This window comes from Cebidichthys violaceus, unplaced genomic scaffold (assembly GCF_023349555.1).
Source record: "Cebidichthys violaceus isolate CVI_PGR_0920_01 unplaced genomic scaffold, fCebVio1.0.p SCAF_44, whole genome shotgun sequence".
NCBI lineage: Eukaryota > Metazoa > Chordata > Actinopteri > Perciformes > Stichaeidae > Cebidichthys > Cebidichthys violaceus.
In genome coordinates this window covers 2,200,990-2,273,078 of record NW_027176639.1, presented here as the reverse complement: position 1 = coordinate 2,273,078, position 72,089 = coordinate 2,200,990, and the positions used below count along the sequence as shown (strand labels likewise).

Below are 72,089 nucleotides of genomic sequence, written 5' to 3'. Positions count from 1 at the left end.
CGAGTAGAAGCCTGCAGAAAGCTCTCTTCAGGACCGAGAAGGATTACATAATGGCTGCTGACTATTGCTGCTCATCAATTTGACAGTTCAGGCAAAGACAATAGTGTATTTAGGGAAGTTGTGGGTGTGCAGTGTGTGTGCATGTGGCAAATGGATGTTTTAGGAAGAATTAATCCTCTCTTTACATAATCAACATGCATGTTTGTCAGCCAAGACAACAAAAAGAAGGACAAATCCGCCTCTTGCCAATTCATCTCACTTTTCATTCATAGTATATCCTGGAGAAGAGAAAAGTAAATAAGATTTGAACAAATACAAATGAACAATGAAATGGACCACACAAGAAAAGCATGCGGAAAGATCGTTTGATTGCATTCGTTGAGTCTCTTAACTCGTCATATGACACGTACCGTCAGGCGATCAGGACTTGTTACCCATCAGACATTTAGATTGTCCCTTTGACGCACCGCCACTAAGTCACATGACGTTACGACTGTAGCTATAGGTTGCATTCCAAACCATGTTTTTCTAACTGTAAGAGATTTTGTTGCCTAAAGTGTTATTACATAAAAATGAATAAAATTGAAAAGCATGAGGTAAAGGACGGGTTACAAGACCTTTGATGTAAGACAAAAGTGATAAAAACCATTATCACACACACACACACACACACACACACACACACACACACACACACACACACGCTGTGTCAAACCATTATCACGTTGGTTGGGTTTCTGACACACTCGACATCGTTACTCACCATTACCATAGCAACAAAGGGCTTGAGAGGTTTTAACTGAAATGCAGATTTTGCAGAAAGACTGCCAGTTCAAACATCCATTTTAATAAGACTCAATACTCTATGTCAGCTATAATTTACTGTGCTTGATGAGCAAAAGACTAACAACATTTACTGTGTTGGAAACAGCTCCAATCACAAACTTCACTGGGTTTTCCTTCAGTTCTCACTGCTGTGATTCCTTCATCCTTGTTCTTTTAAAATAAATAAAAAATCCTTGTGTCATTGGATTATGAGAGTGAAGTGGAGCACCTAAGATAAACAAGTTAAAAACCTCACAGCTTACAGGACAATAGAACAAACCACTCAGCCATTATCAATTAACCGCCTGTTTTATATCTTGGAAGTGTGTTGAGCTGTGGGAAGCCACTCTTAAATGTGTGGCATTATCAAGGATAAGTACCAAGAGAATTCATGTTTAAGTCGTTTTGTAATTTGCTTGGTTCAATGCCATTGTATGTTGTTTACCGATATCATTAAAGTAGTTTTCTTCCTGGCTTCTCTGAGATATCTCCCAATGCTCACATCTCACGAGCGAGAGCCTCTCTCTCGTTCACAGACAAACGGCACAATCTGCTGCGTTTCTCTGGCTGTAGGCTTTGAGATAAAATGCTTCTCATGAGTAGAATTCTCACTTGTATCTATATGTATAACCCACAGCCAATATCACTTATATTAGCCCATTACTATAATTACCGCCATGAGGAAGACAGAAACAACTAAATTAGCATCAAAATAATAAACAAGCCCAAAGCAACTAGATGGAATTAATTCTATCATGAAATATATGTCTTAAGGGAGCAGTTTAAATACACAGATGTCACCACTGCCTCGCTTGTGTTCACCGCCCTCCTTCTCTCTTTCTCCGCGACGTTCATTTCAACCCGGGGCTAACCGCTTAGGAAAACGTGAGACTTTAGTCAACGTGAAGAAGTGTGCCGTGTGCAAACGATCGTGTTAACGGGAGGGAAAGAACGTTAGCCACACACACACACACAAACATGTTTCCGATAAGAAACCCATTCACACAGATATCAAATGTCCAAAGACTTGAGAACAAACAGCATTTCTCTATTATTAGACACATTCATTATTCAGTAGGTGATCAATAGCCTGCAGCATTAAACCTGGTGACTCACAGAAACGCCAAAGTCAGACCCACAACAGCCTTCAAAAGTGTGAGCGTGTTTATAAATATGTCGGCCGTCTGAAGAGGTAAAGGGTTTGATTTAAAGTGTGGTGGAGTGAGACCTCTGCTCGCAGGAGGCCGTGTTTTTTGAACCCCTCCATGAACAGACAACGGATGAACAGAGAGGAAACATGAAGACAGAAGAAATGATGCCCCTAAAGGGAAGATAACAACGTAGTTATGAGTATATCACAGTGAGTTGATGAACCCTCTTACTGTGACAGCAGTTCTCCTGCTTTCAGTCCGTCAACTGGGGCTATTTTTAATGTCGAGCACAGCACTGAAAAGGTAGTTTGTCATTTTGGGGAAATAAACTTCATCTCTTTCTTGCTGATAGTTAAATGAGAACATTGATATTACATTGTGTTGACATGACAGTGATCTTCTCAGCTAACTTTCAGCAAGACGCAAATACGCTCCTTTCCCAAAATGTTTTCTTCTTTAGGAAATACTGCGGTCATGAGTCATCGGCTTTGGATAAGAATCGGTTTTGCATTATTTGGTGAGAAAATGTTACAAATAAATGCATGGAAGCAAAAGCAGCAGGCCCCTTTAAACAAAGTTGGGACTGTAAAGCGTATCATAATCTGTTAACATTATATTTTGTCACAAATGTGGCATCACTAACCTTTTTCTTTCAGACATTTAACCTTTTCTTTTTCCAACCTTTTCTTCCCTTAAAGTGAGAGCAGTTAGTTTGATGTACCATTTCACACACACAATCCCGAAGGTGTTTTGTGATTCACGTCAACGTAGGACTCACGTCTTTTTTAATTATTCACAACTCAAGATAAAGAAAACAACAACAGAAGGATAGACAGCAAAGGAAGGAGCTGTGCAGTTTCACCTCAAATCAATATCAGCTCCAACTTGTCAGTGCAGCTGCTCAGAAACATAAAACGACACGTTGAATAATGGAGCCGGTATCAACATTAAGCTCTGGGACGCTGCTCTGACAACAAGCCATGTTTCATGCCAAGGTGTTGCCTCCAAGTCAGTCACAATGGAGAGAAACACTCAATGCCAAGTAACACACTTAAACTGATCCGCTAGTCAACACACTTCAACAAGAAGAGTAATTATATGTTCACTGCATTTTGTGTTCTGAGATATCAAATGACAGACATTCACATCCCATCAGGATTACTTTGATCCTCTGACTTCTCATCTGGCCATCGTCAAGTCAACATTTTGTACAATATTAGGTTTTTAAATAACTAAAAAGTGCAAAAGTAAGGACACGCCCACCAGCTTTACCCTGTGTTTTTTGATACTTAGCAAATGTTAAAACATTTTTTTTCTATCACTGCTGGGGGAGGCAGTTTATTTCTTGGCATTATTGGGCAAAAAATGTCCATAATAACCGGAAAAGGCAAAAATAAAGAAAACACAAAGAGCAGCATTTGGAAATGCAGCCCTTATCCTTCAGCTTTCTTCCCGCCCCACCAGACGAGCTCGATGCAGTGAACTGTACGAGTACGAGTCCTTCATCCCCACCGTCACTGTGATCCTGATGCCGTTAGCGGCAATTCTATGAGAATCTCCATCCGTTTTCGTTGCAACCTGCATTTCAAAGGGCTTTACAGGCCGATCCGAGGCTCTAGAGAGCCACAATGTCGGCAAAGTTTCAGAGAGGGGGAGAAAATGTTGCTACTAGTTTAGCCTTGTGCTAGCTGAGTCGTCATGGCCGCACCGCAGTGTTGAGCTAGGGTTAGGGTTAATCTAAACTATTATACCCAATGATGGTTAGAACATGCTGCCTACCCCAGCTTTAAGAATAAATGACACGAAGACAGACGAGTAAATAAAAGACTTTGAGGAAAGTTAACCTCGTCCATTTTTTTTATTTAAAACAACACAAATCCAATATGATCAGAGAAAGAAGTTATCTGAGGCTAGGCTTTTTAAATGAAATAAAGATTGACTTAATCGATCATCAGGTTGTGTATCTTCCCTTTATTTCAAAAACACTGCGACGCTCTTCTGTTTTAGACTGAGAGCACGAGACCTCACTGTCAAAGCCCATTCATGAATTTTCCATCTCCTACACCAAAACACCGACGATGTGTGAGGGTGACGGGTGATGTGTGTGTGGATCAAAGTAGCTGAGGGGTACGGGCACAAAAAAAATACCGTAAAACTGCAGTTAATAGACAGAGCTTTTATTTGTGTCACTGAACTCTACATGGGACAGGCCCTCTATTCCTTTCACACACAACTGTTGTTCAAATCGTTTAACGAAACCAGTATGACTATTCAAAATAACGGAGGGCAGGGGTTCAATTAAAATTCAGCGAGGTCGAGTTAGAGAGAATCTCCTAATCCAAAGGTCCGGAACATCAAAATAATGTATAACTTGCGCTGTGATTTATATATATTGAAGTTGTATTAACGTCTGTATGTAGTCAACAACTGACTGTCAAATCAAATAAAGACAGTTCAATTGAACAATATCTCAACAATAGTTATTGTCAGATTTCATATTGAACTGGATGAATTATAAATAATACATACTCTAATAATACATAAATATTATCCTCTTATTTCAAGTAAAATATGGGCTAAAATAAAAAATGAAATACATAACCGAAAGCTTTGAACAATGTGACTTAAAATAAAGTCCTCCATTTTAGAAAAATGTCCTGAAGCTTTAAATTCAGTTTATTCAGGTTGTGAAGAGACAAACAATCCATAATATCCATATTATGCTCATCTTCTACAAAGAGAAATGTGTGTGCATGAACTGTATCTGTGGTTATTGAAGCCACTCCGTTCAGCTCTCCTCTCAGTTTCCACCATGTTTCCAAACAACTTCTCTGACTCACGTATTGACCGGATGTTAGGTCTCCTTCACGGTCTCTCTCTCTATCCCGTGTGTGAGTACATGTCACTGGAGTTGCGACGCTAATCGAAATACATATTTGATTGGCTGAGCAGCATCACGTGATGTGATTTACAACGCATATAATGGGTCGGTGTGTTTCCTGCACCGCTGAACGACTGCCGTAAAGGCTAGAACAGCTGCGCCGGTTAAAATAGAAGCTCTCCGTCAAAATGTACTAACTCTCAATTATCTATCCGGTTATAAGTCCAGGTCCGGAATCGGACCGCGATCCGCCTAGTGACCCCTGCGGTAGACTATCGAACAACATCAACTACACATTGTTAATTTGATCAAGCGCAGAGACAGTTAACGACGCTCGTTTTAAGGCTCCTCTCTTTAACCTCTTAAAACCCACCAGCCCGTCAGCAACAAGCCTCTTTGGCACACCGAAAATGAAAAGGGGTAAAACCTAAACAGAGAGAGGTGGGGCCACTTTTATTTTGTAAAAACAAGCATACCCATATAGACCTGATTTTAAAAAAAACAGGATTATCATGTAAGAAAGAAGTGACTCACACATTTATGACTTTATGATTCATGATTATCCTATTTCAGATAAGTTTATTTTTCACTAAAAAAGGATGTTCATTAAAAAAAGATGCGTCTGTGATGCAATAAAAATGTTTCTTAACAAAATGTAAGGTAAAGTAGATCCAGCATGTTTTAGTGCCATTTTAAGAGATTTAAGCATATTTTGATAATTACCCGGATAATATTGTAAATCATAATTAATTGGGCCAGAACAATAATCGCCACATGCATTGATCAAACGATGTGTAACATATCCATGTTGACAATAGTTACCCAGCGTCTCAATGAGACCTGTGTTTGTTAGTCAAAACGTGTGGCTCAGCTTTTAATTGAAGTTGTATGATCTCGATTACGCAGGATGTTAAATTAAATCTGCCCTTTAATCAAGTCCTGCTTTTCATGATTTCAGTAGATCTCTACGCGACCACTTGTAGCGTATAGTCTCAAAACAAACTGGTACATGGAGGTCCGTACGGAGCTTACACGTCAACCACTGATGGTGAAGTATCTGTCACGCATACCGTCGAGCATTAAGGAAAAGTATGACTTTGACTTTAAACCTCATGCGTCAGCAGTTCCTCTCGGACAGAGAGAACTTAAAGGAGTTAACAGAGACAGAAAGTATTGGTGCTGAGTAACCGAGCAGTGAGTACGTAGAGAACGAGGAGACAAGCGACAGCAGCAAAGGAAACAGAGAGAGGATGAAGGGACGAGGAGGAGGGATGGCGTCAATGCCACAGCAGCTGTGGGTTATAAAACTAATTTATGCACACTGTTTATCTCCTTAATTAATTCATGTTGATTTGGCTCATTGGCAGTCTAAATCCTCCACAGACTCCTGTTGTCTTTGTATGAGTCTTGTAACATTACTGACCTTGGAGCCTCATACACTGAATGAAAATGGCATAAAGAATAATTAAAAAAAACTACTTCCTCTTCACATCAAAATTCAGTACACTTTTGCAGAGGGCTCAACTAAACATAAACAGACATTAAGAAGGTTGATGGTTTGAGTTCATCAGACATCAGAATGACCAGCTGACAGTCTTGCTCACTGGCTGAAGCCGCGGCCAACAGCACTAAATGGAGCCGCTGGGGACACTGCAGAGCAACACTAAGGTTATTTTAGAGGTGTGCACACTGCAGTCACATGCACACTTAGTCAGAGATTACAGATTACAGTGACTGTTATTAACTGTGTTTACACATGCTGATGAGCCTCATAATTATTCCTCCCACACACACATACAGTGTACACAATGAAGACGCCTGTTGTTCTCGATGCATAGCTACTTGAAAACACAGTTTCTATCTCAGATGCATCGCAATTTCAAGTGAATTTGAATGAAATGTGCAATCATTGTACTTGAGTGCAGGTGATTCATTATTCATGCTTTCTCATCCACCTCAGATTTAGTATTTTCTGCAGGTGTGCAAATGCATTTAAGTGCATGTAATCTACAGATGAAACCACTCTCATATCTGTAAATGTGAAGCAAGCAGCCGATTAGCCTAACTTAGCACAGAGACTGGAAACACAGGGAAACAGCTAGCTTTGCACTGCGTAAAGGTAGGAAGAGTCACCTATCTGCAGATCTAAAGCTCACCAATTAACATGTTAGATCTCGTAATCCGTTGTAGTTGAAGAGGTTTTTGTGCCGGACTATGACAGAACGCCTCTGTTCCCCTGGTTTCTGTGACACAATGCAGTCTCTGGGTCAACTATCCATATCTGTGACAAATTGTCATCCACTTACAGCACATACTATTAGAAGTTGAAGCCTTTGTGATTAAAAAAAAAAAGATTTGTTAGCATATAAAAAAATCTACAGCTTGCATGAAAACATAGCAGTGAGGGACTCATTTCATTGTAATTTAGTTGTATCCATATCCATAATATTCACCAACACCTCCTTTTAATTAAAGAAGGATATTAAGGCATACAGTTGAGCATAATAAAGGACACGGTCGCTTTCATTCACCTCTTTGACCATTTTTAGAGTTATCTTGTATCGTTACTGCCGAGATGGCCGTGACGTCACGGAGACCACGTCCATATCTTATACAGGCTACGATTGTCCAGCTTTTGCTTTAAGAGTGAATTTCCAGAGAGAGAAGTTAAAGGACAATACTTGCATGCATATGCAGTACCTCTTCTTTCATTTTACACATTGTCTCCTCCAATAGAATCCAAGTATTTTTTCAAAGTTTTGGTCTCTGCTGTTTCTTCGCTGTCTTTAATACAACTGGGTAAGGTCAGAGGGCCAGGCAGCTTTGATGCCTTCGAATGGTCCCTGTGGGAATCTCAGCTCATCCTGCAACTCTTTGAAATTCAGATCCCATCCGCTCCGAATATGGCTTTGCATTTTAAAATATGTCAAGCTATTTCCTCTGTCCACACGTAGAGGAACGTGCTCTGATGATGAGCTCCACCACAAACATACAGACAGTTATCAAGACTTGTGCAGAGTTTCAGTGCTTACATTCACTAAGCTGACCTCTGAACAGTGCATGTCTTAGTTTAGCCCTGACCCTCAACACACACACACACCCTAATGGGATTATTAAGGGGGTGGGTGACCATTAACTGACCAAAGCGGTTTGTCATTAATGAAACCTAGAACAAACACAACAGAGTCTTTGGACATATTTCTCCTAAAATGTGCTACTGTTCATACAGGCCGCGTCATGAGAGGGCAGATAGTGATTTAACATAGCAGAGGTCCTCAAGGGACCCGATGATGCCAATACAGTACATCTGGTTTAATTCATACGTAGTCAGATGAGGTCTGTTCTCAGCGGGGGGGCTGCTGTTTGGACAGTTTGAATCACGTGGCCAGGAAAGCTAGTTTTAAGACCGATCAATGTGTTTGTCCCACATTCACGGCATCTGAACAGAGATGAGGAAAACGCACTATTAAAAAAAAACTACTCCAGAGAAGAACTCAAAAATCAATTCAGGATCCGGACAATATCCTTTGTTTGGGTCCAAAACCCCTGGATACTACACTTAAGATAGAGCAACACTATAGCATCTCTTACTTAGACCTTCCCTCAACATCCTTAAAACTGTCGGCTGAAATGAGGCTTTCTATAGTTTCTATACCCAGAGATGACCCTGATTTTATCCGCTGGGTCTTTTACTTCGACAAAGCTCCTCCAGGACATTATAAACCAGTTTTCACAGGCTGAGCAGTGCACCGCATATCTGGAAAACAGATTTTGATGTGTAAAATCAGTGGATTACTACTCAATAAAAACTCTGATTGTGATTGCCTCATGGACGTGTCAAGACTCTGCAAGTTTTTTGTTTTACTGTTCAGACAGACTAGAATTTGTGCTGCAGGATTGAGGCTTTTTAAAAGGAATTTAATTTAATTTGGGCTTTATGATATTCTTTGTTGGGCAGTAATCTGTTACTCAGTGATACATCATAGTGATGTGGATATTTTTCTCAGTAATGAGAGCAAGGTATTATAATTTGGACTTAATGACATTACAGTTCTGCTAATTTCAGGTATGCGTTGTTATTTTGGTGATTGGCTTCACTCTTGATTTATTCCCTCAGTAAACATTGTAAACATGAGTTTATGGTCTCAATCTCTAGTTTCACGTCTTCTTCAATACAGCATGATGTTCATTTAGTACATTATGCTCCATTTAGAGTCAAACAGACCATGAAGAGCGGATGATTGAGGGTGTGGCTATGTTGTGATTGACAGGTCACTAACGCAGCGTTGTCTGGTCTGGGATTTGACCGTGTTTTTATCTTACAGCTTTAACACTTTCACACGGTGTTTTCAGTTCATGATAGTTAATTGCAACATTTTTGGTTGCCATAAAATGTTTTGTTCAGCCTTTGGTTGTACTCCACCCTCCCGTGTCACTTCTGGTTGCAAAAAAACAAGATAGCAACGGCCAAAAGGCCAAACTCTACGGTTCAAAACCGTGGTCTACAAACCAATGGGCGACTTCACAGAGACTATGTCCACTTCTTATATACAGTCTATGGGAGGCGGCAATAGATTTATCTATGGGAGGCAGCCAGCTTCCTCCAAAAGAGGTAAATAATTCAGCCCTGCAAGCTCCAAAACTACATTTAGGAAACACGTGCTGTGTGGACGTCATCACGCAGATCAGTCTGCTGTCGCAGCCTCATTGTGTTTATACTCACACTCATGTGACCAAGGTGTAGTTTGTTGATAGCCTAACGTTAGCTTTTTACTTCCAACTGCATTCGCGCTTCAAAAACCATAAAAATGTTGTTAATTTGTGAAGATTATCTATCTTAAAAAAACCTGTATGCATCATAAACTTGTGTTTTCCACAGAGCTTCATTTACCAGTGTTACATTATCTTCCAGGGATTTTCTATGCCTTAGAAATAAAGCTGCCGTCATGTATTTGCACTCTTTTCCTAAATCCTTATAAATTCTCCTTCACATCTTTTTCTTGACCTAATGTCATTTTACATCGAGGTCAAAGAAAAGTGGTTAGGAAAAGACAATGGAAGTAATTTTTTGGACTATTTGACTGCTACAGATTACTACAGATTGTTAGTACACGGCTTAATTACAGTAACAACAGTGAGTGTAATTTGTAATTTCCACCCCTGGCAGTGAGTAGTATAATGATGTAATTACTGTTGTTGCTAAGTAATTTGTGCTTCCTGTCAGCAGTAAGTAGTTTGATTATATGTCATTAATTTGCTTTCTCAAGCATATCCCAATGGTCATATCAATCAATGTCTGATATGTTATGTGGTTCTGATGGCCAATCTCTTCACTCTTACTAATTGAAATTCAGAGGACATGTGTGCGAGATAAAGAAAGAAGTGCAGCTCATCTAAAGAGACAAGGGTGTTCAAGACTCAGAGTCTATAGTTAGTCTGACTCAGGGTCAAGGAGAAATCATTTTACCGGCAAGAGGTGCAGCAGCGGCACAAGTCATTAGCAGTTACAGAAGTCTGAGCCAAGTGTGGAAGAAATCCCCATCTTTCTCTGTCTGTTTCTGTTGCTGTAACATAAAAAGGACTTAATGAGACATCAGTCATCTGCACTCTGTATCAGTCGCTCGGCCTGCAGGACCAGTGTCGTCGAGGTATATGTGCTCTCCAGACGCAGCAAAACACAGATGATGGGAAAAGTTCAGCCAGAGCAACTAAAACACAGTCCAAGTGTTACAAAAGAACATACAACCGCAACTCTGGGTCCATAGTTCAGACTACTCCACATAGCACTCAGACGGCGGATGAAAGCAGATTTGTCCCTCTTCGTCTCTCGAAGGCTTTGGTCTTGTTCAACAACTTCTGGGGCGCAGAAAAACTGTAAAAACTAAATTTAATTTGTATGTTTTAGCATGAAAAAGGACCAAGCTAGTCTCTTGTTTCAACAGAATGTGAGTGTGACAACCATTTGCTCTGATTCAATACCATTTTGAGAAACTTCTGTTAACTTGTTTCTTTAGTTGTGGCAAACAGGAAAACCAATCTTCAGAGTTTGTGTTTTGTGCTATTTAGCAAATGTTAGCATGCTAACACGCTGAACTAATATGGTTACAAGCTAACATTATACAACATCAACATATCAGCGTCACCATTGTGAGCATGTTAGCATGTTGAAATTTGCCGTTTAAACCCTTTCATTTATGAGCGATCGTGGACACTGACATGCAGACAGCAGGAGTCTGATGGTTACAGGCACCACCTCAAACCACCACTGTGCCAATACGGCTTCAAACTGCCGTTATGCCCGCAGGGCTGTTGACTCATAGTCTAGAATGTTCAGTCTTGTGAAAGATGAGTTGACTAACTGTCAACAAACTCAACTTATTAAGTTAAGTTATAAAAACACCATATACAGTATACTTAAAATGTACTGGATGGAGGCTTACATTTGTCAGTTCATTAAAGTCACAGCATCCTGATGTTGGTGTGTTGAAGAAACACAGGGGAACATCTAATCTCTAATGTTGTGTGTATGTACCTCTGTGCATGAAGGGAAGGGCCGCTATAGCTGAAGTGTTGCAGTGGGAAAAAGTGCATTTGATTCGTATCGCAGACCAAATTGCATTGTGCTCATGATCTGATTTCTTGCAGTATCAAAACCACAGCCACACAAACACAGACGCTCACATACTATTCACGCAGACGTGAACAATGTTTTTTCCTCTTACTTCCCTTTTGTTGGTCTGTTAAACCTCACCCAGTCTTTGCCTGTTGTTGGACTGAAGTACTTTCCACAATAGACCTGTCACGGCTGATTGATGCCCACACCGTGCCGCTCCTTTGTCATTGCTATGTCATTGTTCTGAGGTGTTTTTGTCCTAATCCCAAAAATAACATCTCCTGGCTTCGTGTGGCGCGTGTATACGACTTCCTATCCAGTTATAACTCACAGGAAGTCGGGATTTACAGCGACAGAAAGAGATAAGACAGAGTTCACACTGACACTGACATCGCAATACACACACACACACACACACACACACACACACACACACACACACACACACACACACACACAGGTGATGATGAAGCTGGAGATTTCAAACCAAATCCAAGTCACTAAAGGTCAGGGAAAAGTTGGATTGAGCCTTTAAATATTTATTCATTCAATATTAAATAATAAATTCAATCATTCATCCAGTAATTATGGTGGCCTTTACTTTGAAGACGGCACTCAGTAATGTGTGCCCCCCCCCCAGTTCATCATTCGACTGTAAAGAACTCAAATGGACCAGAATTCAGAAAAAACACACTGCACTCATTCAGTAGCTAATCTTTTGTGGTAAAAATGAACATCCGTTTGGCTGTGGGTCTGTGCTGAAATACGCATCACAATATTGCTGTAATATGTTTTCCCAATTAGCAGAATCTACTCCTCAGATGGTTTTAGCAGAGATATCCTGAGGGGGAGTTTTACAGAGGATGTGTGGAAGATTTTTGACCGCTGTAATATGTTTTCAGTGACCCTCCGATTACATAATGTGTTTTCCACAATCCTCCCTGTAGACTTGGAGCATCACGACCAATCCGGAGCATTCGCTGGTCCCAGTAGTTATAACAATATGACAGTCCTTAAAATAGATGTTTCCTGCATGGGCAGACTGAACGCAAAATCAACGATCACGACCTGTTTGTGTAATATCTTGGCTTAGGTTTTGTAATTTTGACTCCTTTTTTTGTCTGAGTTTTAGGAAATGAGCCTCTGGTTGCTCATTAGGAATCAGTAAGCAATTTGCATTTTGGTGAGCTCCTTGGTGAGGTTTGAAAATGAAAACTTTTAGCAAAAACAGACTTGATTTTCTGAGCCTGCTCTGACAGAAGGTTGGTCATGGTTTTGCTGCTTAAGAGTGAATACGATTTAGTTTATGATGCAGGGAAATGTGCATTCACTGTCATCATGATGGGCCTGCACACATAAGGGCACGAACAAAGCAGTGAGGCTGTTTGGAGATATACTTCTTCATTCTTGTCCACTAAGCTTTCAGAGTTAAGTAATCAAACACTAATATGAAATAGGTTTTCACTCAAGATGATTCATTTCTGCTGCGATTCAGTCATTTAAATTGAATTGCTTCGGTAAGAATCAATACATAACTTCTGTGCCCTTAAAAGAATCCAGGGCTTCTACATTTTCTAAACCGTGCATGACAACAAATTGTTGCTTCTCAATGGAGCCTGGTCTCACAACGCTGACGTCAGAAGAGCTGGACACAACAAAGGTAAACATATATTTGTTTGTATGGATTTAAGATAAAAACACACTGACACTACATGAGTCAGATTTACAAATACATGAACCCAATAGAGCAGCTTCAATCACCATTCAACTGGCAGCCTGCACACTGACATTCTTCACACACACACATAGGTAAGGTACATATTTGATTCCACCGGGAGCGTGTGCCCCACCGACCGGCCCGGTCACCCACCGACCGACCGGCCCGCCCCACCGGGAGCGTTTCAGAAGCGGAGCGCTCACGGGCACCACCCGCGAAAATCGTGAGATTCCGCGATCTGCGTAACAACCCCGGATGTATAAAGAGAACAACAAACACATAAAAGGTTACTTTACCTGTCCAACGTTGAACTGATGTTGATTTGGTCATATTTCACTGTTTTTTGAGACATTTTTAAGCTTGGATATAGAATCTTACATGTTTGTGGTCAAAGCAAAGTGTAGAAGAAGAAGAGAAGTGTAGAAGAAGAGCAACGACAGAACAAGCATGAACCCGACCCGTGGGCTCTCTCTCGCCCCCTTCAGTGAGGCAGAGGTACAGTTTGTCTCTCTGTGCTTCTTCACTGCGGTTTAATGTCAGATCAGAAACACTAAACATGTTCTACACAGACGTGAAATACATTATTCTATGTAAAGAAAGGACATCTAATAAAAGAGTCTACAGATATTACAGTGGTGACAAACAATGAGACAGAAAAAGACTCAACAGTTAGTGAGGATTCACAGTGAGGAGAGGAACAGCTGGTCACTGTCTCACCTCACTGTCTCCTCTGTTTGAACAGGACATGACATCATTCAGAGGTTCTGATTATAAAAATGATTGAAATGATTGGAATCATACAGAAACTACATTTATAGCACAGATCAGTAGAAAAATATTAATATTTATTTTATTTTAGCATTATTTGTTTTTTACTTTTCATGATGACAGGTGAGGCTCTACTTCACCTGACCGCATGTCCCTGAAAATGAAGGCTGAGTTTGAAGATGGGTGAGGTCCGAGCAAGGGAGAGACTGAAAACAGTCAAACAACATAATTAAATACCAAAATCAAAACGTCTTTATTTCTAAATGGCAATGGTTATTCTAGGAATAAAAATGTGCAGCATTATACATATACAGCCACATAAGAGAGGTCAAAGACCTGTCCAAACCCTTTAATTCAAATTTCTCCAATGCATACTGAACTCATTCTGTAGTCTTTACATATAAATAAGTCTGGCGATTCCCCTGAGAGACATTGTGAGCCGTCCTTAACTCCTCGTATTTTCTGCTGGCGTTATCCTGCCGCGCAGAGATACTCTGTTATATGTAAATACGAGCATGAGGAGGGAGGGAGGTGTTTTCAGAGAGATTTCTAGATCAGTCACACACAAGGACACACATACACGCACTTTATCGGGGACATACATAATTCATGAGCTGGGAACTTATTATCCTCTGCGCAACAACACACAGAGGAGTCATTATAATTTCATGTTGCAGTCGTGTCCAATGGAAACGTGTGTTGATTGATAGTAAGTCCACTGATGGGCTTTGCGGTCAACCGTGATGTGAGATAACTGTACTGAACACACAGATGAATTTATTTGATTTATTTGCCTTATTTTTCAGCCAATGTTGAAACATGTTTTTCCAGTCAGGAACATTTTTTTACTTACTCTACTTACTTTTTTTGCTCACAACCTGTGGACACACTGCATGCCTGTGGAGGAATGACGCTGATGACGTCTCTCTCTCATATGTTGAATTGACACAACATACTGACACTTTCCGTTTAAATGGATCCAAGGAGACATATGAGACGCAAACATTTAGCTTTTATAAAAAACATTTTGCTTTCTCTCATTGCTTTGGGCCCATTCTGACAATTGCAACATTTTAAATAAAAGCACAGGTACAATCATGTTTTGTGTCTTTTCTCAAGATAATTTCTCATGTTTATTCTAATTTTTGAGTCACCTGGACTGCAAGCAAAAACACAGTATACACATCCCTCCACCCCGTCCTTGTCTTTATAATAGTTTTATCAATATTTACAGAGTACAGTGCTCTCTCTTGCACATCAAACTGAATCTTTGTTTACAATCTTTGATGAAGAAGTTCATCAGGAATATCTTTGTGAAAATCCTAGTTCGCTCTCTGGCGACTGATATTTGTAAAACTACCAACAATTGAATCCAACGCGTTTCTGAACTGAATCATGTTTTAAAACACCAATCCTTGTTTTAGTTTGCCAATTTTCTTAATCCAAGATGATAAAAGTGGTTCTGTGTGGCACATTTTGTTTTCAGAGTCATGAAATATGAGCCCCGATCTGATCCGTATAGAAGAAAAACTACAATCAATAATCAGGTGGCTCCTCTGTTGTTAATGTGGTGCTCTTTTCAACAAAACATACTCACTCATTATATCATGAAACTAAAACCCTTTCTGGCACATAAAAGGACTTCTTCTTGTTCTGTGTTTTCCTCCAGAATGCTGTATGACTGAGTCAATGTGAGGCTGTATGGACATGATTGGAGCAGATTGAAGGATGGTGATTGGTGACCTGGAGGTACTTTAGTTTATATGAAACACCAAATATCACACTTGCCAAATTGCTTTTCATCCAATTTACTAAATGCGTGTCAAGGAAGAGAAACCCAGAATTACATTAAAGTCTCCTCGCTGGATAAATGCAGGTGCTGTTGGCATATTTCTAATTACATATATACACTTAAATATTGTTTTACCAATATTTCTCCATTGTTCACATACATTCAGTCAGGAGAAGCTGTTGAAAGAAGCCGAAGGGAATTATAGATAAAAAGGGAGGGAAGGAATGTGCATGAAATAGTGGGTTTGATGTAGAATCATGGTATATTATTATTTCCTGTTTGGCTTTGTGAATTTAAAACCAGGATAACTTACACATTACAGTCTCTCTGAAGAGGAAACCATCCTCTATACCTCAGCATGAACCGTGTGAGTCAGTGGTCTCTCACTTCTGCCTTCAATCCTGATGAACAACAGATCATGAGTCACACATGCTCAACTCCACATTCAGTTTCATGTATGCAAAAATTTAAATAAAATAAAATTGACACTTTTGAGAGTTTCCTTTTAGGAGTGCACCACAAAGCATCCAATGCTGCAAACAGACAAACAACACCAGCGTGACTCACAACGACAACAGCGGGAGGCTACATATGGAAAGGTGTGAGCAGGGTTGGTGTCGAAATAGCAGTCCTCCACAAACACACACACACACACACACACACACACACACACTCACACACACTCACACACACACACACACACTCACACACACACACACTCACACACATACACACACACACACACACACACACTCACACACACACACACACACACACTCACACACTCACACTCACACACACACACACACACACTCACACACACACATACACACACACACACACACACACACACACACACACACACACACTCACGTAATCACCCTGGACACCACTAGAGTTTCTTTTTTATTTTTTTTAGCATTCCTAATGTCTCAAGTCAAAAAGTGCTTTTTCACTTAATGTCCCAAAATCAATAAATATAAATTTGCAGCTGGGCAGGTTCAAAGATCCTGATCTGCGTGGGTTACTTCCTTGTTCTCTTCCCGCTCAGGCTGTCTTGTTGGCGCATGATAAACACTGATCTGAAACACCGATAAGCACAATCAGTGAGAGTTTTCTGGCCTCAGAGCAGGTCGTCCTCAGACATTAGTCTCCTCTCCTTCCAGAGGGTATGTGCCGCACTGCGCTCTCTCCTCCAGACACACGTCCTCTGTGGCAGCGCCCACATGACTGCCGGCGCCTCGGTGTGGCAGGAAAGAGAACTGCAGGGTGTGCCTGCTATTGGCGGGCCCGCCGTTCCCCGCCCCGTTGCTGTAGCAGACGACTAGTCGGCGGTTCTCCTCAGGTGCGGCGAAGCACGAGGGTTCTCTGTCTTCATTGAGGCGAGGCGAGTCACCACCAGGGTCGCTGGCGTTGTTGTCATGGAGATTGCCGGTGCCAATGCTGCCGCTCTTGATGTGCGGCGTGTGGCTGTGGGTGTGACGGTACTCCTCGTCGATGTCCTTACCCAGCTTCCACCGCTTCCACTTTTTCAGTATCTCTGACTGCACCTGAGGGAGGATGGGACCAAAGAGAGAGAGACAGCAGAGAGAGGACAGATTAAATACGACACTGAGCACTTCATTAGATGGACTTGCTCTCTTGCCAAACATTTCAAAGTTTGAAGATTATAGATGGACGATGGTGTGTCTGTCCCACTTCGTAGACGAAAGAAAGAAGTGGAGATTGAACAAAGGTGGAGCTTTCAGAGATATAAGAGGGCCGATAAAGGCTGGAGACTGAAACACTGATGATGAATAATGTCTAATTTATCGTCTCTACAAAAGGGAAAGGAAGGAACTGCAGCAAGCGCAGAGATTAAATTAAGGTTGTGCTTTACATGAAAGCACATCTGTCTCACCTCTTTGTTGACGAAGCAGTACAGAATGGCAACCAGCAGGCCCTGAAACAGAAGAAGGAGCTTTAACATTTCAGTCACGTCAGATACCTGAAAATAAACTAATGTTTTTAGCCGGACACAGCTCTATTATCCACAAATACCCTGATATCACTTTTGCCTTTTTGTCATAGAACTTCATTGTTACCCAAAAAGTCAAGAATTGAAAACACATGAAAGAGCCATACCGCTGCCCACTGTGAAGATAAATGTACTGCTAATTCAGGTCCACAAGTACTCGATCTACTCGTGGCAGTGATGCAGTGATGCAGCCAACAAAGGCAGGGAAGAACACTGCTAGCAAATAACCAAGGGTTATCTCAAAGTTTCCTACCCCAGCTTTAATGTTGAATATTTGTAATTAAATTAATCAAATAGAATGCAATTAAAGAAACAACAGAAGGCTGATAAATGATCTTGTATGGCTCAGAAAAGATAGAAAGTGAGAAAACACAGATACACATTAATGTTCTGATCTGGTCTGAAGATGTGTGTGTGAATGAGTGAGGGTGCAGTTGAATGTGAAGTTGAACTCTGACCTGGAAAGAGTTGAACAGCAGGTCACAGAAGAGGCGAATGAGGCGCAGCATGGAGCCTTTAGGGACGGACTCGTCGATGACGAAGGTGAAGAGGATGGCGTGAATCCCGAGCAAAGGAATAAGAGTCAGAGTGGACTTTGCTAATCTATATTACAAGAAACCAGAGAGGTTAGCCACTGCTCATTTACCAGCTCCATCAGGTCCAACAGTCAAGATTCAACATTCAGGTAACACTCACCTGAACTTGTAGTCAGTGTATCTCATCTGATGAGCTCTGAGTTTAGACATCAGGATTTTGATAATTCGTATGAATATGAAGAAGTTAATCTGAAATAAGACGACAGGGAAAGTTAAATGATGCAAACAAATATGCAAAATATGTTCTGTAGGTGTTTAGATGACAACATGTGTAAGAGAGAGACAGAGACGCCTGGAAATGTCTCCTGTCTGTGCTCTGAAGGATTTGAACTGTCTTCCACACACACACACACACACACACACACACACACACACACACACACACACACACACACACTGTGATCTAGTGCAGACCCTTTTCAATGACAGAGAACATTAATTATTACGGCACTCAAGTTAAAGCGCTCCAAATTTGGTAACGTGTGTATGTTGTCCTGACAGATGTGTTTGTGTGAATGTGTGTGTGAGTGTGTGTGTGTGTGTGTGTGTGTGTGTGTGTGTGTGTGTGTGTGTGTGTGTGTTTGAGTGCACACAAACACCATTTATTTATGTGTGTGTGTGTGTGTGTGTGTGTGTGTGAACAATAGTTGAACCGCAGGGTTGTGTTTGGGATTGCTGGAGGATGACATATAACGTTACACAACCGCACGGCAACTATTTCAGAGATTACGATAAAGAGATTTTTTCCACAGAGCACAAACTACAGTCCAGGAAACACACGGGTTTCTGAATATTTCAGCGTGTGTGTGTGAGCACACGTACGCTTCTGCATGAGGTCACAAAGGTTGCTACTGTTACTGTGCACTAAGTGTGTCCATCCATAATCTTGTTTGTCTCTAAGGGAACTAGAGGCAGGAAACACACAACTTATTCTGTGTGTGAGGGTGTGTGTGTGAGTGAGGGTGTGTAACACCAACAAGGCTATATTACAATAATAATAGTCAATAGCGACATATGTTCATCTTCCAATTTAGGTCTTCCAATCTTCAAATTAGAATTTCTCTATAAAGAAGCTGTTACCAGTTGTATCTATGAACAGTGTTTCTATTCCTCTAGACACAAACACAATGTCACAGGATAAACCGGGGAGGTTGTGAGATGGTTAACAATATAGAGCAACAGAAAAACAGATTTCCTTTAATCTTCTTTAATCTTCATTGTTTTTTCTCTGCAGGCCTCCAACCGTTAAATAAAACAAAACAAAAACACACACTGTACAAGAGAAACTGTATAGAAATACATGTTTCACTACAAAAGGAGTGTCTACTCCCAATCACTCTTTCTTGCTTTATTCGTAAATGAATCAGTGAATTTAATCATAACCAGTTAGGTTAACTGCCAGTCGTGATTTTAATATTGTAGTGGACTAAAATGATGAGTAAGTTTATTGTTATATTACTGCATAGTGCACTGCTATAAGAGCCTGACAAGAGTCATGTCATGACTATTACTCCATTATGTAGTTAGTAGTTATACACTTGACTTCACAGAGTGACCTTCTGTCGACAACATCTAAAGCACTCAGTGAGGAGAGACCATTGTGTTACTGGTGTAAAGAAATGGATGCCGGGAAACTGTGAAATGAGATGTAATTCTTAAGTGAAGCAATGTTTTACTCCAACTCTCCTTCCAACTATACTTTCAAAGAAGCACACATACACCCAAACACAAGCTGCTGTGTGTGTGTGTGTGTGTGTGTGTGTGTGTGTGTGTGTGTGTGTGTGTGTGTGTGGATCAGTAACTCGATCACATATCAACACACTCTAGGTTTGACTTTCCTTCATCACATTGTTCTGTCAGACAGAGAATATGAGGATACGAGACAAACAGATAAAGACAGTTTTACCAGATAAGCAAACACTATAGGAGAACGGATGATCCACCAGTATCCCATGTTGATATTCCTCTCCCAGCACCTACACACACACACACACACACACACACACACACACACACACACACACACACACATTTAACATTGTAACTTATTGTTGTCATCATTGTATTTTTGATCTTTTCACTGTCTCCAAAGGGTCATCATATATTCATACATTATAGCATAAACTCTCACAAGTCACAGTGAAACGATCTGTTACATCTAAATTGCCTTTTTTTTTTTTTGATGTGGCAACATTATTATGAAAAACTATTCTGAAAAGCAACTTACTCCTCGTTCTCATACAGATATTTCATCGTGATCCACGGCAACACAAACATGAGCGGCGCTCCTGAGAATGACAGAATGTGATGGTCAACAGAGAGACATGTTGACGGTCATCATTTGACCAGAGTCATCCTGTGCTCCCGGTCGATCGCTCCCTCCAAAGCTGCATGTTTTAGAGCACATGACTGATGTGATTAACAAATTACAGTTTGCTCTTTATTTCTTCTTTTGACCAGTTATCAGGCTGACATGGTTTTACCGTATTATTTAGCATTATTTATGATGAGTTTAACATCCCATTATCTCAAGACAAATATTTCTATTCTTCTCTGACAAGATGAAGACTTAAAAGGTCTCTAAATATTAAAATGTCTCCCAGTGTGAAGCAACACCCAATCTGTTCATGAACCTGGTCTCTTCCTCGGACATTCTCTGCTCTGTCGGGCTGCAAAGACTCACCGACGTCAATTGGGCAATCCGGTTCATAATGTGGCAAGACAGTTACTTGTTATCTCCGCTCGGGGAGGACTTTCATAATCACGGAACTCAATGTTTGAATTCTCAAGATAACGATATAATGAAATTATCATCTCAGAATAGCAAGCTGAAAACTTATTATGAACATCATAACGTCTTTATTTATTTAAAGATAATTTGTGAATTTAGTTTTAAAGAAAACAGGTCTGAAATGACAAACCAAAGCTGCCCCCGGGGCATACAGATGTCTTTTTATTTTGTGCCCTGAGCTTTTTTTAAATAATATATTATTAAAATGAGATGGAGGTGAAGAACTACTTACTTTTTTAGATGTACCTTTTCACTTTCAGTCTGCTATGATCATGTTTTAGATATATGGGGGCTTAGCAAGGGGTTACCTGACTCACCTGAGAACTGCTCTTTTATTAGTCTATCTACATACCTGTTAACCATTCCGGTAAATGACTGACTTCCTGTTGCTGAAGACTGTTTGATTGAGTCCGTTTGCTACAACTGATCTATCTGAACTCTCTGCTTTTGGGTCAAAATCCTGTTTTCCCCTCCGGAAAAAGAGCAGAAACACAGCTTCTGTAATAACCGGAGCAACATTATTAGTCACTGTGTAAGAGTTAAGACCTTACCCCAGCCAATGGCCAGATAAATGTAGAAGTACTTCCTCTCGCTGAACACGGTGATGACTAGCAGGCTGTGCAGGTAGATGCCCTCCACCAACAGCCAATAGTTGTTGGCCATCACGCTGTACTGCATCATCACCATGGCACCACGGCACCACGTGACAGCCTGACACACGGCACAGGACGGGGGTGGTGTGGATACAAACAATAAGCCAAGGTAACATCTCCGATAGTACAAAAGTCGAAAATTTGACTGCGGCACAATACAATGTTCGACTCTAAGCTTACGGCAGCAGTTCAGAGGACAAGGACTGCTGTCTTTCACATGAACTGTTATGCTCACACAAAAGCGCCTCAGCACAAAAGAAGCAAATCACATTTACAGGAACCGTTTAGCTGCCTCTTGCTTATACTTCATTTGGACTGATGCCATCACAATGCCATTTGTACCATTTTAAATGAGATATAGTGTATATTCCTCCGGCGTAAATGTAGCAAGAAAGGAGCGAGTGGAACAGGAAGTATGTGTGGGCATTTCTTGATTTTCTCTTCTTCACTGAAATCAGTGCGGATGCCTTCCTTATGAACCAATACAAGATTTATTTCTAGGAAACTACATTTGTCACAGAAGATGAATTGCTGGTGGAGGGGCTCAGCAAATATTATCTGAAAGAATAGCTCCTTCTCCTAATCCGTACTATAAGAAGTTACAAGCACTATTTTGCATTTTCAATGTATATTCCATGAATAGTGCAGGAAGTAGTGGGATGTATTTGTCTCATGCTAAATAGCAGCAGACGTCAAAGATGAGGCTGACGCCGTGTGTTTAGTCTCACCGGTATGTTGACCCAGGCTTGCGTCCGGGTGTCATCGCTGCTCCTGGGGTCCAGTGTGAGGGACAGCAGGGCGTCTTTGACCAGGATGGACACGGCTTTCAAGATGAAGGAGGCAAACAGGTTCATGTGGATGTTGTTCCTCATACAGTGGAGCTTCCTGGTGCACATGGGTGACAGTGTGTGTGACGGCTTTTGACTTTGATTTGTTGTATTCACAGGAACATGAGTACAATTACCCAATCCTTTATTATTTGCTCTCATCTTTTGTTCTTTACATTTGTTCCTTCTTGATTCTTTCCTTCCTTCCTTGATTTTTTTCCATTCCCCTCTTCTTTCCTTACTTTGTATGCTACCTTGGTTCATCCTTCATGTTTCCTACTTTTTTTCCCACCTTTCATTCATTGCGTCTTCTTCTCTTCCTTTGTTGTCTGTTCTTAATTCTCTCTCACCCCCTTATTTCTTTTCTTCTTCCTCTCTTTATTCCCGCCTTCCTTGCTCCCTCCTATTCCTCCTTTCTTTTCTTTTTTCCATGTTTCTTCCTTCCATCTTTCTTTTTATACTTCCCTCCCGTCTTCCTTACTTGTAATAACTTTGCCGTATTTCATTCATCGCGTTGTTCCTCTTGTAAACAGAAGTAATTGTTTTTGGACCAAGGACGAACGATTGAAAGTCAGTGCTCAGCTTCAATCACTGATGTTAAAAACCACAAACCAAGCCAGAAACCTAGGTGTAGTTATGGATTCAGACCTCAACCTGAACAGCCACATCAAGACAATCACAAAACCAGCCTCCTATCACCTGAAGAACATATCAAGGACTAGAGGACTTATGTCTCAACGTGTCCATAATTTGTCTTCAGTAGACTGGACTACTGTAACGGTGTGTTCACAGGTCTCTGTAAAAAGTCAGTCAGAACGCTGCAGCTCGAGTCCTCACTAAGACCAAGAAAGTAGATCACATCGCTCCAGTTCTGAGGTCTTCACTGGCTTCCTGTCCAACAAAGAACTGACTTTAAAATCCTGCTGTTGGTTTATAAAGCACTGAATGGTTTAGGGCCAAAATACATCTCTGATCTGCTGCTACCTCATGAACCATCCCGACCCCTCAGGTGGTCTGGGACCGGTCTACTTCCTGTTCCCAGAGTCAGAACTAAACATGGAGAAGCAGCGTTCAGTTCTTCTGCTCCACATATCTGGAACAAAGTCCCAGAAAGCTGCAGGTCTGCTGAGACCCTCAGATCCTTTAAATCCAGACTGAAGACTTTTCTGTTTGCTGCCTTTGATTGAACCTCATTCAAGGATATTAATCAATTTCTGCATTTTACTATTGTATTTTATTTCTTAAACTGCACTGCAACTATTATTCTGTTTTTAGCTTTGTAGTGTTTTAATGACTGTTTTTAATGTTTCAATGAATGTTCTTAATTGTTTTTAAATCTCCTTTTCTTTTGCATTATGTTTTGATGCTTTTAATGGTTTTATGTGAAGCACTTTGAATTGCCTTGTTGTTGAAATGTGCTGTACAAATAAACTTGCCTTGTATTCTGTGCATCTGTCATCCTCTTTATTCCCATTTTTCCTCCTTTCAACCTTTTCTTCTTTCCTTGGTTATCTTTCCTTTTTCTCATTGTCCTTCACCCCCTTTATTGATTCCTTTCCTTTTTTTCTTTTCATTCCTACCTACCTATTTCCTGCTCACTCCTCTGATTACTCCTCCTACATGTCGTACCTGAAGGTGATGAGGATTCCCAAGGCCAGTAGCAGAGCTCCCAGGGAGAGTGAGTAGCCCACTGTATACATGATCCGTAACTGACTGAGGATGCGGCCATACTGCTGCTGCAGAACCAACAGGAGAGACAGAGTCAGATGCTTCCACGCATCATACACACCCACCAATCCATCCACCTCCCCACACACACACACACACACACACACACACACACACACACACAAACACGCTGTACTGTGTACACACACCTCACCAGGGTCGTCCTCACATTCGCTGGTATTCTTTTGCGCCCATTGACCCTCTTCATTGCAGAATCTGTGGACCAGACCCTGCTGAACTGTTCACACAGAGACTCACATTATGAGATTTTACATTAGGATGCATGTGTACCCCCCACTGTTCAGAAGTCGCTTCATCCCCACACAATCATTTGTTTGTAGGACAATAAATATTTGGTGACATTATCTTGATGATCATTAAGGTTCATTCTTCACCTTCGAAAGATTAGTGTCTTTCACTAAAGCTACATAAAAAGCTTGGAAGCAGACTTTGAATGAAAGTGAAATGTGCTTGTTCACTTTCTTGCAGAGAGCTTAATTAATAGATTGATAGCACTCTCAAATCTATGGCAAATATGAAGCTACAGCATGCAGCCGTTAGCTAAGCTGAGCACAAAGACTAGAACCAAAGGTAAACAGCTAGCCTTCCTCTGTCTAAAGGTAAAATAAACAGCCTACCAGCAACTCTAAAGCTCACAAATAACACATCATTTCTCCATTATTTAACTCATAGGCCTACACAAAGTGGGGGTTATTTCCTGGACTCAAACTACTCAAAGTTGTAGTCAAACTACAACTTGACGTTTTTACACCTTATAACCAGTGAGCTTTAGAGGTCCTCCTACTTTATTAGCTTTGAAAAGAGCACATTTTCAGTCTTTGTGCTAATCTAAGCTAGCTCGCTGTGGTTTCATGTTTACAGATACGAGGTTTCAATCTTAACCCTTAACTATGAGCAAGAAAGCGAATACGGGTATTTCCAACAAATAATGTTTTGTTTAATTTTTCTCTTTCATTATAACTGACCACACAAAGACTAACTACGGATCCTCAGTTAACCCCACAATGTTACTTCTGAGATGTCATTAAAAGTCCAGTCACCAGTGACCAAACTGTTAACCTGAATATGGCAGTAAGTCACTATCTATGGAGTGTATGGCTACAGTGCTGCGACTAACTTAATCTACAGATTATTGTCTTTATTAATTGCTTCAGCATTTTGTCTGTATAACCGTATAACATATTGAAAGATGTCCATCACAGCTTCCCAGATCCCATGAGGACATCTTCAAATGTTTTATTTTGTCTGACAAATCAAAAGATATTCACTTAACGATGCTACAAAACAGAGAGCAGAACAGAGAGGAGCCGGGCTGCTAGTCCACAACAGAGAGCAGAGACCAGCTCACTTTCAAAACTATTCACTGCCTCCAAACCACCTGTGAAGAAATAACTGAGAGCTGCGATGAGTTAACGCCATTATAAAATAAATGTATTATTTAGTGCTGGGCAACGATTACAAGTGTTAATCGCGATTAATCTCATTGTTATGAGCAAAATTCAATAATGAATTCAAAGGTAGTGTATTACTCACTTTTATTTTAAAAGTACTGCTAAATGAACACAAGTGCACAAGTAGTTATAATACAGTTATAATGATTCTGATCATAGATATTCAGCCGCTTCACTACTTTATCTTCATGTGTGTAATAGATATTTGAAATATACACCTTGAAAACTGCAAAACTTTCTACGTCATGTTTTTTATGTTTGTTAAATTCTCAGTAGTGATAACTAAATGATATGCTTATTATAATAACGCGTTAACTTGCCCAGCACTAGTATTATTATCTATCTGAGACAAAAGCCCAGGTAGAGTGATAGCTGACTATGTGGCCTTCACACAACTCATGCTTCATTCACTCTCTGACACTATTGTACACGCTATTCAGTGAAGCATTCATCCAACGCATTGCTGCTTTCTTTCATACCAGTGAATGACAAGGACGAACAGTACGGTGAGAGTGTTGTCATTGCAAAGCTTTTTTACAGTTCACTCCTCCAAATTACTTTAATTAAAGGGCCCATTGAGGAGCTCTTTGTCTGAAGTTATCCTCTCACATCATGTACCTGAATGGGCGCTGTATCCTTGCATTTCTCAGATGTTCTGACGTCAGGACTTTAATTCAACGAGTGGGACGAGGACTATAGTAGCAGGTTACAAAAACTCTCACATACAGTATTTGTCGTGAAGGTGTGTGTTGAAGAGGAGCTCAAGTTTGAAAAGGGGAGTTTCTGCACACAGCTTGTCAAATTACTGATTTTACTTCAAAGCACTCCATGTATTTGCACCGTTTCCCACTTTGTACTGCAACTCCTGCACGACAATTTCCCTTGGGAATAATCAAGTTAATCTGATCTTATCTGAGGACTGATACCTTTACGGTACCATGGCAGGAACCATGGGCAGGAGACATTGACAGTGGTTCCTGGGAGTCCATCAGGCCAGCAGGCGTACAGGTCAAAGGTCCTATTACACACCAACCCTGCAGTGGAGAGCAGATCTGTGAAATGTGCGCTCTCGGCTTACAGGAAGTGAGGCTTATTTCTCCTATGCATCTCTTTAAGACACACTCCAGCTGCGGGGAGAGGGGCTCACCTGTGGCGGGGGGCGTGGCATTGTGGTAGTCCAGGCACTGGTTATTGTAGCTGCTCCACTGCTCCTTCACGAGCTCCAGGGAGTTAGTCGAGGAGACCTGCAGGAGGAAGCCTCATGTTGAGTTTCAGCAACAGCTGCCAATCAAAGACACAGCTCATTCTGTGTGTGGGTGTGTGCAAAAGAGAGAGAGAGAGAGATAGAGAGAGAGAGAGAGAGCGAGAGAGACAGAGACAGAGAAAGAGAGAGAGAGAGAGAGAGAGAGAGAGAGACACAGAGAGAGAGAGAGAGAGAGAGAGAGAGAGACACCGGGAGACGTACCTTTGTGCAGCTGCAGAGCATAAGCAAGGCCAAGAGGAGACACACCTGGGACATCCCACTGACGCTGGGAGGGTGGGGGTCGGTGGGGACCAGAACACAGAGGAGGCCCGACACATGAGGCGGTCCCGTCCCTATCTCACCACGTTGCCTAAACACGATAGGGAGAAGCTTGTTAGTGTGAATAGTGTGTGTGTGTGTGTGTGTGTGTGTGTGTGTGTGTGTGTGTGTGTGTGTGTGTGTGTGTGTGTATGAAAGAGGGATGGAGTGATATACTGAAGAATCAATGAACACAAAAAAGAGACTGCTTCTTTTTTCACACTCACAACAGCTCATCACAGCTGTCCGATATGAAAACCATGGACCTCCACAATGCCAGATTTTCATAAACAAAAATGTAAAGTACCGAGGTTTATTTGTGGATTCATCCAATTGGTTGAACAAACAGAGAAGCGTGAGTTCAAACTCAGCGGAATTTGACTTCACACAGTTTTCACAGCATTGAAAAACCAACATTGCCATTTATACAAGTAAACAGTGTACTGTGCATATAGGACCATCTCCTGTGCAAAATGTACAATTGGTTGTTTTTCAACACATTTCTCAAATCATTTACTGCAAAATTGCCGCACAAAAGCATCAATCAATGATGGGATTGGACGAAGATGGTGCCTTCAGGAAGAACAGAGATTTTCTCACATTGACAAATGTTTATATGTGTGCATTTGTACTGTATGTGCTTAATCCCATGCCTAGCATTTCATATTTATTGTTAAGAATACCTGTTGAATGAAAGCCACAACATCAAATCCTAACAAATAGCTAGAATCGTTTGCGTTTGTGTGTTGATTCTGATGGCCAGTGCATTTTCCTGTTGCGCCGGTTGACTGTCTTCACCAACGAAGTTGGAGAACAAAACGAAATCTGAAACGTTTCTGCAAAAAACACCTTGACAATGGAAACATTTTTGGCTAAAACGTTTCAAATTCCACTCTGTTCCAGTCTCTGTGCTTCTGTTGAAGTGCATCTGATGGCCGTGTGTCTTTCTGTGTGTGTGTTTCTGTCCTTGGTATCAAATTGCTGTACCTGAAAGAGATCTAAGGGAAACATCGATAGCCTGTTGTGTTATCACAGCACAAAGATTAGCACCTTCATTCTGAAAGGACAAGAGAGCAACACAGTGAGCTGCTGCTGTGTTTCCTTCCTGCAACAGAACTTGTGTTGTTACAGTCATGACCGTCCTCTTTACGATCACATGCAGCTCCTATCGACTGAGCAGCAGAGCCCAAAGCAGGAGGACAGACTTATGTTGACTTAGGACACTTTATGCTGCTGCGAGCGGATTCTCATTTCATCTACATGTTTGGTGCACAATCTGAGAGATTAAACTGCACCAGGATGAAATATGTTTTAAGATGAAATACGTTGAGGTGTTTCTCTGTAAATGTAATGAATATGGATTATGGGATGGGGCCTTATCGAGGCAGCTATGGACTCAGGTAATCCTGGAGTGATTAAAATGGGTCAAACCACAACTACTTTCAAACCATGCAGGTCATATTTTTTTATAATGGACAGATCCCATAAAAAGACCAAAACCTTCTGTACTAACACATATTGTCTGAATATCTGAAGGCTGATAATCCTCTGTGTCATTAACATTCATACATCAAATGAGCCACAGAGTTGAAGTGGGTCACACGTTCCTTCATTATGATGAGCACCGCACTTAATCAGAGTCCGTCCCACTAGCACCGCCCTGCTGCTGTAAATCCTCACAGAGCATCAATCAATCCTGTATTCATTCCAGCTAAGAATAGTCCCCAATAAAGGAACTATTTACTTCTGTTTGAGTAAAACCTACAGTGCCTTGTTGTTCAAGGAACTTACGAAGCCTTTTTTATAAGTGACACTGAAAAACTAAATAAGAGTAGGAACTAATGGGCTTGGTGCTGGAGCCACAGACAGGTGGAGATGTCAGAGAGTATGGGGAGACTGACGGTGATGTTGTCGTTGTTTGACTTGGTGTTCAGCAGTCTTATCCCTCCAGACGCTCTCATGACAAAGAGTGTGGAAATAAAGCTGCTGTTACAAGAATCTGGCTATGTGGGGTGATTGATAGATTTTATTCATGGCTCATCAGATGCGGACACAAAATCTAAAGGATAACATGTTAAAGCAAAAATCAAAATGGATAATATGTTTAAGTATAAACACATATTTCAAACTATGGTCCAAAGACAAAGAACATAAAGAAGCACAAGACCTTCAACATAAAAGAGTCTGCGTCCTCCTCTAGGTTTCTATCTCGTATTGGTTGTTCTTAGAGAAAACTGCTATTACTAATAACTATATAACATGCTTTCTGTCATAATATATGAACTATGCAGCTTTATGAATGAAATAATCAATTACAAGTCGAGTCATTTTTGATCCAACATGTATTTTTGGGTTAAATAGGATCTTTGTAGTCTGCAGTTTATGTAATTTCATCTCCTAACCTCCCTCGTATGCACAGTCCCATAAATAGAGAATCACTTGACTCTCATGGGTGACTGGGCATATGAGAGCTAGTGTGCATTTATGTGTGTGTGTGTGTGTATGTGTGTGTGAACATGTGTGTGTGTGTGTGTGTGTGTGTGTGTGTGTGTGTGTGTGTGTGTGTGTGTGTGTGTGTGTGTGTGTGTGAACATGTGTGTGGCTGGCTGCATCTGTGTGTCTGTTTTTAGTTAACCACAACACTGAGAAGAAGACAGCGCATAATCACAGGACTGTCTCGACCTGATAGCCTTATCGAGCTCTTTAGCAGGTTTTATATTACAAACACACACACACACACACACACACACACACACACACACACACACACACACACACACACACACACTCCAGCATGCTGTGGAATGAGGATGTGTGAGTCTCTGATTTCCAGGGTAGTAGCACCTAAAGTAATTGAATCCTCTTGGAAATGTTTGGCAGTAGCTGCTTGTTGTTGCTTTTGGGTGACATGTATCACTGCGGTTCGATGTCTTTGTATCTCCGAAATGTTGTGTTTTTCTGGGAGTGAAAAAAAGATTGACCGTGCTTGATGAAGGTGCATTTTTTTTGGTTTGTAGTATTATTATTTTTTTTAAATACGGCTCAAAAGGCTGTGAAAGTTTCTCAAAACACAAAACATCTTTTGGTGGAAGTAAAATCATAAGAATGATCTCAATAGCTGATGTTTTACCCTGAAGTCATGCTACCCCATAGATCTTTAGTTCTAGTGCTTTTTAGGCTGAATTACTTTTATTTTCATTCTCTCAGATGAACCTTGATTTGAGCTTTGGTCGTTACTAAGCTTACCGATGATAATCATATGAGGATAACAGAGCTGTGTGTGTGTTTGTGTTTGTGTTATCAAGGACAAAGACAAAGCCAGAGGTAGAAAGCGAGAACATATCTGCACAACCATGCTTACTGATTTGTATGAGCACAATCAGCCTGTGTGAGTCACAGCTTTTTCCTTTGGAATATTCCTAAATAATGCGCTGTTCATGTAAATCAAAATACACGCAAGCTTCTCTCTCTTTCTGTGTGTGTGTGTGTGTGTGTGTGTGTGTGGATATTGTAAACGCTACATTTGCTTAAACAGCCCCTGTTTGCATTATTTGTCTCACACACAAACACACATTCACACGTACACGTCCCCCCCCCCTTCCTTCTCTAGGGAAGACTTTCACCCAGGACGTTGCACTTTGTGTCCCGAGTAAAACCAAAAGACTTATTTTAATAACGTAACGTACCAAATAAAGTAACACACTTGTAGTGTTTCAACTTACAACATTCATCACGTGTTTAAAACGACGACTGTAATCTGTTTCCCTTGATCGTATTCAGAATAGAGTTCAGTCGTATGGGAATGTATTTCTACAGGAGTCAGTCCCTTCCACTCATACATGTCATCCTCTTCACAAGCCTCTTGAGAGTGAACCTCCTTTCATTTTCTTTCTGAATCCATATGTGTGTCAGAAGGAAGAGCGTGTCTCTCTCCTCCCACCCATTTCCATTTAAGTGCACATCATGAGTTTGTCCTGAGGAAAAACACAGAGACAGAGCAGGAAGGGAAGGCAGAAGTAAGTAGAATCTAAGAACCACTACTGATCACACATCAAGGACCTCCAAACAATCAATGAAGACTATCAGGAAAACAGACGGTTCCATATTATCTTTACGATTATGCTGTCCCCCCAGTTATGTTGTTGAAATCAATAAGCCTCTTTGTGATGAGGCGCGGGTAATTAGACAGAGTATGGAGAGTATGTGGGCGGCAACAGAGGCAAGAGTGCAGTGGCTGTGATGGAGCTAAACAGAGAGCTAATTATGTTGTTCTGCCTCTGTGAGCCGCTCTGAAGCTCCATGCCTTCCCCTCTTTCTTTGTTGTTATAATATGTTATTTGAACATAATTCAAGTTTTAAAGGGTTGGTTTACCAAAATGACAAAAAAAACATTTTGTCACTTACCACTTTTGGTATTTTGTGTAAATTAGTTTGGTCTGTTATACAGTAGAATCTTGTGATAGTGATTCGTACAGTAAGTACATACAGTGCTCAGTGGTTTAAGGACACTGAGACAGCTCTCTGTTCAGGTTTCTGTCCTCTTCAGTGACGGTAGTTTAGGTAGATCTGGCTTGTTTGAGTCTCAAGAGTGTGTGTGAGGGAGTATTTATGTGTTGGTGCATGCAAGTGTGTGAAGCTGTGTGTTATGATTAACTGAGGTAGGTGATGGAGTGACCCAGAATCTGCTCCTTCAGCAGATGTCATGCTTCACAAACAGAGCGAGAGCTCTTTTTTATCTCTCTGTCTCTCTTCCTCTCATCCTAGCTTCTCCTTGTCCTTCCCCCACTCTTCTACTTTAGAACTCTCCAACCAATCAGAAGCAAAGAACGCAGCCTTCCTCTTTAGTTCTTTGGCCTGCTCGAGGGAGAGCTGTGAGACATCCTGTCTCATATGAGAGGTCAGTGCAGTGGGGAACACACGGGAGTCTTTAAGTCTTCTAAAAGCACCTCAGACTGAACATTAGCTGATCAAACCTCTGTGCAGATGTTCACACATGGTGCAGTCCCATACATCCCTTTACTCTGCAAACACGCTAAAGAACTGCACTGCACACTGTCAGTCTGCCACCAGTCTATGGTTCTCATATCAGAATAGTGGAGATAGTTTGGCTCCCAGCACTGATATCATGCTCAAATCATCACCACTTCCACTTTGGAAACATCTGGGTTGGAAAGAAGTTTGGATGCTGCCGAGCCACTGGCAAATGGTCCGAGCGGCTTTGAGCAGACTACTTTCAGAATCAGGCGATATTTTATGTCTGATGAGATGGCAACGCTGCATCTGAAGTGTCCAGTGGCGGGTGTGTATGTGAACACAGCGGTGTCCAGATGAGCACCGTAAAACTTGTGTGTGAACAGGGGAGTGTGCGAAGGAAGGAGTGAGGGAGATGGAGAGCACATGGGAAGCAGGAGGCTTGGCCAGTACATACCATTCTCAGTGTCCCGCGGAGAATGCCAAGAGCCAGACCCTAAATCTTTAGCCATGCGCTCCCTGGACTCCTCCATAAAAATGGCTCACTGATACCGCAGATATCCTGCTCGCTATATATATTGTCCTTCAGCGCTGCATTTCTCCCACACACACCCTCTCTCCTAGGGAAACAAACGACACCACGTTCCCCTGCCAGCGCACAAGCAAACAATACCACCACAACCAAGTGAGTTAATAAGTAGAGAACATATATTACCTCATGTAACCTGCTGTAGGTTCATGCAGCTGGAAACAAATACTAAAAGTCGAGCCCCCCTTTGACCAGCCAGCGTCAGTGCCAATGAGGGAAACATCACTCAGTTATGGGACAAGTTTGACATTTTGGGAAATACATTTTCTTGAGCGTTAGTTGAGACGATCGATACCACTCTCTGGTATCAATCGTTCGCCTAGCGATCGGAGCGTTGTCATAGGGTTCAATCCCAGCTTCCTCCTGTCCACATGTGTCCTCGGGAAAGAAACTGAACACCACATTTCTGCTGTCTGAGTGGAAGCTCCATGCCATCAGTGTGTATGAATGAGCTGCAAAAACCTTGTGAAGCACTTTGGATAAAAGGGATATATAAATGTAGCCATTTACCATTCACGTCCGTTCATTCACCACACAGCAGGCAGCAGGCGGTTAGCGTTGCATAAAGACGTAACATAAGTGATGTCTTTTCCTGGTTTCAAGAGCTGCATTACAGTGAAGTGATGTCATTTTCTAAAGAGATACCAGAGTGTTCTATTGTTCTACTCTATTATTCTATTCTATTCTGTTATTATTACTTTTACCTTAATCATAGTATCCGGATTTACAATAACTATTTATCAAAAATCTTATGGTAAAGCACCAATAGTCAACCCGACAATTTACTTTTTCACAAAATTGATATTGAGGTATTTGGTGAAGAAATATTTGAATACAACATGTTCTATGTCGCCCAGGCCTAGCTATACATGTGCTGTTTGATGTATGTTGTTACTTATAAAGGCCGGCTGCTTCATATTTATACATGACATCAATCTTCTCATTTAACTCTCAGCAAGAAAGCAGGATAATGGAATTTTCCAAAATAGGAACAATTCAGCAGCATCTGATATTTTGTACTTTGATACTGTTGACCGAGTTACTTGAAAAATGTAATCTATTACTCATTATTTATTCCAAAATAATGACGTTACTAAGTACAACCACAACAACTTATTTGTTACCCGATTTTCGTTACTCAGCCCAGCTCTTTAAAAAAGTGCCTTCCAACAACTCTAAAGCTTTCACGCCCACACGGAACACCTTCTCTATTAATAGGAAACAGTTGGTGACAGTTTGATAGCACTGTATTTACAGACGCTCTATCTTAGCCCCGATTACTGCACACAGCTATTCTGACGTCCAGGGAAGCTGTGGCCTCCACACTCTAACGTTAGAGAGCCGGAGGCACTTGAAGCCTCAGGAAACCTTACATTCACTGGAGGGCACAGTGCAGAAGGTAGCCCCCCCCCTTGTACCTCTAGTCCCTGAACCAAGCTAAGACGTGATGACCAGCCTCTGTAATACACACACAGAGACCAACTGATTAACTCTCCAATCAAACTCCCAGTAAAACAATAAACCGATGGACTCCCCAAATGTAATAACTGAATTTGTAATGCCCTATACTACTTGTTACTGAAACAAGTAATCACATTACAGTAACATGTTACTAAGTAATGGGTTACTGCTCAACACTGGTTGTTGATATATACACATCAGCAGAGGATGAAGGACAGAGGAACCAGGGCTGATCTATAATGTCTCCCACAATGAGTGTGTTGGTGTGTGTATCATATCCAAACTAACCACCCATCCTGCCTGTCATGCATTTGCTAGAGACGCACCTACTAAACATGTCCCGACACACACCGTCTCACCTGTGACAACCGCAAACATGAGGGACACAAACTGGTCTATGGAGGCCTGATGCACAACAGTGACCAAACAATGACGGAAACACAAGCGAACGGTGCACAAAGCCACACACTCTTTTTAAAGCCTTCATAATGAACAAAAGCTAATGCAGAAACAAAAGAGCAAGCAGAAAGAAGCTAGCAATCCCACAGCACTGTTCCTGTTACATAGCTGCTCTGACTCCATAGCTCAACTGTGCATGTGTGCGCCCGCATGTATACCTGCATGCATGCATGAGTGCCGTTTCAAAGGAATGGATAAAGACAATCATGGCACCATCATTGTGTCCACGGTACATGGAAACACATACAAGATGATGGCTGGTGGGCAAACACACGACTGTCTGGTACCAACAGACAGAAACATCAAAATGCTGTGTAAACATTTGTTAAAGTTGATTATAATAACATATATAGCATAGTTACAATAGCTTTTCTTTAGTTTGTTTCATATAATGGCTGACATGCATTGAAATGAGTCATTTGGAAGTTATTGTGATGTTGCCATCCGTCGTGGCCCCACCCCACATAAAGGGCAGATGAGGCGTTTTGGTATTGGCCGTCACCATGTCGAGAGCTGTTGAGAGGCAATCGAAACGCTGCCACTCTTGTATTTGCACCACTGTCATTGTTAGGGAACAGGGCCAAGTCAAAAAGGAGAAAGGCAACCTTCGACTTCGACTTCTGAAAATTGAGGTGGAAAGATGAGACTTGAGAACCAATAAGTTGGGAAACTAGTTGAACGTCAGAACACATCCGTCATGCAGCACGAAATGTTACTGGTTTCCTTCAATCAACCCACACAAACAAACCTAATACAGAGGATGCTGTAGGTTCACTACGTACCGTGACTGAGCTTTAACTTATTTTGTTTTCTTTAAACGGTTGAAAAATGTCCTTCAGCGCTCCGCATCCATCCTTGCCTTTGCAACCACGGCTTTTGTTGATGGGCAGATTTTAGCTAAATTAATTAAAAGGAAACATGACGGAAAAAGAAATAAATAAATTCTTTCAAATATAATTGTGTTATTCAAGGTTAACGAGAGCACCATGGTTACCATGACAGCAGTGAATTAGTTCCCTTCACACGTCTCTTTATTGGATTAAAAACCTTCTGGAAGACGTCATCTAGTTGCATCTGTCGACTCATTTTATGTCTTGATCAATTTTAGACAGTATTACATTTTTCAACTTTCTTTCTTTTCCTTGTACTAAACAAATGTATAGTTTTGTATTATTATTATTATTATAAACAAGCTAATATTTCACTATTGATCATCTGAATTACTATGGTACTGAAACGTTGTATCCCAATGTTTTCTATAAAGGCTGACGTTTTCCTAAGTAGGACAGTCTGAGATTAACACTGTATAATGTGCTGATTACTGCGGCACAAAAGCCATGGATAAACCAACATCATCCCCGCGTCACCACCTCACTTCACTGCACTTCACTCTGCTGGCAGTCAGTGGTCTTTATTCTTCTCAAACGTATCATTAAATCTGAGGTACAGCTCAGATTGAGCTCTGACTGAGGCTCGAATGAGTCTTTAAATCCGTCACGCAGCTCGAAATCTGACTGATTCTGGGACACGAGACTGTTGACAGTCAGAATGTTCAAAAATGATGTTATCTGCCCCAAGTATGTGTTTCCTGCCCTGTGCATCGCATCAGTGAAACAAACGACTCCATGTTAGGACTTTGGGCAAGGCAAATTGAATATCAGTGACTATTATTTATTTTCATGGCATGAAAAACATTTCCTACTGAGAGCCTGAGGTTTGATAGAGCTTGAGAGTCAGAGCAATCAGAGCAATCTGATTCGTGGTGGACATCCAGATATTTTCTTATTTCTTGGTATCACATGCTGCTGCTTCATAGTGAGACCTAAATGACAAGGTAGTGAAGGATGGAGGGTGCATGTTTTTCACCTCTTTTGTATATGAATAACAGATTTACATACTGTTGCACTTTTGTAAGATTCCTCGTCACGGTAAATAACATTTTCCCTTCAAAATAAAATTGCATTCCATCCTCCTTCATCTTGTATAAATCTGGTAAACACATTTAGGGTGTCGCTGTAATGCATTCTACCCCATTCAAAGGATGAATATTCCTTTTCTCTTTCTCATTTCTGTCTGATGTGATCTATTTGTTACGGGGAATCTTTGAAAGTATGAAAAGTGAGCAAAGGAAAGAGAGGAGAGAGAGTTTGGGTCCATTCTTTGCTGTCAGATGAGATGAATTTCAGACTTAAAGAACAAACCAAATTGGATAATTCTTTTAAAGCTAAATAGACCCATATGTGCCAGAGGCCTCTCGGGACACAGAGCTTTCTCTGTTTCTCTGAGTGTGTGTTGCATGCATTTGTATCCTGCTCATAACTCTACTGAGTGTCAGATTTACTCCCTTTGAATCATATTACAGATAATTACATTTATAATGTTGTCTACAGAGAAGCTCAAAGGGGTAAAACGTCAAAAACTCAAATTTGTGTCCCGTTAAATTCAAGCCACTAATTTAAAGACTAAATGACTTTCCAGCAAATAAATGATCTTCATGTGCAAAAACGATTGAATGTAAAATGACCCATGCGCAACAACCACAGCTGTCGTAGAATACATATATCTTTGTGAATAAAAAACCTGAATGATCGAAACATGCCTCCAATTTCCATTAACTAGCTCCTGACCTGTCTTGAACGTTTTGAAGGGTCAGAGGTCAAAGAGTGCAGCTGTCGTAAAAAAAAAACAAAAGAAAATGAGCTTTGGCATCTAAAGGTAAAAAAAAGTTCCACCTTTCCAAAACAAAGTCATTGTTTCATGAGCTGGATGAGAGGATCGGGGGAAGTTAGTGTTTGCTATTTCTAATCACTTCAGCAAAGACTTTCACTGAGGGGTAATTACATTTTTCAAAAGTACGCCATGCAATTTCAATTAGCTTAAATAGGCTTTTACGTTAAAAGATGTAACGAAAGCCAAACGTAATGCCAAAGAAAAGGGCTTGATTTATTTTGTATGCAGTCAAGGATTCCAGTGAAGACAAATAAGCCGCCTTCTCAGTTTACCGGCTCGTAGAATCCTGCAGGGAGTCAGTCCTAAGTAGTGTTTACATCTACAGGGTGGTGACAGGTTTCAGGCCTTCCCAGGCTGGAAAGCAATCAAATCTTAGAATGATTAAAGTCCCTGCACACCCTCCCAAGTGTTTTCAATCTGTCCGGCTGATGAACGCTGTGCTGGGAGTTTGCTGAGCTCATGTAGGAATAGACCTTTTTTTCACAAAACACATTGTTATTTGTCATAACTTGAAAAGCACAGGTGTTACTGATAACATCAACGATGGCTCCGTTCTGTTACAGTGTCCCAGTGAGCCAGCAAAACTAGGACCCTGAACCTGAAGCAGCTAAATGGAATTCAGCCGTCATCTATGTTAATACTATGATGTCGACTCTGTTCAACACAACTAAGCGGACTGCAGCCATAGCTGATGTTGTTAGTAACATTAGGGTTTAAAGGTGCAGTCATATTAAAGTTTTGTAAATTTTCACGCCTTCACTCCCATTCACTTCATTCAAAGCCCAAACATGAATATCTTCACTCAAACACCAGACACTCAGCTCACCTTTATTGCACTTTGCCTTGTGAATTTGCGATCGAAACATTGATGCACTGTGTTTGGAGATGGATAAGTCAATATTCCAGTGCAGTGTGTTGTCACCTTGTTTTGCAAAATATTACACTACCAGACTACAAACGGTGACATCGCTCCCACAGTCTGTCTACAGTCTATGGTTGCTAGGCTCAATATTTATTTGGGGGCAGTCTTGTTGGACAGCATGAGAAGAAGTCTAATCAATGAAATAAGTGAAAACACCTGTGTGTTAATGTGTAACTGTTTTAACTATGGACATGTGGGCTTTAAGGAAAACCTGAATATATTCTATTGAAGAAAACTCTAACCGTATTTAGTGCTGAATTCATCTTCCTGTTATAAGTGTGAAGTGCTTGTAAGTAATTCAAGGCCAGGGACACATCTTGCACTGAACAAACTGTACACTTCAACTTAATAACGTGTGGATACTACGGTGAATTAGGTCTGTTACAAAACTTCTTATAAATGTACATTTCCTACATTTAAGCCAGCGTTTTTTTACCCAGATCAGCCAATGTATGCTGCGGCTCTCGGAGCAGCCAATATGAGATGTTTGATGAGAGGATGTCATGTCACCAAAGAGAGTCACAGGGTCCATCTGATGGATTCATATTTATTCATAATGCTTACTTTTCTTCCTAATCAACATCAGTAATGCAATCGCCCACGGACCGAGGCCACTCCGGCACACAGCTATGCACTCACATAATTTCCCGCAAGATCCTCTAGACATGTTCTGTAGATAAACATGTAACCGTGAATGCAACAAAGAAATTAACAACCCTGCACACACACAAATAGAAAGCCCACTTGTCAAGCGTATCTTGTCACTGACTTATGCAGCTTTGTAACACAATGCGTGACCGCACACAGGCTGCAGTATATATACTGAGAAGAGAGAAAGATGACAGGGAAGTATGTGTATACCTGTATGTAGAGAAACCCCAGAGGAAGCAGGAGCAAAGGGCCATATTCTGTCATCTAAAGGAGAGATGACATTAATCTCCATTAATTGAGAACCGAAAGGGACAACGCTTTATATAAGTGCCATACATGATGTCAGCTATGTGCTGTGACGTAGGCCTTCAGTAAACGTGTTCACGCTGCATGTTTTTATCCAAACAAATAGAAAACGGACTTAAAGTTTGTTAAGGTCAGGGACATAACACACTTCAACTTTCAAGAAAAAGCTTGTGGACACAGATATACTGTGCATTTCTTTTCTACGGTGAATTAGGTCTGTTACAAAACCAGGCTGAATTAACTGACAGTGAGCCCGGAAAGCGACTCTACAGGACATTCAGTTGTGCGTCACTTGGCATGCTATTAGCTTGTACCTGTAGGTCTAGCCGCCACACACAACCGCTGCATGATGACACACAGTATAGACACGTAGTATGGAACAGTGACATCCAAACCCCTCCCCCTACACGCCATTGTCCGATCAGAGCTTAGCAAATGTAACTAGGCCCGGAACGCCCGTCAGGTTTGAAATTAACAATGGACTTTAACTAAGAAGTGGACGTAGATGTCGTGATATAACCCATTTGTTTGCGCACTGACGTTTTGAAGCCTTGAGTTTGGCGTTTTTGCCGTTGCCATCTTGGATTACGGCCGTCACCATCAGTCAACGGAGGCGACCATATTTGGATGCCGGAGAAGTGACGTGGAGATGCCGTATACGGCTCTGGTAGGGTAACAACCTGTCAGTCCCAAGGTAGCCCCTTCTAAAGCATACTCCACTTTATGGTCTGTTTGACTCTAAATGGATCATAATTCACTAAATAAACATCATGTTGTATTGAAAAAAGACGTGAAACTAGCAACTGAGACCATAAACTGATGTTTAGAATGTTTACTGAGGGAATAAATCAAGTGAGGGTTGTTTTCTTATAGACTTCCATTCAATCAGACTTTCTTTTTGCCCCCTGCAGGTCAGTAGAGAGAATGCAAGTTTTAGACACTTCAGCATTGGCTTCACTCTTCAGAACCAGAGGTTGCCTCCTGGGTTTAACACAACCTGTAGCAGTGGGCATGCAGCTGTAGTAAGACAGCAATACTTGTAAACAAGAAGTTTTGTGTCTTTTTTGAAAGGATTCAACAATGTGTTTATTTACTATAACATGCCTGTATACACTCAGCACTCAATGTCAGCAGTCCCAGCCAACTTTAATACACAAGCAAACTTTGCATCTGCCAAACGCAAGGTTTAGTCATCATCCTCAAAATACGAATAAATAATGCAGAGATCTAACCGCTTACATTCTTTTCCTAGTATGTTTTTCCTATTGAGACGCTGAGTTTTGCTTGGGACTCAGAGGCCTGAGTCGTTTAGCATGATGTCACGTATGCATTTTTATGAATCTCTGCTGTTCTTGGCAAGACTCGTCCTGTGCAGCATTCAAGCGCTGGGATTGGCGAGGCGGCGTCTATGCTCGCCGAGGCAGCGGTAACCTAATTTGTTTAGGACCTCTGCATTGGTCAATCAGCTTTCCTGACACCTCGAGGTCAATGTCTAACCTAACCCAATCGTCTCTGCCTCAGCTCTGGGGGTGGGTCTTGCTCTGCAGTGGGATTCACAATCATGCATCATGTGTGCGGCTACAGTGATATCAACCGACTCACGAAGTTAACGCTAATTAGCCAGCTAGCTAAAGCTGATCAATTCTGCTACTGACAGTCATCAGTTCAACCGGCCTTGACAATTCAATCCTTGTTTTTGTCCACCTCATCCCTCATATTTGCAGAATGGACAGTTTGAAAACAGTCATTGGTTTCCTTCTGTGCCTCAGTGTTTTGGAGCGAACAAATGTCCACCCAACAGTTTGTATGTACACCCACATGATCGCCAAATCCTAATCCCTACAGAGTCACGGTCAATGTAACCTGAGTGTCAGAGCTGTTTTGTTCAATCTTACCGTTCCTTCCATAATCCCCCTCTGCGGCTCACTCACTTCTGTCCAAGCTGCCTTCATCCTACTGACTATTATTAACGGAGCCGAGCCTGCAGAGAGTCAGCAGCTATGACAAACCTGCGGCTACACACAAATATTTACACTCAACAGGCTTAGTGTGTGTCTGCACAAGTGTGTGATCTGCCTCAAACACCTGAAAAAGCAGGACTTTGTGTGTGTGTGTGTGTGTGTGTGTGTGTGTGTGTTTTGTAATGTGCGCATGCAGAGAAGAGCATTGATACGTGACAAAAAAACTCAGCAGGAGTATTGCTTTGTCAACAATACCAATCAGGGTGAATCAAAAACAGTTCTGACACCTATCACAAATGTGTGTGTGTGTGTGTGTGTGTGTGTGTGTGTGTGTGTGTGTGTGTGTGTGTGTGTGTGTGTGTGTGTGTGTGAAAGAAAGAAAGGAGACAAAAGAGAAATACGTGTTAGACACAGAGTGAGATGTCTTTCATCACAGAGGAAATTGAAGAAGAGACACTGTTGAAAAGGTGAATAAACCTTCACAGAAGTAAATGAGCAGACTGGAGAACTCTGCAGGAACCGGTTGGCACACTGTAATAAATGTCAGTCAGTTCATTCAGATATCAACATGATGCCTCGGTCATCGATCCAAACAGCTTCAGGCATTTTATGTCACAAGATTAAGCAGCAAGAAAATGTGAAAGAAGTCAATTATGGCGAGTAAGAGACAGGATGCACAGATAAGGCAGATTGATGCGGCGTGTGCTCCAGCACATACAATGTCTGACAACGTGTTAAGCGGCGGATCCTACACACAGTTTACTGTCGCTGTGTTGGACGCAGTGACATTCCAAATTGTCTGTTGCTCATTGTACATATAAAGTAATAGATCATTACTGTTACTACATAATTTGATCATCATTGGATCATCTGGGAAGAGGCAAGGACTTGAACCTGCAGAAAAAACGTTGCCTAAACTTCATCAAATTTCCGTTGTCTTATGTTTCAAATGAATAAATTACATTAACTTCAATCCTAAAGGTCCATCTGAACTTCATCATGTTTTACACTGCTGCCTGTTAACACACAGTGTTCTTCAGAGCGGACTGTGAGTCTGTGAGCGTGCATGTGTTCGTGTTCAACGTTCCACTTTTTAACCTTCATTATCCTGCGATTCATACCCAATTGTGAAAGTATGAAGCAAGACATAAGCATCCACACAGGATGCAATTTTAATATCAAACTGTTTTATGTCACTGATGTCTCAATCATAAATGATCAACACAAGACTAAATAGTAAAGAAACATCCAGCAGATAAAAACACTTTCCTTCTAGAACAAAAGGAGACTGAAAGTGTGTGTTTGTGTGTCAGTTGTACCTTTGTGAGTCAAAGTCACACTCATAGCTGTGTGACTAACAATCAGACTAGCATCCTATGTTTCCATTGAACTCCAGTCTCCACATCCCAAAAAATGCCGGGTCATCCGGCAAACAGTTGCTGCAACCCAGTCTCACATAGCCAGACCCGCCTCTGCCTCCACACATCATCATTCTGGTATAGGGAACACAAAATGCTCTGGCTTATTTGTATTTCTTCAAACCAACCATTGTCATCTTGACAAACGTTAAGCTCAGGACAAAAAGAAGATGGCGCAGGTCCAGGAAGGATAGGAGAATGAAATATATGAATGAAATATGTGTTACAGTCTGCCGTTTACAGACTGGTAGTCTACATCCATGAGTCAGAGTCATCTGGTGAGGCGCTGCGCTGGCCACTCAATACTCATTCACAATGAATTACTTTGTCACAGCGATTCAAGCTGTTAATCTTGTGACTGTTGTGTGAGTGTAAGTAAAATCGTCTTCATATTATTATAAACCACCCTGCAGTGTGCAGGCGTCTGCAGCCTTCTAACTCATGAATCTGTTCCTCAAACCAGCCTTTCCTGAAGCAACTAGAGCCTCTTTATACTATTTCACACACGGAACCGGCTACTCCTCTACCTTCAAATACCCGTGTATGGCAGCTGTTTGTGGTAGACACTCACATCCAGAAGACAGAAGACAGACACACACGCTGTAAGTAGAAGCATGGCGTTGAGCTGGAAAGCAATGAGACCAAAGACAAGGAGCGTTTTGACTTTTCTCACTGCTTGCTGTGCCGAGGTGATGGGTTTTCAGACTCAGTTTGGAATAGGATGATTGTTTATTCTCACGGCGCAATGCTGTGTGTGTGTGTGTGTGTGTGTGTGTGTGTGTGTGTGTGTGTGTGTGGGGGGGGGGGGGGGGGGGGGGGGGGGTTTGGCCTCGCTTCAGTACTTCTGCCTGTTTTACTGATTTCGCAGAGTGAGAGAGACGACGGCATTTGGTTAAAAGAGTCTGAGCTGGATTTTAAAGACTTGAAAACGAATCGTAGTAAACACTGCACATCTCTGCGATCAGTTGGTATTTATTGTCAGATGTGTGCAGAGCCAGTGAGATAAAACAAAAAGAATTGATTGTCTTGTCTATGTATTCTTTACGCTCTCACTATGGATAACTTGAATGTAACTTTATCTTATTTGGATTGGACTGTGATATGTGGATACACTTTGTTATCGTTGACATCCTTTATACGTACTTTACAGGATAACGGACTGTTTCGACGTAAACATTATTGACTCTGCAGATGTAATCCAGTTCTAGCTTCAGGAGTGCGGGAGCATTTCATGAACGTCACCTTCCCATTCAATATTATATTGAATCGGGAGCACTAATGAAGTCATTTGAGTGCAAAAATGAATAAATCAGGAGCACAAATTAGTTCTATCCATAACATCTCCTGGGCTCCGAAGGCTTTTGAATTCACTTGCTCGTATTAACGGTTTGGTTTCGTTGGTCTTACGTTGTTGATTTTTTGTGGGACATTAAACGTGTGGGATGAATGTGTTGGCACTCTGTGTGGTGGTTATAGTGACAGTAAAGGTCAATGCGTGGACGTTATCCAAGGATCAATATCCTTGCTGCAGTGTGTTGCTGTCCCTGACTGCTTGCTCGCTACAGACCAGGATCTGTGAGTGAGTCTTTTCTTTAATCATACGTAGTGAAAACCAACCCTGAGCACAGGCCAGCAGCTGTGAGGATGATCTGCTTAATTCTGTCAAGCCTTTGGTAGAAAGGACATTCAAATTCAATTTCAGGTATTGAGTCGACCCTCACCGACACTTCTAAACGGTGTCTCAAAATACTGCATCCAAAAGAATTCCACTCCGTCATACATGCCCAACTCTCTTTGCACTTGTTCCTCAAATACAGCTAACTGATAATGGTTCTTCCTTTTTCCAACTCCCTGTTTGTTCTTGTTTGGCCACAGTTGACTAATCCTAAAAACCATCAGGAATAAATGATAATTAAACAAGCCCAGATCCTGTCCAGAAAACTTAAATTATAAAAGACAATCGATTACATTAAATACAGTTATAAAACTTTACTTCACTGATTTAGAGATTCACTCCTCTTGCATCTATTGCGTCATTGTTGGACAGTTAAAAACTGATACAGCGGAACCAGAGACATCGTCGTTTTATTCCACACAAAACCTGGCTCTTACATAACCCACAATGCAACATGACCACCACAGTTCAGTTGGAGATTTGGGTGTGTTACGCTAGTAGCGGATGACGTAGCCTCGAGCTGCAACCCTAATGGATGTATAATAAGACCTTAATACAGCGGCGCTACTCAGCCTTGCTTCCAATTTTGCCAAGTGGAACCTGTATTTTCTAGTATTGTATGGCTATTTGATTGAGGGAAAGATTGTATAAGTGCCTTTTTTCAAATGAAGAAGAAGAAGAAGAAGAAGGAAAACGGGTTGTTTCTATGGAGACTTCTCTTTTAGCTCAAGGAATCTCTGACAAAGCCTCCTCTGTTCACCCAAAGTAATACCAGGCTTGTCTCCGTGCTCTCCAAACTAAAAGAAAAAAAAAGTACATTTGTTGCATTTCCATATACCAAATATCAAAATGTAGATTTTACAATAAAAATATTTGTTTGTGCCTAAACCCAACCAAACCTATAACCATAGCTGCATCAGATCAGACAACTTACCGTATTATGTCATTCTGGACCACAGTTGAAAATTATGTTTTTTGTTATTTACTTTGAAGTTTGCCCAGAACTCCATGTTGTCTTCCCGTGATTATTGTCTATTTTTTATGATTTGTGCCAGTCTGAAGGACTGTTTTTCTGAATACAAGTTGTACTTAAACCAGTGTTAAAAGGTAATTGTTAAACTTTACAACTTTCTAATTATTTGTCAAGTCCCCATTAATTTGTCACTGCCAACATTAGCTCCTTGACACGATGGATGGGAAGTTCGTGCCAGAGTGGGCTGACATCCGGATAAACTTCAGCTCAGTCCCGTAGTGAGCTAGAATAACGGTTGTCCCAACAACAGGGTCATGACGACAGAGGAGCAGCATGACTAAAACATGAGTTGGGAGTTGGTGAAATACATCGAGGGGTAAGTGATATCCTAGAGGGTATATGTTCACGTGTCTAATAATAAATTCTGTCTCTACAAGCACACACACACGTGCACGCACTACAAAGAATGCACGGACGTAGACGCCAGCAGGACAAAGCGTTGTTCGGTAAAGCTCAGACGGACGTCACTGATCTGTGATCCCGGTGCTTACAAGTCTGGACATATCCTCGGTAATGTCTTTCATTCCTGAAAGTGTGTGTGTGTATCTGAGAGATAGAGCTTGCTTAAAAAAGAAAAACATTTATGTGCCCACAGCGTTTTGAGAACATGGTCAGTTCATTCTTGATACAGTTTGTAAAATGATGTCCAGTCAGTAAGGAGTCAGTGGAGTAGTGAGTTTGTCAGTTGGGATTCATCCGGAGCAGGAAACAGCAGCGACAGCAGATCTGTGTTGACGGTGTCAAAATGTCTCGTTTGACTCACAGACAAACCCAGTCTATACGCCCCCCCTCTCTGTACAGTAGATCACATTATATGTTCGCGCCTCATGTATAATGGATCAGCTCGGGGGCAGCTGATTGCTCGCCAGCTTCAATTTGCTCCCAGCGCGTCTTTGCTCCATTTGCTGCTCTTAGTAAAAACCTACAGCGCTGTCGCTCACTTTCCTGCAGACACATTCAGAGCAGGTAAACCACGTTCTCCTGTTAGATTCAACCACTCGAGGCTTAAAGGAACAGTGTGTAACATTTAGGGGGATTCGTTGAAGGAAATGGAACATAACATGCATTGTGTTTTAATTAGTGTATAATGACCTGATACTAAGAATCACTATGTTTTATTTAGCTTAGAAAAAGCTATTTATATTTACTTAGGTAGCGGGTCGTCTTCCACGGAGTCCGCCATCTTGCACCGCCATGTTTCTACAGCAGCCCAGATTGGACAAACTAACGACCACCGGCTAGAGATTACGTAAAGGTTAGAGGTGAAAGTGAAACCTAGTTCAATCGTGCACCCTCATCTACCACCGCTCTGTTTACACAAGCACTGCACGCATGGTTCGGCCAAAGCATGTTTTAAACAAACACGCTAAAACAGAAGCTGTCTGTCTGTTAATTATTCATCCTACTTTGTTCTTATAAACTTCTCTGCTGGCTGAGACAAAGCAAACAGGAGGACAGATATAATACTTTCTGATGTCTGTGTTCTTCATTAATGATGATTATTATTATCGTTTATTTTATTGACATTTAAGATTTGTTTCCACTGAGTTATTAATGACTTCACATAGTGACTTTGCACTTGTAAACATTACTGTTGCTGCTCTAGAAACAATATTTAGTTATACATTAATTATGAACAACTTCTAATCCTGTTCTGAAATAATTTTTTAAATTCCATATATGTTTTAAAAAGCAATCAATTAGTCATGAAAATGTATTGATTGGGTATTGAGTATTGATAAAAGTACTATCCCTACCTGAAAGCCACCGTAGTTTTCTGACACGCTTGGAAAGGGAGGGGAGGTCATGTTGTTGCTTGCAATCTGCAACCTCACCACTAGATGCCACTAAATCTCACACACTGTTCCTTTAAGCTGAGGAGCAAAAATACAAAGGAAGCCCTATTTCTCGAACACATTTCATTTGGTCCCGTAAATGTATTTGCCAGCCTACGCAGTGAAGGGAGTTATGGGTAGCCGTACGTCTCAGAGGCTGACAGTAAAGCACACCTCCCTGGAGAAGCATCACTACATCTTTTTTCGAGAGCCATGCTATCCCTTCTTTGAGGCACAGCATGCAGACAATGGCAACATGCTGATGCTAAGCAACTTCAATCAGAGGATCGGTGGTTCGATCCCTGGCTCTGCTAGTCGCATGTCGTGTACGGTGTAGAAATGTGATCAAATCTGAATTGTAAGTCGCTTTGGATAAAAGCGCCTGCTAAATGACTGTAATGTCAAATCGTGATGGCGATTAATATGCGGATAATTGTGCAGCCCCAACCTGATGGTGGCGCTCAAGTCAAGGGATCGCCAAAGTGATTAGTATTCATGGTCCATGAACGTCTGCACAACATGGCATGTTGAGATATTTCAGATATCTGGTGACAAACTCTGTAGCCAGTGTCAAATGAAATCATTTATTTCTTTTCCTGGTGGTTCTATTTAATTTGCCTGAGTTGTCTATATATTTGTTTTCTCTTCTCTTTTTCTGTTTTGTAATTCTCTCTCTTTACACACGGGTGTGAGGAGAGGACTCGGGGAGAATGAGTGAGCTGATCACACTTCTGTGCAGAGGTGGGAGAGGTTCAATTTTACGCTTCAACAAAGAGTGAAAAAATCCAGACTGGGGCAATTTGAGAGCGAGTATGCAGAAGGAATGGGAGAGTGTAGGGGGAAGAGATGCAGTGGCGTACTCAGGGATTAATGCACAGTGTCAGGAGATGGTGAAATAAAAGGGAAGGGGGGGTAGAAAGACATACAGCACAACAAGTAAGGGAGTGTGTTTAACTGACTCCATTATCAGATAGGGTGTACAAAGGAAGTATTATTCACACCAATGGGTGAAATGACTGAGATAACAGATTTAGATGCAGGCCAGGAACACTGAGAAGTCCAGAACAGAAAAAAGGGGATCGGTAGAATGAGGGATGACACGTAATGAATGTGATGGAGTCATTCATGGTTTTCAGTTTCACTGCCACTCAGAGAAACTCACAGAGCAGCATGACGATTAGATTCATCCAGAGAGTCGTCAATGAGAACACACACATCGAGGTATGGATGTATAAAAGCTGATAACTGTGATCTCTTTTCAATTAACTGACTTCTTCAATGGCTGTGAGTTAGAAAGCTGAATATAATCTATGCTACAGACACACGTTTGAGTGTCTGTAGCATAGATATTGGACATGTCCTTTCCTTCGTCCTGTCGCAGATGTGCAGATAGCGATCACCTTTTATGAACCGTGAGCACCATCTTGCACTAAGTTCTGTTGAATAACCCTAACCATTCCCTTAAACATAGTTTATTTACCATAACCACAAGAAGACACCGTGAGGGTGCTTGGAGTGATGAACCTACAGAAGATTAGGCAGCTCTCGTCGGCTTTACGGAGCTTCATAGTGAGATCCAGCTCATTAGCTGCATGTCCAGCAAACTTTGGTTCACTCTCAACGTTGTCATTGTGTTATAATCAACTCTCAAGCTCTAAAAACACACTTTACTCTACCTGCTCAGCTCCAAACAACAGACATACAGAGTTAGCGAGTGGCTAGTGAACATAGTGGAGCATTTAGCAGTTAAAGAGAAAGATATATCAAAAGTAGAGATACTAATGGAGTTAAATTAATCATGGAGGACAGAAACCTCTAAACTCCAAATGATTTATAATACTGATCTGTAACTTCTGGCTGTGTATGTTTAAATATGCCGTAGTTGCCAAGTGTAGATATTTTAGAAGCCTGGAATTTTAAAAAGCATTGGCTTTGGACATGAAAAACCACTGAACTTAATAGGGCTTTGAACAATTGTCCAATATCGACATTGTTGTCTGGCAACCAGGCTCATTTTTAAGTGGGTGTTGAGTGTAGAAAATAGACTGAACTCAAAGATGTCAGTCCATCCATCCATCTCTCCATTATCTTATCATTAGCGGGGTATTCCAGACGGACCAGCTCTTCCTGGAGAACCCAGAGGCATTCCCAGGCCAGACAAGATATATAATCCCTCCAGCGCTTTCCAGGTCTACCCTGGGGCCTCTTAACATATGCCCAGTAAACCTCTCAATGTATCCACAATCTCATTATTTTGGTCAATACCCAAACTTCATAAACATCGGTGAGGGTCAGAACGTAGATGTCAAGAGCTGTACCTTCAGCCTCAGCTCCTTCTTTACCAGAACCTTCCAGTACAACTCCTGCAGCACTGCTGCAGCATGAACAAGACCCCGAGATACTTGAACACTCGGGACAGTGACTCCCCCCTTACCTGGAGGGAGCAATCTACAGAGAACCATTGCCTCAGACACCATTTTGGTCTTTCACTGTTTTTTTTGCAACCAGAAGTGAAACAAGAGGGTGAAGCCAAGTACAAACGAATGCTGAATAAGACATTTTTCGGCAACTAAAATATTACAATTAACTTTCATGAACTGGAAACACACTGTGAAAGGGTTCAAGTTGTAAGACCAAAACACGGACAACACTTTGGTAGTGACCTGTCAATCACAGTAAGCCCGCCCTAAAACATATCCTGCTTTATTGTCTATTTGACTCTAAATGGGACTATAAATTATTAGATTAATATAAATCAATAAATGAATGAACTAAATGAACATCATGCTGTATTGAAGAAGACTTGAAACTAGAGATTGAGACCATAAACTCATGTTTACAATGTTTACTGAGGGAATAAATCAAGAGAGAAGTAGAGTCATTTTAGACTAGACTTCTATACAACCAGAGGAGTTGCCCCCTGGTGGACACTAGAGAGAATGCAAGTTTAAAGCACTTAACCAGAGGTTGCCGTCTGAGTTCCCCTACACCTGTCTCTCTTTTAACACCCAAACACAAATAGCCACTGTGTTAGTATGAAAACATGGCTCTTTTATCAGATGTATGTGTGCGATTCTGTGTGTTAACTGCATGCTGTCGACCACAATGACAACACCTTTTCTATTTCACTCATGTAAGAACGTGAGACTGAAACTTGCCTCACGTTCTACTCTAGAGAGAGCTCAGCAATTTAAAACATGTGTAAAATGTGCAGCCTCGTGTCCTGCTGATCTGCGGTCATATTCTGGATTAATTAGCCACATGAGGATTTCACGTTGATGACATCAGCATCCGACTGAGATTAGTTAATGTGATTTTCCTGACACATAAAATGTCTCTGTTTAACCTGGCAGAGGCAATGTTCTCCTAATGTGCTCAGAATATGTGTGTGTGTGTGTGTGTGTGTGTGTGTGTGTGTGTGTGTGTGTGTGTGTGTGTGTGTGTGTGTGTGTGTGTGTGTGTGTGTGTGTGTGTGACCGCAGCATGCGTCAGAAACCAGCCTGGGTCAATGTTGATTAAATAAACAATTGTGTTTATAGAGCAGACCTTCTCTCAACACGCATGCTGAGAAGAACACACACAGACTACATACACCTCTCCGCGTGCTACGCTGTCACACCACTTACAGTGTGGAATGATGTGGTTTCACGCGGTGGAATAAAGTTTAATGGATCAACTGACTGTAATTTTTCACTAAAAACATAAAAAATGTACAAAGGGAAGGACAGCAATTAGATGTGAACTCCTCAGTTCATGTGTTTTACAACAGTGAGCAGCAAAGACATCAGAGCAGATCACAGTATTTTTGCATATGAATTTGCTGCTACCACTGAATGTGTGTGTTCACATGTACTGTATGTTCGTGCATGTTTGTGCGTTGGTGTGGTGATGCAGCGTGCAGCAGAGAGAGACTCTTGTGAGGCTCCTCGTGTGATCACTCACTCCTCCCTAATGAATAAATAACGGAGCGATCAAATAGAGGTAGGGTACACCGACAGGTCGCCACACTATCGCAGGGCCGATATATATATATATATATATATATATATATATATATATACAGTATATAGACAGTATATATACAGTATATAGACGACACCCATTCAACAACAACGACAACACACTCACATTCACACATACGGGCAATTGAGAGTCATCAATTAACCTAAGCTACATTTCTTTAGACCGGAGGACCCGGAGAGAACCCGTGCTGACACAGCTGTTTATAGACCTTTTAGTTTGCCAAATAATCAATATAAGAAGAGACAGAAGGCAGCAGAGTATGACACTTCTTCACTTGGTAGTAAATGTGAACAGTAGCTGGGTATAAGTCTAGTATAATGTATAGTGTGTTGATTCAAGCATCCCGTTACACCACAACAATGTGTCTCATTGAGCAGGAAGTATCTTCCAGAAGTAAAAAAGAGTCCAATGTATTAATGGACCAAATGTTGTAGGTCAAAGCAATCACTTTCTTACAAAAATGCCCCCCACAGGCCCCATCCACAGTGCTGCTCGATTAGACAACAACCCTCCTTCTTTGTGTGTTTATGGTTGAAATAAGATGAATCAGTGGAACCTCAAACTGTGTGACAATAGTGTCAGGGGGAGGAAGTTCATGGAAAAAGAAAGAGCTTACTTCGCCTGCTTTCATGTTTAAAGACCAACGTCTGAGAATCAACATGTGCTCTTTGTGAATGTTCTCTGTATGAGCGCCGATCCGTCCTTACCAAGCAAATCAAATCTCCGGCCATCATACCATTACAAAAGAGTGGTCTGAAGACCACGCAGCCCTCGGGCAGGACAACTTAGGATATTACTTGTTGGAGAGTGAAAGAAGCACAGAAGGGGCAAAAGGACAGAGAGCGAGAGAAAGAGCATGGTGCAAATGAGGACAGATGGGACAAACACACTGTTGGTGAGACAGGCTTCACTAATGGCCAATCACATCAGCCTCTCTCAGCCCCTTCTAAAAGCAGAAGACAATTTTCAAATGGCTCGGAACAAGAGTCCAGGTCAACTTCTCCCAGGAGAAACCTGTTAGTGAGGTGAACGAAATAATACATACGAACATAAAGACCTGAATACGCCGCCTGGAATTCCGGTAAGGCGCAGAGGGCATGTGTTTAACAGTTGTATATACTTTTCTGTTTCTACATAATGCTGCAAGTCCTAATATTCATCATCAGTTAATCTGCTGATTGCTTCCTCGATTCATTGTTTCCCTCAGCTGAGAGATGTGTTCACATTGCTTGTTTGAATTTAAAGTCGGTCCATAACTTTATGTTTATTGTCATACATTACAAAGCAGCAAATCAGCAAATTTGCAACGCTAGAAGCTGGACATTTTTGCATTAAAAAAGGGCAAAAATTATTAAATGGTTATCAAAATAGTTGCAAATGAATGTTCTGCTGATCAACTGACTGATAGAGTAATTGTTGCAGCTCTATGATCACAGAATAATAACTGAATGATCTTGATGTAATAAGATCTTATCACAGCAGCAACCTAATGCACACAATTTTCCCTTACATAACGTTGATTTATGTCGTGTGTGGCCTCTATATACACTAAACTAACTGATGATGACTGCAGGGCCACTCTCAGCCCCTCAAGGCATATTACGGGACTCTGGTTGCAGCTGCATTAGGCTACAATTCTTATTCTGTCCAGATGTCAAACATAAAAAAAACCAGCAGAGATGTGTGCTGATTCTCAGCTGATTACCCAGCGCAGCCTGACGCATCTTTACGCATCTTTACGCAGTGATAACAAGACATTTAGGGATGAAGAAAGGAAAAGGGTTTGTTGAGATTGCAAAATATCTCCTCCAGTTTCAGACAAAAGAATCTGTTGTGTTATGATGACAAAAACTATCGTTCAACGTTCATGTTCGAATCAAACGGAATAACAGAATCCTGAAAGCAGCTGCTGCTCTTCATATCACACTACTCACATATTTTAGGAGCCACAAATCTACCAAAGTGATTCACATCAATAAGAAGCTGTACTTGCATTCACATAACTTTGAAATGAAAAAAGAAAAACATGGAGAGGGAGAGAGAGAGAGAGAAAGAGAGAGAGAGAAAGAGAGAGAAAGAGAGAGAGAGAGAGAGAGAGAGAGAGAGAGAGAGAGAGATAATGAGGGATAGAAGGGCAAAAGAAGAAATATTCATACTCCAAAATGTTCACAATTAGATTTCAGAGATCATATGCCTCATTCACACATCTATGGATTCATATTCTATGTCTCAAACAACCTCAATGTATCTGTCCTGAACATTATCAAACCAAATCACATGTATCTGTCACATACACACAATCATACACAATCATACAACATGTAGTGAAGTATTGTGTGACTCGAGCTACAGAAATACAAATAAATAAAAACAAGTCAAATTACATTACATACATTTCAGAGAAAGTAAATTGTTTAACATTGAATGAGTTTAGGGAAATCAGCAGTGCATTATGCAATGTATGGCATTGATGATTATGAAGTATGGGTCATGGGTCATGGATCATGATCACTATGGCATAGAGGGGACAGCAGATGATGACTGAAGACCACCGTGACCTCGGCGTGATGTTCATGCAGTTTTAAAAACGACAGACAGCTGATTGTTGAAAGAGGAAACTGTTTGTTTAATCGCAGCTCTCTAATTCCCCGTTAGCGATAAAACAACCGCGCACTCACGTAGCTGAGAGAGCGAGCGTGCACACGCACGCACACACACACACACACACACACACACACACACATATCAAAAAGTTGAGGGTGCGCTCTCTTCCAGAATAAAACGTTATGAGGAAGAAGAAGAAGAAGAAGGAAGAATCTACTTGGGCTACATCAGAAAGTTGTATTGTTCCTCTAAAGCAGAGTAAACAGGTGAACAGAACCAGTTCGTACCTGTGCGTCCGGACCTGCTCGTACGCCCCTTGCACCCCCACACCGCCCGCTGCTCATCTCGTGGCCTGACCCATCACCGCAGGTAGCCTTCAGTCCGGAGAGCACCACCGGCACGCATCACCGGGTCCACAGGTACAGGGAACAAAAAAGCCAGGTAAGTGAGGATGAAGACGAAGAAGAACGAATACAGAACTCAGCTGCTCGCTTGTCTCGTTCGGCTCTCTGTGGTTTCTCTGTATACACTTTGTTCTGAAGAAGTCGCGCGCTGACTGAGAGAAGCTGAACGGTCCGCTGTCGGTGCTCTGCGCTCCACATTGCCGTCAAACCAGCCAGAATATGAAGAGGACACTTCCGGCGAAAACTTTCAAAATACAACTCAGAGTGAACGTGCCTCAAGTGTGTGTGTGTGTGTGTGTGTGTGTGTGTGTGTGTGTGTGTGTGTGTGTTTACTTCATTGAATGTCTCAGTTTGATATGGACCTTAATGATAACCATGTTACAATTGTATCTATTGTGATCTCATTATAAATAGCCTGAGACTGGGAAATCAAGTCTTTGCATCGGAAATAAGCACACACACACACACACACACACACACACACACACACACACACACACACACACACACACACACACACAAATAGTTTTATTGTTACAATTGTGGGTCTGGCTTATGTTATGTAAAAGTGAATACTTGTTTTAAAAAGCAGTAGAAGAAGAAAGTAAAATGCCTTCATCCGTAACGAGAATACGTCATTACTGTACATGTGTGAAATCTAATGGAGACCCAGCCTATAAGTAGTGCATGTATAATAATATATATGATGATATGCAATATGCCTGGATGTAAACATGCATGTTAAAAGCTACTGTCTTCTGTATGTGTTTAAGCTGAAACTCATTACACAATAGCACCACCATTGTTATAACACATGAGGGAAACTGTATGACGGGATATTTAATCAAAGACGACAGTACAAACAAGATGCTGAGCAGATCCAGAGCAAAGGAATGTAGAGATCACTACAACCTTGAAGGTGTCCTAGCTGGAGCTCTTTGCTGAATCTCAATGAGGGATGAGGAGGTTAGTTTGTTTCAAGGCCGCGTCTCATTCCCTCTTTAATTTAAATTCAGTTTCCTTCACTTCTGTAAGCTCAAAGCTTGATGTCATACAAATACGACGTAAAGAACCTTGTCTGTTAAATTGGCCTTCAATTCAGGAAGTAGTCATCCTCAGCTCTCGACAGATCTGTGAAGAATAAAACACCCCATGGTGTTTATCATGTTATGTGTGGCACCGTGCGTTTATACTTTTATTTTGAAATAACTTGTTGAGCTTCCGGTAAGATTATTCTAAGTACAGTTAGTTTTATGCAGGTCCGTTCCCAGCCGGTGTTCATAATTCAATGTGGATCAGTCATTGAACACATTTTTTCTGTCTGACTCATGGAAGACGGTGTTGCCCCCCCCCCTTTACATACATCATAGGAAGTGATGGAGTAAAATAGTGTAGATTTTATTTTGGATATTTCTTGGCCATAAAGAAATAGATAGACTGTCATGATGAACAAGGATATTGTTGTGTCTGTTTAGGAAAAAGATCACCGAACATTACCTCATCACATCCACCTGCTGACACACCTGCTGACACACCTGCTGACACACCTGCCTCACATTATCTCCTCAGTTCTTCAGTCGTTACCAGCTGACCTTTCCCAGTTCGTCATGCTGCCAATGTTGTGCATGTGTGCACCAGCCATTGGTGCTTGTTCCTGTTCCTGTTTCCTGGTCCTGATCCCTGCATCTTGTTTACACTTGCTGCCCACCTTGCCCCTCTGCAGTGGTTTGCTTCTTTGGACCGATTTCTCTCGTCTGGCCGGAAGCCTTGAAATCTAAACATTGGTTTTGTGAAGTTTCTTTTCTGCAACGTTTCGGTTTCAGTGTCTGCATTTGTGTCCTGAGTCCTCGTACACATCCGTGAGCTGCTGATAAAGCAGTGAGACTCGTGAGGGAACCAAAGTGGAGACCATGTTCGTTCTCTGTTGTCTGACTACAGTCCCATGACGTCCAGCTCTGTAAACTGCATGTCTCAGCGTCAGATGTCATACATGATTTGCACATGAACTACAAATGTTTAATTTTGACAGAATTGGATAATTTGATCACTGCCAGTCCTCGACTTTCATACAGACAGTAATACACACTGATTATACAAGATCAAAGATGACAGTTTATAACAGTTTATAACAGTTTATAACGGTTTATAATGTTTATAACAGTTTATAACGGTTTATAACAGTTTATAACAGTTTCTAACATTTTATAACAGTTTATAACAGTTTATAACGTTTATAACAGTTTCTAATGTTTATAACAGTTTATAACATTTTATAACAGTTTCTAACAGTTTCTAACATTTTATAACGGTTTATAACAGTTTATAACAGTTTATAACGGTTTATAACGGTTTATAACAGTTTATAACGTTTTATAACAGTTTATAACGGGTTATAACAGTTTATAACGGTTTATAACGGTTTATAACGGGTTATAACAGTTTATAACGGTTTATAACGGTTTATAACATTTATCACAGTTTATAACAGTTTATAACGTTTTATAACGGTTTATAACAGTGTTTATGAGGGTTTGCGTTGTGTAAGCCATTTGTCTTGTCTGTTGCCAGTTTTCATTTTGATGGAGGAGTTGAGTTCTTTTAATATTTAAAAGCATCCCCGTCCCCTATGAATCTCCATTCTTATGCTGCTCTGCATTAAAAGCAAGACGATGTGGTTCACCATTGCTCAGAGGGATTTCATTCAGGGTCAGGGTTCTACTTTCTACTATTTGTGAAAACACACAGTTTCAAAAGCAATACATGACAATGAGTGGCTCTGGTACTGATGTTAAGTGAGGTGTATCATTTAAAACCTGTCCGACTGTGAAAGCCTCTAATGATGTCTCTGCATAATTTAACTGGAATCAAAGAAAACATCATTTTATTTGTTAAACTTCATCTTATTTTGGGGGAAACCCGAATCAGCCTTGATGAGACTTGAAGAAAGTCTGACTATAATGAACATGACATCATAAAACCCTTTAAGAAAAGAAAGACACGTACAAACACACACAAACACGTGCATGTTTGTAGTCAATTTACACGATTCACTCTCATAACCATATATATAATCATATCAAATGTCAAGGTTCAATGAGAGTTGGAATTTTAAAGCATCAACTGACAGTATTTTGTTGAATGAACAAAGAATTGATTTACTTAGGCCTCTCTGCACACACACACACACACACACACACACACACACACACATAGTTTAGATATTTTAAAGGTTAAAAAGCGTGTTGTGTAACACTTTATTATACAACCCATTTTTAATAATGGATGTATTTCATAAGCCTGAACGTCAGAGCTGCTTCACATGATGAACAGTAACATGTCAGTCAGTCATTCTCTTCTCCTGCTGGGAATAGACTGAAAGCACGGGTCTGAATTTGGCAGTAATGCTTTGAGTTCATAAAGATGTATCTGGGCAATTAATTTGTAAACATTGTGCAGATGGATACTGCAGATCTTCATAATGATAAGACTCTTTGATACCATCTGTTCCATTCGATTCATTTATTTTTAATTTCCCTCACCAATTGTGACAAAACCTCCTTTAATTTGTGTCTCTTATTCTGTGAATGTGTGTGTGTAAAAATAAAAAAAACAACTGGCATCTTAATCTTAATGATTAACAGCAAGTTGATGGAAACTTTGCCAAATACTGATACATGTTTCTACATTTTTCTCTGAAAATGGTTTCTAAACTCTTAAGAGTTTTCCACAGCGTGATATTCCCTAACCCTTAATGAAAGAATACGATGTGCTTCGCTGCAGTGCTGAACGCTCTATCATCCAGTAACAGTGTGAAGCTTCACATTGTAAAGGATTTCTGGTCCATTACTGCAGAAGAATATGAAACATTATATCCGCCCAATGGTTATTATCAGCCTCACCGTGATGTCTCTCCTTCCTCAGACTGATGCGATCATGCACACCAAAATACTTTTTATTGATCTCCATTGATGTATTTTGTTACTCCCTGTTAGTGACATTAACATAAAACCCATTGTATATCAATAAACCCAGTTGTCTGTTTATTGCATGCTGTAAGTCCCCAAACTCTCCGACTGAATATCAATAACTCTGAGGTTTTTAGGTCTATATTTTAGGCCCCTTCGAGTGAATGAATACATTCTGATTAATCTTGATAACCTCTCTGTTTGTCCAACACTGGGACTCTTGAAGTTCAGTTTTGTGTGATTGTGTGTGTGGAGATGTCTTTTTGTCTACTTGAGCAGTGAACACACATTGTTTCTTATCTCAGATCCATGAGGAATCATGAGGAATGAACGTGGAGTTTCCGGCCACAGAAGAGGGTTAGTGAACTACAGGACACAAGCCATGAACTCGTCCATTTAGCTAATACTGACCTTGGGCGATTGAGTTTCAGGTACCAAGCACCTTTTAAATTTAATAAACCGCAAACTGCCCTGAAACTTTATTTTTTAATTAGCACTGATGACTTGATGCTTTTCATTAACCCTTCTTGTCGCTTCATTTAAACTTGTTGTTCGAACGCTGGTTTTGTGGTTGTTTGAACACAAATGTCGGTTGTTCTCAGGTCTCTCTTGGAAAAGTGCTCAATCTCAATTAGACCACCTGATTTAATAAAGTTACTAAATGAACTTCATTCTGCAAACAAAGCATGATTCAAGCGAAGTCGTATTCCAGTGTTATTAAGAAATACAGTAATCCTCCGTCCGTTGTCTTAAGCTCAGTGAAGACCTAAGAACACATGAACATTAGTTACAGGTTGTCAAGAAACAGAGCTGACATATGCAGAGATTTCAGGTTATGCAGACCTAAATGTGTTATTAACACGTTATTACTGATAAATAATAAATACCGTAAAAACCATTACAGATGTGTTTACTTGTTGATTCTGTTGTTTGTACATGCGTGATAAAGGATGCAGTAAAAAGGTGTAGGGGCCCATTGATGCTGCACACAGATGTATGTGCTGCTGCAGGATGTGCTCTGTGGGAGTGAGTGAGCAGGCGAGCAACAGAAAAGTATGATTCAAAGGCAACTGTGGTCTGCAGAAGCCTCGTCTGGATACATAGATACATATTCCTGAGTAGAACTAGATAAAAAGGATGCCTCAGGCCTCCCCCGGGGATGTTTTTAACCCATGACTTCAGGCTGTTGCCAGGCAGTTTAACACGCTTCCAACTAATTATTTTGCCTTGAATGTAAAGCAACTGAATCTGAAACCAACAGGCATGAATGGGAATCATTAGATGCATATATGCAAATGTTCTGTTATTGCCTTTTTTTCCCAGCTGGTGTATATTTTCCCCCTCTTCTCACATTTCTGAGGAATATGGTTTTAATAGCCCTTTCCTGTGTTCCTTTAAACTCCCATGAGACGATGTGGCAACAATCTGCAAGTCCACGTTTCCTCAAACACATGTTGCTTTGTTGTCACACAGACAATAAAATCATCATGAGTGGAAAAAGACAAAGAAAATGTTGAAAAGTGAAAAGTTGAGAAACAACACCATGTTCAGCATCAAGTTATTGATGGAGGTTTCACAGACACACACCACTTCAATCACACTTAAGATGAAAAGCTAATTAAAGTCAGCTTGCACTCATAGATCAGGCCCAGATATCCTTTCAGACATGTTTGTGCACACACCTATAGACCTGCCCACAAAGACATAAATACGCTTTAATCGTCCTTTCGCCCCAATCCCTCTAATCCTTCTGACACTTAGCCACACCTACAACACACTAATTCACCATAATCACACACACACACACACACTCTGAGTTATGTGTTACAGAGGAGAAAACAGGTTATTACAACAGACTATTTGTCTCTCAGCCCCGTCAGTTGTTATTGATTTGGTGACAGGAGAGCGATCAGTGTGAGGCTGCGGGTCAAGAGGGATTGTCTCCCGGGTCATAAACCACAAACCCTGATATCCATCCTAACTCCGCTGATCAGAGGAGAACCTATTGTGATTCATACACACACACACACACACACACACACACACACACTCATACACACACACACACTCACACTCACACTCACACACACACACACGCACTCAACGCAGGCAAACATCTGCAGCTCCCCCTGTTTGTCCCACAGTCAGAGGGTGAGTTATGATCACTCACATATTCCTCCCAGCAGAGATGCAATGTGAGTGTGTCAGAGAGAGACGTTTCTCCCTGTTGTACACCCAATTCATAACTCTGTTTTTTGGCAGAGGCATCAGTCTTATTGGTTGTGATGAAGTCAAGAGAATGTGAGGTGAAATATGAGTTCTGGTTACACACTGCCCTCTGGCATGTCTCATACTCTGTTCTTACAATAAATACCTTTGATACAGCCTCTTCTGCAGTTATGCTATTTCGTTTTCTTCCTCTACATGTAAACCTTACACTTAGGGAACTCAACCATGAAGGTAATGTGTGACTTCGGTTTGTGAATGGCATATCCAAACCCTCCATCTCAAAAAACAGGATGTTGCAATTTATTTGGCAAACGTGGCACATATTCTGAATTTGATGATTCACTTTGAGGGTTTTAACAGCCACTCTTCACTTCTTATTGTTTTCCAACTTTTACTTTAACTTCTCTTTTTCAACAAAGTATTTCTGATTCTGATGTTGTTGTTCTTTGCAAAGTTTTTACATCAAATTCCACTTGCTTCAGTTAAAGGTTCTCTATAAAACTGTTATAAAGTAAAGTGAATAAAAGAACCAACAGCAGCATTCAAATTAAATGTTGCAAGGTTGCTTCCAACTGGCAGAGTAAGACTTACTGGTGACTGATGTGTCTTCATCAACCATCTTCCTGATGTGAAGCACATCTGGCTGAAGAGTTGTGATATCTCTGTCATGTAGTCTATTGATCACTGCACACGCTTTGTGGTGGTGAAGTCATGACCTCATGAGGAGAATAATGAGAGCAGAATGTGAACTGACAGCAGGTACTGAACTGTGTGTGTGTGTGTGTGTGTGTGTGTCAGATCATTTAACTGTGAAACAATGAAACAGGTTAGATGTATTCAATTCAACAACTGCCTCCTTGCTACAACAAGAGCGCCATTCAAATATGTGTATATAAATATACAAAGGCAACTCTGTGATTTACAACACAAATTATAAGATAAAAAGGATTTCAAAGGAAATTCAAAAGATAAAACAGAAACAGGATGTAAGCACAGTGTAACTCTGTCTGCTCCACAGGACAGCTCCTTCATTAGGATGCAGCACACTTTATTTAAAGGAGACTTTAAACTGCCTGTGCACTTGTCTATTGTCCCGCCCCTTTCCTGTGCAACAAAGTGCAAAGCGGTGTGCATGTTTGCTGTTGATGTTGTTGTGTTCACAAATGAAACGTTTTGACCCCCAGAACTCTCCGATGTCCACTTCATCTCTAGCTGAGAACAAATACTGAAACCATCCTTTCAATCAGACCTCAGTGAAACCAACACCTGGTCCTCACTGAGCGTGACGGACGGCTAGCAGCCGACAACAACCAGGTTCATCTGAAGTCTTGAAGACATTTAGAGTCATTGCAAGGCAGCGGCGTGAGACAAAGAAGAAGAAATATCTCTTCACCTCTTTACTTTTTGTCTTCATGACATCATTTTCTCTTTGTGTCTCATCATCACATGTTTCTTCTCACCTTCTACACTTTCACACCCACTGATTATTTCTTCTCTTTATTTCTGGCCACAGGCTGTGATCCCGACACTGACGTATCATCACCTGTTTAAGTTTCCTATTTATACATCCAGTAGACAGAGAGCAACATCAGCATTCATTCAGAGCTTTATTTCTCAGGGTATTCATTATTGAACGTGACCCTTTCACATTCAGAACCAGAATCAGAATCAGCTTTATTGGCCAGGAAAACAAGGACAACAAAACAGAACAAAGGTAAGCTTAAACATTTAACTACTATGTGCACATAGAACTAAACAATACATATTGGTTTGTGGAGCTTTAACTTGAGTTGAAGGATACATGTCATACTTCCTTTTGTGTATTCTGCCCGAGGAAGTTAACGATAAACTTTCAGTCGGTAGGTAAAGGAAAATAATAGTTATATGCTGCAAGTACCAGGCATGCAAACACACATTTTATTTCTGTATTTGTATTTAAAGCCAAATAGTAAGACAGAATAAAAGTCTTTCAAATATAGTAAATCATCAGCATGAGCTGAAATACATCTAATTATTGTCCCTTGAAAGAGGTAAAGCATGAATGAAAGCTGTATGTGTCAGTGTGAAGCTGTACTTTGGAACTTGTTTCAACACGGTACTTGCTCTGCAGGCCGGAGCCCGACCCGAGCTGAAGGTCGGACTCGGTCACTCAAGTTCCATGCCACAGTCATTAAACGGCCGTGATGTTTTATTTGCCCCTCTTAACTAGTTAACTAACTCAATTTTGACTGATCAATCATTACATGAACAGTCTGTGATTAGTGTTTGAGTATTTTCTTCACCTCAGAGTTGGATCAAGTTGTTTGATGCTGAAGTCTGCGTCGGTCCGTCTCGTCCGTTACTGCTGGAGATCCGCTAACGTCTGTCTCTGGTTTACTGACTCTGTGACTAAAGCGACTCTCTTTGGTGAGTGACTCACACAAACTTGAGTAAAAAGAGTAAAAGCTTTAATCTCTATCAGTGATTGTGAAGTTTATTGGAAACAGCTGGTGCCGATTAGCCAATACAAGAATGACGTTTGTGCTCTTCCTGAACTAATGAAGTTACACTTCATTTCTGACAAGCATATTTGGTATAATTTGGTTCATTTTTTAAATAGATGTTATGCTAAAGGTGAGGGGTTAGGTTATAAACTCAAGGAGAACCTAGACACACACACGAGGGGAAAGGTTTAAATAGTTGAATTGTAAATTTAAATTGAGGGGAATTGGGACTGAGGAGGGAGAATCAGAAGAACCTGGTGGTGTGGTGGCGTTGACAGAGCGAGGCGGGGAAGGATGACGTGGTGTAGATGGTGGTCAGTGGCCGGCTGGTTGGTGTAGCAGAAGATAATGGTGGAGAGCGTGGCTAAGTGGAGAGCAGGGCCGCCTTTCAATCAGAGGGTCGGTGGTTCGATCCCGGGCTCCTACCTCTAATAGTCTCATGTCAATGTGTCCTTGAGCAAGACGCTTAACCCCAAAAATTGCTCCCGTAGCTGCGTCTACGGTGTGTAGATAGATAATTAATTGTAAGTTGCTTTGGATAAAAGCGTCTGATAAATGACTGTAATGTAATGAGAAGGCAGGCCAGGCTGAGTTTAGATTTGCAGGCGTTTATGGGGTGAGTGATGACACAGAGAGGCTTTAGAAGCAAGCGAATGAACATGGGGCTGATATCATGAACGTAGAAGCAGAGGACTATCAAAGACAGCCATCAACAAAGTGACAGAGAGCGGGTGACGAGCCGGAGGTTATACACTGTGGGTGATGAGGCTGATGGAAGCCAGGTGTGCTGGCTGGGCGGAGTGACGAACTGACGAACCACAGGTGAGTGAAAGAAGAGCCACTAGCTGATTAAGAGAAACCACACACACACTCACTCACTCACAGACAACACGGGAAAGTGAGGACAGACTGGGAAAACGCTTGACAAAAACTCAATTCCCATTGAACTTTAAGGGCCATCTAGCTAAATGGTTGCTGATTGCAATCAACTTAAAACCCTTTTGCTCACTCTTCACTTCCCAACACTGTGGTAACGTGAGCTGTTGAGTGCAAAACGCCTTTTGCCTTGCTGAAAGTCCGTCCTTACCACAATAACACTACTTTAAGAACGAGCTGTTTCACAAGAGGGTCGGAGATCTATGGTGGCCTTCAGGTTACGCAGCACAATGTTTAAAGCTCTTGAGCTGTTTGGTTTGTCCGTTCTGGGCTTCTGTAGAAACAATGTAAAGAGGTAGAAATGAACAGCTAATTCTAAGGTAACGAAGGTGATAATGCACTAATGAAAACATCGTTTTTAATAATATATTCCATTACTGATAATAATTAACCAAAATCCTACACACCGGACCTTTTTTAAAACCTTAAGCTACTGCTCTCTGCTTAACACTTTTACACCCACTCAACACGCGGAAGTAAAAACGTTGAGGAGACCTTGTACCTCCGGTAATCAATGTTGCTTCTTAGCTTTGCCTTTTAACAAAATAAATGCAGATCCAGCGTTGCGGTCCTTCACTGGAACTCAAATGTGTTGAAGGAGAAGTCTGTGTTCACTCTTTCTCAGAGTCTTGTTGGTAGAAGGGTGAAGGGTGATGTTAGAGAACAGGAGTTTGGAGATGTGATGCCCCTTTTAGGCAGAACATTTTGTTATCCCTAATGGACACAGTGTTGTCAGGCACAGGCATTCATAGAAAAGAAGCAACAAATTGTACATAGTTGTCAAGTCACAAAACATAGAAATGTTGGTATTTTGAATTTACAGTAAAAATAATAAATATCCATGTGCAAGAAAATGACTGTAGGAATAGAATTCTCTGTCTTCGGCCTAAAAGTCACAGCTCAGTTGTGGTCCTGAGAGGAAGAAATCTGAGACATTTTTCAGTATCACTGAAGCGGCATCATGTTCCACCCTGAATCTTTAGATGTATTGTCCTGTACAACATGTTTGTTTTCAGACTGAACTGAATCAGAATCTTTATTTTGTGTTGCTTGCATGTGTAATGATCGTGATCTCAGCTCATGAAACCTGAATTTCTTGATTGTTAAAGTGTGGTTAATAGGTTAAAGTGTGGTTAATAGGTTAAAGTGTGGTTAATAGGATAAAGTGTGGTTAATAGGATGATGGTTCCTCTGAAAATCAAGGCACATTTCTGAAATAAGAATGTCACCATGAAGGCCCACAGCCCCATTCTCCTCTTCACCGCACACTCGGGCAGCATAGCTGTCCATGCAGAGAGCCATAAGGCTGATAACTTCCCGTACATGTATGCGACGGTAGAGGTGAGCGCTCAGTCATTAATGCTGTGCATGTGATGGATAGTATTAATAAAGCAATGTTCATCTAGGAGGAGCAGAGCCACACTGCCGCCATTCATCATTACAGCTGAACCTCTTAACCTGGATGGTCCCATCACATGGTGCAGGCTGGGAGGCCTTAACTCTGCAAAATAAGACCTGATCTGAGATCTGTGGGGTGGTGAGGAAGACCAGTGGAGCTACATTTAAAGTCTGTCTTTGTTCTGCTGAGGGTGGCGCTTCAGTCGGAGCCAGCATCATTTGAGCCTGTGGCGGCAGAAAAGCACAAAGAGAACCCTGTTTGCTTTTATTACATGGATTCAACGCTGATCACAGGGCCTGCAGCTGTTTTATTAAATTATAAGGATAATTATAAACATGTGGAGTAATTTGCAGCAATCTGATTTACAACCAAAATAAAAGTATATCGCCTGACGTATTTTTTTACCAAAGTAGACAATAAAACACAAAAACACATTATTCATTAGTATTTTAATTCCAAAATCAACAATTAGTAATCTACAAAACATAAATTCACAACAGCCAGAACTGTGGGTCCCTCCAGTTACATGTCTGCATATGAATAAAGCTGGGGTTAACGTTAGTCACTATGGCTGATCTACAGGACCTCACGTGTTGACATGCGTGAGCATAAGGACATGCAGGTTCACATTATCCTGGATGAAGGTGTAGGGCTTCACATGAAGCCCACTTGTTCATGTTGTGGACATTTACCGCCCCCTGGAGGACACACACTGTAAGGCAACATGACTTGACGAAGTCTCCGTCAAAGAGCAGGCACAGCACAGAGAACGCAGTACATCACCCAAACACGTCGGACAATAACTGGCACGCAACATGTCAAAAACATTACATATTGGCCTCTATTGGGACCATTCAAATGGTGAACTCAAAACATCTGATCTCTCTTTATTACTTTTAGAGCAGGTTACAGTATGCAGCGGTTAGTGTGAGTCCAGGGACTTTAATAAAGTGCCTTAAAAACAAAGTAGCGTCCTGAGTCATAAAGTCTGACATGCGCTCAGCTAAACGAAACAGTAACATTGCGGATGGAAACGCTGCATGTACACTTGTACAGTCCAGCAGTCCTCTACAGGCATCTCTATTCATACAGTGAGAACTTAAAGTGGTCATATAGCATTTCACTGGGACTGGAAAACTAAAGGAGACTCTATCAATCCACCTTTACCAGTCTGCTCTTTCTGCTTCACAGTTTCCCCACAAACTCCCTCCATACTTAAAAACAAGACAAAACTAACTTGGTCCTCTTTTCCAAAAGATTTAAGCTCGAAACGATTAAAGAGGAATCGGAATGAAGTATCGGGTCAAAGTTAACATTTTTAACCTGCTAGTAATTGATTTCCAGTTATAAAACATTCATTTAGTGAAGAAAAAGCAAACAAATGAACCGTTTAATTCGGGGTGCATCACAAAGGGTCACAATGGCTTTTTGGGAAATAGAGTAGATTGGAAAAGATGGCACTGATGATAAGGCTACACTGTGTGTGTTTGCATTTTGTTCTTCTGCTGTATCACAAGCTCTGTCCCGGCCTATACGACACCAGTGAGGTGTTGCAGAGGACCAATAGGAAACACATTCGTGACACTAACGTGTTGAGCCCTGAAGGTGCTGTTCTCCACTGATGAACTGGGCCCAAGTATCGAGAAAAAAACAGAAATCACTACGTCTGATTTGGAATTAGTTAAAATTAATACTTTATCTCAATATGTCTAACTAACCCCACCTCAATTTAACTGGACAACTACATTGAACACCTGCAAGAGCTAATTTGAATCTCTAAATCTGGCAGGTCACTCTAATAAGCCCATCTGAAGCACCTTCATATTGAGCATGCTCTTTCTTAACATATTGATCATCCAAGCTGAGAGAGGGAAATCGTTAGTTCTTTCTAGAACTTGGTGCTCATGACAATCAAAGCCATTGCTAGCTGTGAGATAGAGGTAGAGCAAAAAAGGAGAAGAAAAACATGCACAAGTCCAAAATGAACTGTACACGACTCCCTTCTTCCCTTCTTTTCGTGTTAATGAGTAGAGCGATGACAGGGTGTTGTGTGGCAGTGATGCTGGTGGGGGGGTTGCAGGGCGGTCGTCACAGAGCGTGCTCAGGAGATGATGCGAATGCCGAAGTATTTCTTGAGCTGCTCGAGGAAGATGAAGGTGAGCACCGTGTGAGGAATCAAGCGGATCCCCGCGGGGACGAGACCCTGCAACAAAAATATGCATCAGATTACCATTCGTAGTTTTCTCACATCACATCTGTCAGTTTAGAGCGGCTGTGCCTAATTGTACTTCAGAATAAAACAGGTTCTTCATCATAAAAGGTGGATCGCCCACTACTGTAGAAGCAGGTCATTTATCACACTTGACATGAAGCCAGCATGCTTTTACAAACAAGTACAACTTTTGCTGTTAAAAGCATTCATGTGATTTGACAGATTTACGGCTAAAGGGAAGGTTCAACATCTTTTATGTGGATGTCGATTGAAGCAATGAATTCCTCAGTGCGGGCTATATGTCGACTGAGGAAGCGGAGTTCTCCTGCTCTGCCGTCTATATATCCTCTTACACTTCTAATGCAGCCGCAGCCTCGACCTCTCTGCGGCCGGGTTCTCTGGCGCCAACAAATTCGGCTGAATATTAGAATCAACCAAATTACTGTAAAATGTATCCTCATCCACGACATCCTCTGCATTCATATTTAGGGATGCAATTCTTGCTGTTGGAATATGTAACTAGTTTGCAATACAAGCGAAGACAACGAGGACGTTCTGTTATTGAGCGGCCCCTCAGCACACAATGAGGACTTTATTGCTTCATCGACGACATTTACCATCAAGACTGAGTGGACATCCGCACACAACTTGGCTTTGTTTAAAGTTACATCAGAAATGCTCCTTCATGCCTCTGAGTGGGCAGGTCTGTATATGTGTTTGATTGGCAGCTGAGCTAGCAGAGTCGTTGTGGCACTAAACAACCTCAGTGGTGTTCATTTGTGGTGTACTGTTGTTGTACCTTGTAAAATGCCAGAGGACCAAGCTTGGCAGTCTCTCTTAAGCAATGCGTCACCCCCTAAAGAGAGAGACACACATTGGATCAGAAGCAACGCTGAGGAATGAAGAGGATGGACCAACAGAAACAGACTAATGGAAGGTTAGAGGAGGGTCCGCTCACCGCGTACTCTCCCTTTGAGCTCATCAGCCTCGTCTTTAGGACATCCAGAGGTTGACACAAGAATGTAGCACAGCCTCCCTGCAGAGGAACAAGGCATCAGTTCACAGAACGGACTCAATGAGGCTTCAGGGCACACGAATAAAACCCGATACTCACGGCAATGGAGCTGGAAACAAAGTGCGTGAGTATGTTATCTCCCATCATGCCTGTTCCCAGCACGAGCTGCTTGGCCTGGTCATAACACGCCAACTAAAATCAAAGTAAGAGAGGAAAGATTTGTGTCATTGTGATCATCTAATCTGTGCTGGTGTTTCTCTTCACTACCTGAAGCCCCGTCATTCTAAACACAGCTGTGAGGAACGAGCCACGGGATCAGCTCTGACTGAATGAATGGCCAGCCCACCAGTCATTAACAAATACCCACAATCCTTCACTTTCACGCATTGGCTTTTGGAAGCCACAGTCACGGGCTGCAATGATGGCATTTTAACTACATTAAGTGGGTTAAAAAAAAAGATATTAAGATCAATGTTCTTGATTTTTAGAACTACCCGATGATCTTGGGTATTTGAAATATTTTGAGGGGCAACTACAAAGCTGCATGTTCTGTCATTGAAAGAAGAAACTACTATAACATATGAAACAATCAGGGGACATCTGATATGTTTTACAGTTCTATGAAAACAGTTGGTAGGCAGCTTTCAACCATCTACATGTAATATTTTAGAGCATGCTCAGTGTTGTTCTAACATGCTATGTATTATATGTTGTACTTATTGTGTGGTACACAGTTAATCCATAGAAATACGCTGACGTTTTTCAACTAGTTGGATGTGAACAGTTGTTGCTGTGGCTATGCTTGCCAACACAGACTTTACTGTGTTAAGTGAGGCTGAGGTTATAAGGATTAATGCATAATGCATTGATGGAACCATCTGAACAAGCAGCATATTCATCTAGGAAATTGATTCAGCATTGATTAATTAATGCACCATTGATTGAACTCAATTGAATCCCATTGTCTTATTAAAAAGACTCACATATGATGATTAGTATGATTAATATCTTCTTTGTGTATCTAAAGGGTCAGACTCTAAACTGTGACTGTGTTAGCCCGGGTAGAATAAAGTACAATACAAAGTGAAGGAACAGACGCTGCTCTTCGTTGGTCTACGGATCCTTGGGGTCTCTTTAAAACCTGCAGGTGTTCAAAAGGATGTTGTAAGTTGTCCTTTGAACATCGGGGACTTGCCTGTCCCACAGTGACCATCGCTCCTCTGCTGGCGGCCATGGTGGCTCCTGAGAACAGTCTCCTCACACCCTCTGTGGGCCAAGACACAGGTCAGACATGACGCCACTGTGCTGCACATGATGTCTCACACACACCACAATGCTTGGGCTTTACCTTCTCTGACGACTCTGAAGAGCCCATCGAAGGCATGTTTGTAGCTGAAAGAAAGAAGGTTCAGGGTTAAAGTGCAATAACAGATTCAGAACGTCTCAGGGAACATTTGAGCTACAGTGAGTAACAAGACTCACTTTCTCCTCAGTTCTGGTGGAAGTTTCATGTCATTCTGCATCCTGGAAACAGGAGAACATGTTAGTTTGTTTTGAATAATTTGAATTAATACTAATGAGGATTTGAATTATCAGTTACCTGACATTCACCATGTCTGCTGGCGAGCCAACAAACCCACCAGTGAAACCTGTCGGTAGAGAAAGCACACAATGCTGTATGGGTGACACAGTGTGTGTGTGTGTGTGTGTGTGTGTGTGTGTGTGTGTGTGTGTGTGTGTATATATATATATATACATATATATATATATATATATATATATATGTATATATATATATATATATATATATATATATATATATATATATATATATACATATATATATATATATATATATATGTATATATATATACATATATATATATATATATATATATATATATATATATATATGGAGAGAAAGAGAGGAGAAGAGAAAAAAAGCAGAATGTGTGTGTTCCCACCTCCGAAGGCTCCCAGCAGGACCTTCTGGTAGAAGGGCATTGGGCCCTGGCTTGTGCTGCCCATCATATCCCTCACTGTCTCATAAATTGCAAATCTGGTGAGGGAATAGGACATCTGAGAGGAGAGGACACAAGAGGAGAGGACACAAGACGAAAGGAAACAAGAGGAGAAAATAATGAATATCCTATACTCTTCTCACTATTTGAATTTTTCTTTTTTCAACCACTAGGAGGAGCCTTTGACAACCTATCCTGACTTCTTAGAGGAGAGTTTTGATCATTTAAACTAAATAGGATGCATATAAAACATATCCTACTCTTCTTCATGCAGGACCTGTGATTCAAACATTTATTTCTCCCTGAAATCATTCTACTGCATCTCCTACAACATACAGACCTACTGAACACACTGATATCCTCCTACAACCCATTAGTTAATTGATATTATCCTTCAGCCACAAACTCACTGAGGCAACAGCAGATCAATCCCTTTGAACGTCATTAGAAAAGTGCACTCTCTTTCCTGCTGAGATACAGGTAGAAATGACAAACGAATGAACACAACAACAGACACACATACCTGTCTACACAGGGAGGCAGAGAGGCCACTGTAAAGAGCCAGCACGCCGTCGCTCTTCACCACATGAACGGCCATCCCCATCATCCTCTTCTTCACTTCCTGCTGTGTCTGCAGGTGCACCTGGAAGGACAGTCGTGTATTTAATACCAAGTTAGGCACTGTAGTGACATCATTTAGGAAACAACAACCTCAGCAACTTGTTCTTATGGAGGGAGACACCAGCTGGGAAACTACATGTGTCACGTCTTCAAAAGGGCACGCCGATTTATTATCGCACTTCTATAAAGTTGGGAGAAAAATGTATTTAAAAAGGCCAAATACTAGTCAGAAGAAGATGAGAAATCCTGATTTATTTTCTTTTAGTGGGTCAAACTCCAAAAACACTGGATCCTACACTCCTCATGATGCAACCCAATACCATCTGTAGTAGACCATCGTGCTGCTAAACACACGCGTGTTCAAACTCTTCAAGCTTCTCCAGGGTCACAGACACGTTTTCACAGTAATACTGACCACGATGAGTAAAAGGAGGAAGATATTAAATGTGTAACACAGGCACTTATTACACAACACACAGTTTCTAAATCTCTCCACTGTCGTCAGCAGCGCTCCTTTGTCCTCTGTTGTAATCTGGATTTGGGTTTTAAGTCCTTCAAAACACAATGTTTTCATTCTTACCGTCTCATCACTTCACATAAAGTGTACCTTCATTTTGTACTAAGAGTCATTTAATAGATATTTGTAACAATAACCGTTTCATAATCGTGAACAGTTGACTGTCAAACCTAGCCCAAAATGATGCCTCAGGGGACGCAGCAATAGCCTAAACGTCATGGTTCTCTCAAAATGTCTGCCGTGTAATCTCAGTGAGT

At 41.2% G+C, this 72,089-nt stretch overlaps 2 protein-coding genes across 2 annotated transcripts in view; both read right to left on the bottom strand.

Annotated features, from left to right (window-relative positions):
• Window positions 1–14,176: 14,176 nt before the first annotated feature.
• Window positions 14,177–54,595, bottom strand: gcgrb (glucagon receptor b). Its single transcript, XM_068729035.1, has 14 exons — window positions 54,318–54,595; window positions 27,297–27,444; window positions 26,979–27,075; window positions 26,758–26,865; window positions 24,509–24,597; window positions 24,261–24,367; window positions 22,533–22,689; window positions 21,703–21,862; window positions 20,588–20,648; window positions 20,267–20,336; window positions 18,461–18,549; window positions 18,223–18,367; window positions 17,648–17,689; window positions 14,177–17,297 (listed from the first exon to the last, which is right to left on the bottom strand). Exons 2-14 carry the CDS (start codon window positions 27,348–27,350, stop codon window positions 16,887–16,889), a joined length of 1,590 nt encoding a protein of 529 aa, XP_068585136.1. The 5' UTR covers window positions 27,351–27,444; window positions 54,318–54,595; the 3' UTR covers window positions 14,177–16,886.
• Window positions 54,596–65,878: 11,283 nt separating this feature from the next.
• Window positions 65,879–72,089, bottom strand: part of slc25a10b (solute carrier family 25 member 10b) — a 10,329-nt gene continuing 4,118 nt past the window's right edge. Inside the window, exons 2-11 of the mRNA XM_068728869.1 lie at window positions 71,218–71,337; window positions 70,638–70,752; window positions 70,274–70,322; window positions 70,156–70,197; window positions 70,022–70,065; window positions 69,869–69,939; window positions 68,773–68,865; window positions 68,617–68,694; window positions 68,458–68,514; window positions 65,879–67,649 (exon numbers count right to left, since the gene is read on the bottom strand). Coding sequence (XP_068584970.1) covers window positions 67,548–67,649; window positions 68,458–68,514; window positions 68,617–68,694; window positions 68,773–68,865; window positions 69,869–69,939; window positions 70,022–70,065; window positions 70,156–70,197; window positions 70,274–70,322; window positions 70,638–70,752; window positions 71,218–71,337 — 771 coding nt within the window. The 3' untranslated portion in view covers window positions 65,879–67,547. The remainder of the gene's footprint in view (window positions 67,650–68,457; window positions 68,515–68,616; window positions 68,695–68,772; window positions 68,866–69,868; window positions 69,940–70,021; window positions 70,066–70,155; window positions 70,198–70,273; window positions 70,323–70,637; window positions 70,753–71,217; window positions 71,338–72,089) is intronic.

Excerpts from the sequence above, each read along its gene's own strand:
- gcgrb (XM_068729035.1), bottom strand. The coding sequence starts at position 27,350 with ATGTCCCAGGTGTGTCTCCTCTTGGCCTTGCTTATGCTCTGCAGCTGC. Across the intron at positions 21,863-22,532 it reads AAGCCTGGGTCAACATACCG|GCTGTCACGTGGTGCCGTGG; the intron begins GTGAGACTAAAC and ends GCCGTGTGTCAG. Across the intron at positions 18,550-20,266 it reads CTATAGTGTTTGCTTATCTG|ATTAACTTCTTCATATTCAT; the intron begins GTAAAACTGTCT and ends GTCTTATTTCAG.